We start from the raw sequence: 72,089 nt of genomic DNA, 5'->3' as shown, positions 1-72,089 counted from the left end.
ATAGAAGATTGTAATCTGGAACACAGAGAGGATTGAAATCTGGAACACCGAGATGCTTTGATTCTGGAACACGGGGACGTTTGGAATCTGGAACATGAAGAAGATTGAAATCTGGAACACAGAGAGTATTGAAATCTGGAACATGGAGATGCCTGGGATCTGGAACACAGAGAGGCTTGGAATCTGGAACACAGAGAGGCTGGGAATCTGGAACCGAGAGAGGAGTGGAATCTGGAACACAGAGAGTTTTGTTATTTGGAACACAGAGAGACTTGGAATCTGGAACACAGAAAGTATTGAAATCGGGAACACAGAAGATTGAAATCTAGAACACCGAGATGCTTGGAATCTGGAACACAGAGAGCATTGAAATCTGGAACATGGAGATGCCTGGGATCTGGAACACAGAGAGGCTTGGAATCTGGAACACAGAGAGGCTGGGAATCTGGAACACAGAGCGGCTTGGAAGCTGGAACACAGAGAGCATTGAAATCTGGAACATGGAGATGCCTGGGATCTGGAACACAGAGAGGCTTGGAATCTGGAACACAGAGAGGCTGGGAATCTGGAACCGAGAGAGGAGTGGAATCTGGAACACAGAGAGTTTTGTTATTTGGAACACAGAGAGACTTGGAATCTGGAACACAGAAAGTATTGAAATCGGGAACACAGAAGATTGAAATCTAGAACACCGAGATGCTTGGAATCTGGAACACGGGAGGTTTGGAATCTGGAACATGGAGAGGATTGAAATCTGGAACACAGAGAGGCATGGAATCTGGAACACAGAGCAGCTTGGAATCTGGAACACAGAGAGGATTGAAATCTGGAACAGAGAGGGTCTTGGAATCTGGAACACAGAAAGTATTGAAATCCGGAACATGGAAAGGTTTGGAATCTGGAACACAGAGAGGCTTGGAATCTGGAAGGAACAGAGGATTATAGTCTGGAACACAGAGAGGATTGAAATCTGGAATACAGAGAGGTTTGGAAACTGGAACACAGAAAGTATTTAAATCTGGAACACAGAGAGGCTTGGAATATGGAACACAGAGAGGCTTGGAATCTGCAAAAACAGAGCTGCTTGGAATCCAGAACACAGAGAGGATTGGAATCTGGTACATGGAGAGGTTTGGAATCTGGAACACAGAGAGGCTTGGGATCTGGAACCCAGAGAGGCTTGAAATCTGGAACACAGAGAGGATTGAAATCCGGAACAGAGAGGTTTGGAATCAGGAACACAGAGAGGCTTGGAATCTGGAATGCAGAGAGGATTGGAATCTGGGAGACAGAGACGATTGGAATCTGGAACACAGAGAGGATTGAAATCCGGAACAGAGAGGTTTGGAATCTGGAACACAGAGAGACTTGGAATCTTGAACACAGAGAGTATTGAAATCTGGAACACAAAGAGGTTTGGAATCTGGATCAGTGAGAGAGGTTTGGAATCTGGAACACAGAGAAGATTGTAATCTGGAACACATAGAAGATTGTAATCTGGAACACAGAGAGGATTGAAATCTGGAACACCGAGATGCTTTGATTCTGGAACACGGGGACGTTTGGAATCTGGAACATGAAGAAGATTGAAATCTGGAACACAGAGAGTATTGAAATCTGGAACACGGAGAGGTTTGGAATCTGGAACACAGAGCGGCTTGGAAGCTGGAACACAGAGAGCATTGAAATCTGGAACATGGAGATGCCTGGGATCTGGAACACAGAGAGGCTTGGAATCTGGAACACAGAAAGTATTGAAATCTGGAACACAGAAAGTATTGAAATCTGGAACACAGGGATGTTTGGAATCTGGAACATGGAGAGTATTATAATCTGGAACACAGGTTTAGAATCTGGAATACAGAGGCATTTGGAATCTGGATTGCAGAGAGGAATGGAATCTGGAACACAGAGAGGCTGGGAATCTGGAACCGAGAGTGGAGTGGAATCTGGAACACAGAGAGTTTTGTTATTTGGAACACAGAGAGACTTGGAATCTGGAACACAGAAAGTATTGAAATCGGGAACACAGAAGATTGAAATCTAGAACACCGAGATGCTTGGAATCTGGAACACGGGGAGGTTTGGAATCTGGAACATGGAGAGTATTGAAATCTGGAACACAGAGAGGTTTGGAATCTGGAACACAGAGAGACTTGGAATCTGGAACATAGAGAGACGGAATCTGGAACACAGAGAGTATTGGAATCTGAAACACAGAGGATTGAAATCTGGAACACAGAGAGGCATGGAATCTGGAACACAGAGAAGATTGAAATCTGGATCAGAGAGGCTGGGAATCTGGAACACAGAAAGTATTGAAATCCGGAACATGGAGAGGTTTGGAATCTGGAACACAGAGAGGCTTGGAATCTGGAAGGAACAGAGGATTATAGTCTGGAACACAGAGAGGATTGAAATCTGGAACACAGAGAGGCTTGGAATATGGAACACAGACACAGAGAGGCTTGGGATCTGGAACCCAGAGAGGCTTGACATCTGGAACACTGAGCGGATTGAAATCCGGAACAGAGAGGTTTGGAATCAGGAACACAGAGAGGCTTGGAATCTGGAATGCAGAGAGGATTGGAATCTGGAAGTCAGAGACGATTGGAAACTGGAACACAGAGAGGATTGAAATCCGGAACAGAAAGGTTTGGAATCTGGAACACAGAGAGACTTGGAATCTTGAACACAGAGAATATTGAAATCTGGAACACAAAGAGGTTTGGAATCTGGATCAGAGAGAGGTTTGGAATCTGGAACACAGAGAAGATTGTAATTTGGAACACATAGAAGATTGTAATCTGGAACACAGAGAGGATTGAAATCTGGTACACCGAGATGCTTGGATTCTGGAACACGGGGACGTTTGGAATCTGGAACACAGAGAGCATTGAAATCTGGAACACAGAGAGACTTGGAATCTGGAACAGAGTGAGGATTGAAAACTGGAACACAGAGAGGCTTGGAATCTGAAACACACAGAGGATTGAAATCTGGAACACAGAGAGGCTTGGAATCTGGAACACAGAGAATATTGAAATCTGGAACACAGAGAGGCATGGAATCTGGAACACAGAGCAGCTTGGAATCTGTAACAGAGAGGATTGGAATCTGGAACATAGAGAGGCTTGGAATCTGGAACACAGAGAAGATTGGAATCTGGAACACAGAGAGGCATGGAATCTGGAACACAGAGCAGCTTGGAATCTGGAACACAGAGCAGCTTGGAATCTGGAACACAGAGAAGATTGAAATCTGGAACAGAGAGGCTGGGAATCTGGAACACAGAGAGGATTGAAATCTGGGAACACAGAGAGGCATGGAATCTGGAGCACAGAGCAGCTTGGAATCTGGAACACAGAGATGCATGGAATCTGGAACACAGAGCAGCTTGGAATCTGGAACACAGAGATGCCTGGGATCTGGAACACAGAGAGGCGTGGAATCTGGAACACAGAGAGGCTTGGAAACTGGAACAAAGAGAGGATTGGAATCTGGAACACAGTGAGTACTGGAATCTGGAACACAGAGAGGTTTGGAATCTGGAACACAGAGAGGCTTGGAATCTGGAATGCAGAGAGGATTGGAATCTGGGAGACAGAGACGATTGGAATCTGGAACACAGAGAGGATTGAAATCCGGAACAGAGAGGTTTGGAATCTGGAACACATAGAGACTTGGAATCTTGAACACAGAGAGTATTGAAATCTGGAACACAAAGAGGTTTGGAATCTGGATCAGAGAGAGAGTTTTGGAATCTGGAACACAGAGAAGATTGTAATCTGGATCACAGAGAGGATTGAAATCTGGAACACCGAGATGCTTTGATTCTGGAACACGGGGACGTTTGGAATCTGGAACATGAAGAAGATTGAAATCTGGAACACAGAGAGTATTGAAATCTGGAACACGGAGAGGTTTGGAATCTGGAACACAGAGCGGCTTGGAAGCTGGAACACAGAGAGCATTGAAATCTGGAACATGGAGATGCCTGGGATCTGGAACACAGAGAGGATTGGAATCTGGAACACAGAAAGTATTGAAATCTGGAACACAGGGATGTTTGGAATCTGGAACATGGAGAGTATTATAATCTGGAACACAGGTTTAGAATCTGGAATACAGAGGCATTTGGAATCTGGATTGCAGAGAGGAATGGAATCTGGAACACAGAGAGGCTGGGAATCTGGAACCAAGAGAGGAGTGGAATCTGGAACACAGAGAGTTTTGTTATTTGGAACACAGAGAGACTTGGAATCTGGAACACAGAAAGTATTGAAATCGGGAACACAGAAGATTGAAATCTAGAACACCGAGATGCTTGGAATCTGGAACACGGGGAGGTTTGGAATCTGGAACATGGAGAGTATTGAAATCTGGAACACAGAGAGGTTTGGAATCTGGAACACAGAGAGACTTGGAATCTGGAACACAGAGAGTATTGGAATCTGAAACACAGAGGATTGAAATCTGGAACACAGAGAGGCATTGAATCTGGAACACAGAGAAGATTGAAATCTGGATCAGAGAGGCTGGGAATCTGGAACACAGAAAGTATTGAAATCCGGAACATGGAGAGGTTTGGAATCTGGAACACAGAGAGGCTTGGAATCTGGAAGGAACAGAGGATTATAATCTGGAACACAGAGAGGATTGAAATCTGGAACACAGAGAGGCTTGGAATATGGAACACAGACACAGAGAGGCTTGGGATCTGGAACCCAGAGAGGCTTGACATCTGGAACACTGAGCGGATTGAAATCCGGAACAGAGAGGTTTGGAATCAGGAACACAGAGAGGCTTGGAATCTGGAATGCAGAGAGGATTGGAATCTGGAAGTCAGAGACGATTGGAATCTGGAACACAGAGAGGATTTAAATCCGGAACACAGAGAGGATTGAAATCTGGTACACCGAGATGCTTGGATTCTGGAACACGGGGACGTTTGGAATCTGGAACACAGAGAGCATTGAAATCTGGAACACAGAGAGACTTGGAATCTGGAACAGAGTGAGGATTGAAAACTGGAACACAGAGAGGCTTGGAATCTGAAACACACAGAGGATTGAAATCTGGAACACAGAGAGGCTTGGAATCTGGAACACAGAGAATATTGAAATCTGGAACACAGAGAGGCATGGAATCTGGAACACAGAGCAGCTTGGAATCTGTAACAGAGAGGATTGGAATCTGGAACATAGAGAGGCTTGGAATCTGGAACACAGAGAAGATTGGAATCTGGAACACAGAGAGGCATGGAATCTGGAACACAGAGCAGCTTGGAATCTGGAACACAGAGCAGCTTGGAATCTGGAACACAGAGAAGATTGAAATCTGGAACAGAGAGGCTGGGAATCTGGAACACAGAGAGGATTGAAATCTGGAACACAGAGAAGATTGAAATCTGGAACACAGAAAGGCATGGAATCTGGAGCACAGTGCAGCTTGGAATCTGGAACACAGAGATGCATGGAATCTGGAACACAGAGCAGCTTGGAATCTGGAACACAGAGATGCCTGGGATCTGGAACACAGAGAGGCGTGGAATCTGGAACACAGAGAGGCTTGGAAACTGGAACAAAGAGAGGATTGGAATCTGGAACACAGTGAGTACTGGAATATGGAACACAGAGAGTACTGGAATCTGGAACACAGAGAGGTTTGGAATCTGGAACATAGAGAGACTTGGAATCTGGAACACAGAGAGTATTGGAATCTGAAACACAGAGGATTGAAATCTGGAACACAGAGAGGCATGGAATCTGGAACACAGAGAAGATTGAAATCTGGATCAGAGAGGCTGGGAATCTGGAACACAGAGAGGCTTGGAATCTGGAACACAGAGAGGCTTGGAATCTGGAACACAGAGAGTACTGGAATCTGGAACACAGAGAGTACTGGAATCTGGAACACAGAGAGGTTTGGAATCTGGAACACAGAGAGACTTGGAATCTGGAACACAGAGAGACTTGGAATCTGGAACACAGAGAGTATTGAAATCTGGAACACAGAGAGGCTTGGAATCTGGAACACAGTGAGGATTGAAAACTGGAACACAGAGAGGCTTGGAATCTGAAACACACAGAGGATTGAAATCTGGAACATAGAGAGGCTTGGAATCTGGAACACAGAGAAGATTGAAATCTGGAACACAGAGAAGATTGAAATCTGGAACACAGAGAGGCATGGAATCTGGAACACAGTGAGTACTGGAATCTGGAACACAGAGAGTACTGGAATCTGGAACACAGAGCAGCTTGGAATCTGGAACACAGAGATGCCTGGGATCTGGAACACAGAGAGGCGTGGAATCTGGAACACAGAGAGGCTTGGAAACTGGAACAAAGAGAGGCTTGGAATCTGGAACACAGTGAGTACTGGAATATGGAACACAGAGAGTACTGGAATCTGGAACACAGAGAGGTTTGGTATCTGGAACATAGAGAGACTTGGAATCTGGAACACAGAGAGTATTGGAATCTGAAACACAGAGGATTGAAATCTGGAACACAGAGAGGCATGGAATCTGGAACACAGAGAAGATTGAAATCTGGATCAGAGAGGCTGGGAATCTGGAACACAGAGAGGCTTGGAATCTGGAACACAGAGAGTTTTGTTATTTGGAACACAGAGAGACTTGGAATCTGGAACACAGAGAGGCTTGGAATCTGGAACACAGAGGATTGAAATCTAGAACACCGAGATGCTTGGAATCTGGAACACGGGGAGGTTTGGAATCTGGAACATGGAGAGGATTGAAATCTGGAACACAGAGAGGCATGGAATCTGGAACACAAAGCAGCTTGGAATCTGGAACACAGGGAGGTTTGGAATCTTGAACATGGAGATGATGATAGTCCGGAACACAGAGAGGATTGAAATCTGGAACACAGAGAGGCTTGGGATCTGGAACACAGAGAGGCTTGGAATCCAGAGCACAGAGAGGTTTGTAATCTGGAACATGGAAAGTATTGAAATCTGGAACACAGGGATGTTTGGAATCTGGACAATGGAGAGTATTATAATCTGGAACACAGGTTTAGAATCTGGAATACAGAGGCATTTGGAATCTGGATTGCAGAGAGGAATGGAATCTGGAACACAGAGAGGAGTGGAATCTGGAACACAGAGAGTTTTGTTATTTGGAACACAGAGAGACTTGGAATCTGGAACACAGAGAGGCTTGGAATCTGGAACACAGAGGATTGAAATCTAGAACACCGAGATGCTTGGAATCTGGAACACGGGAGGTTTGGAATCTGGAACATGGAGAGGATTGAAATCTGGAACACAGAGAGGCATGGAATCTGGAACACAGAGCAGCTTGGAATCTGGAACACAGAGAGGCATGGAATCTGGAACACAGAGAGGCTTGGAATCTGGAACATGGAGAGATTTATAGTCTGGAACACAGACAGGATTGAAATCTGGAACAGAGAGGGTCTTGGAATCTGGAACACAGAAAGTATTGAAATCCGGAACATGGAAAGGTTTGGAATCTGGAACACAGAGAGGCTTGGAATCTGGAAGGAACAGAGGATTATAGTCTGGAACAAAGAGAGGATTGAAATCTGGAATACAGAGAGGTTTGGAAACTGGAACACAGAAAGTATTTAAATCTGGAACACAGAGAGGCTTGGAATATGGAACACAGAGAGGCTTGGAATCTGCAAAAACAGAGCTGCTTGGAATCCAGAACACAGAGAGGATTGGAATCTGGTACATGGAGAGGTTTGGAATCTGGAACACAGAGAGGCTTGGGATCTGGAACACAGAGAGGATTGAAATCCGGAACAGAGAGGTTTGGAATCAGGAACACAGAGAGGCTTGGAATCTGGAATGCAGAGAGGATTGGAATCTGGGAGACAGAGACGATTGGAATCTGGAACACAGAGAGGATTGAAATCCGGAACAGAGAGGTTTGGAATCTGGAACACAGAGAGACTTGGAATCTTGAACACAGAGAGTATTGAAATCTGGAACACAAAGAGCTTTGGAATCTGGATCAGAGAGAGAGGTTTGGAATCTGGAACACAGAGAAGATTGTAATCTGGAACACATAGAAGATTGTAATCTGGAACACAGAGAGGATTGAAATCTGGAACACCGAGATGCTTTGATTCTGGAACACGGGGACGTTTGGAATCTGGAACATGAAGAAGATTGAAATCTGGAACACAGAGAGTATTGAAATCTGGAACATGGAGATGCCTGGGATCTGGAACACAGAGAGGCTTGGAATCTGGAACACAGAGAGGCTGGGAATCTGGAACCGAGAGAGGAGTGGAATCTGGAACACAGAGAGTTTTGTTATTTGGAACACAGAGAGACTTGGAATCTGGAACACAGAAAGTATTGAAATCGGGAACACAGAAGATTGAAATCTAGAACACCGAGATGCTTGGAATCTGGAACACAGAGAGCATTGAAATCTGGAACATGGAGATGCCTGGGATCTGGAACACAGAGAGGCTTGGAATCTGGAACACAGAGAGGCTGGGAATCTGGAACACAGAGCGGCTTGGAAGCTGGAACACAGAGAGCATTGAAATCTGGAACATGGAGATGCCTGGGATCTGGAACACAGAGAGGCTTGGAATCTGGAACACAGAGAGGCTGGGAATCTGGAACCGAGAGAGGAGTGGAATCTGGAACACAGAGAGTTTTGTTATTTGGAACACAGAGAGACTTGGAATCTGGAACACAGAAAGTATTGAAATCGGGAACACAGAAGATTGAAATCTAGAACACCGAGATGCTTGGAATCTGGAACACGGGGAGGTTTGGAATCTGGAACATGGAGAGTATTGAAATCTGGAACACAGAGAGGTTTGGAATCTGGAACACAGAGAGACTTGGAATCTGGAACATAGAGAGACTTGGAATCTGGAACACAGAGAGTATTGGAATCTGAAACACAGAGGATTGAAATCTGGAACACAGAGAGGCATGGAATCTGGAACACAGAGAAGATTGAAATCTGGATCAGAGAGGCTGGGAATCTGGAACACAGAGAGGCTTGGAATCTGGAACACAGAGAGACTTGGAATCTGGAACACAGAGAGTACTGGAATCTGGAACACAGAGAGTACTGGAATCTGGAACACAGAGAGGTTTGGAATCTGGAACACAGAGAGACTTGGAATCTGGAACACAGAGAGTATTGAAATCTGGAACACAGAGAGGCTTGGAATCTGGAACACAGAGAGGCTTGGAATCTGGAACACAGTGAGGATTGAAAACTGGAACACAGAGAGGCTTGGAATCTGAAACACACAGAGGATTGAAATCTGGAACATAGAGAGGCTTGGAATCTGGAACACAGAGTAGATTGAAATCTGGAACACAGAGAGGCATGGAATCTGGAACACAGAGAGTACTGGAATCTGGAACACAGAGAGGTTTGGAATCTGGAACATAGAGAGACTTGGAATCTGGAACACAGAGAGTATTGGAATCTGAAACACAGAGGATTGAAATCTGGAACACAGAGAGGCATGGAATCTGGAACACAGAGAAGATTGAAATCTGGATCAGAGAGGCTGGGAATCTGGAACACAGAGAGGCTTGGAATCTGGAACACAGAGAGTACTGGAATCTGGAACAGAGAGGTTTGGAATCTGGAACACAGAGAGACGTGGAATCTGGAACACAGAGAGTATTGAAATCTGGAACACAGAGAGGCTTGGAATCTGGAACACAGTGAGGATTGAAAACTGGAACACAGAGAGGCTTGGAATCTGAAACACACAGAGGATTGAAATCTGGAACATAGAGAGGCTTGGAATCTGGAACACAGAGAAGATTGAAATCTGGAACACAGAGAAGATTGAAATCTGGAACACAGAGAGGTATGGAATCTGGAACACAGAGCAGCTTGGAATCTAACACAGAGAGGATTGGAATCTGGAACATAGAGAGGCTTGGAATCTGGAACACAGAGAAGATTGAAATCTGGAACACAGAGAGTCTTGGAATATGTTACAAAGAGAAGATTGAAATCTGGAACACAGAGAGGCTTGGAATCTGAAACACACAGAGGATTGAAATCTGGAACACAGAGAGGCTTGGAATCTGGAAGAAACAGAGGATTATAGTCTGGAACACAGAGAGGATTGAAATCTGGAATACAGAGAGGTTTGGAATCTGTAACACAGAGAGGCATGGAATCTGGAACACAGAGCAGCTTGGAATCTTGAACACAGAGAAGATTGAAATCTGGAACAGAGAGGCTGGGAATCTGGAACACAGAGAGGATTGAAATCTGGATCACAGAGAGTCTTGGAATATGTTACAAAGAGAAGATTGAAATCTGGAACACAGAGAGGCTTGGAATCTGAAACACACAGAGGATTGAAATCTGGAACACAGAGAGGTTTGGAATCTGGAACAGAGTGAGGATTGAAAACTGGAACACAGAGAGGCTTGGAATCTGAAACACACAGAGGATTGAAATCTGGAACACAGAGAGGCTTGGAATCTGGAACACAGAGAATATTGAAATCTGGAACACAGAGAGGCATGGAATCTGGAACACAGAGCAGCTTGGAATCTGTAACACAGAGAGGATTGGAATCTGGAACATAGAGAGGCTTGGAATCTGGAACACAGAGAAGATTGGAATCTGGAACACAGAGAAGATTGAAATCTGGAACAGAGAGGCTGGGAATCTGGAACACAGAGAGGATTGAAATCTGGAACACAGAGAAGATTGAAATCTGGAACACAGAGAGGCATGGAATCTGGAACACAGAGCAGCTTGGAATCTGTAACACAGAGAGAATTGGAATCTGGAACACAGAGAGGCATGGAATCTGGAACACAGAGCAGCTTGGAATCTGGAACACAGAGATGCCTGGGATCTGGAACACAGAGAGGCGTGGAATCTGGAACACAGAGAGGCTTGGAAACGGGAACAAAGAGAGGCTTGGAATCTGGAACACAGTGAGTACTGGAATCTGGAACACGGAGAGTACTGGAATCTGGAACACAGAGAGGTTTGGAATCTGGAACATAGAGAGACTTGGAATCTGGAACACAGAGAGTATTGGAATCTGAAACACAGAGGATTGAAATCTGGAACACAGAGAGGCTTGGAATCTGGAACACAGAGAATGTTGAAATCTGGAACACAGAGAGGCATGGAATCTGGAACACAGAGAGACTTGGAATCTGGAACACAGAGAGTATTGAAATCTGGAACACAGAGAGGCTTGGAATCTGGAACACAGTGAGGATTGAAAACTGGAACACAGAGAGGCTTGGAATCTGAAACACACAGAGGATTGAAATCTGGAACATAGAGAGGCTTGGAATCTGGAACACAGAGAAGATTGAAATCTGGAACACAGAGAAGATTGAAATCTGGAACACAGAGAGGCATGGAATCTGGAACACAGAGCAGCTTGGAATCTAACACAGAGAGGATTGGAATCTGGAACATAGAGAGGCTTGGAATCTGGAACACAGAGAAGATTGAAATCTGGAACACAGAGAGGCATGGAATCTGGAACACAGAGAGGCTTGGAATCTGGAAGAAACAGAGGATTATAGTCTGGAACACAGAGAGGATTGAAATCTGGAATACAGAGAGGTTTGGAATCTGTAACACAGAGAGGCATGGAATCTGGAACACAGAGCAGCTTGGAATCTGGAACACAGAGAAGATTGAAATCTGGAACAGAGAGGCTGGGAATCTGGAACACAGAGAGGATTGAAATCTGGAACACAGAGAGTCTTGGAATATGTTACAAAGAGAAGATTGAAATCTGGAACACAGAGAGGCATGGAATCTGGAACACAGAGAGGCTTGGAATCTGGAAGAAACAGAGGATTATAGTCTGGAACACAGAGAGGATTGAAATCTGGAATACAGAGAGGTTTGGAATCTGGAACACAGAAAGTATTTAAATCTGGAACACAGAGAGGCTTGGAATCTGCAAAAACAGAGCAGCTTGGAATCTGGAACACAGAGTGGCTTGGAATCTGGAACACAGGGAGGTTTGGAATCTTGAACATGGAGATGATGATAGTCCGGAACACAGAGAGGATTGAAATCTGGAACACAGAGAGGCTTGGGATCTGGAACACAGAGAGGCTTGGAATCCAGAGCACAGAGAGGTTTGTAATCTGGAACATGGAAAGTATTGAAATCTGGAACACAGGGATGTTTGGAATCTGGAACATGGAGAGTATTATAATCTGGAACACAGGTTTAGAATCTGGAATACAGAGGCATTTGGAATCTGCATTGCAGAGAGGAATGGAATCTGGAACACAGAGAGGAGTGGAATCTGGAACACAGAGAGTTTTGTTATTTGGAACACAGAGAGGCTTGGAATCTGGAACACAGAGAGGCTTGGAATCTGGAACACAGAGGATTGAAATCTAGAACACCGAGATGCTTGGAATCTGGAACACGGGGAGGTTTGGAATCTGGAACATGGAGAGGATTGAAATCTGGAACACAGAGAGGCATGGAATCTGGAACACAAAGCAGCTTGGAATCTGGAACACAGGGAGGTTTGGAATCTTGAACATGGAGATGATGATAGTCCGGAACACAGAGAGGATTGAAATCTGGAACACAGAGAGGCTTGGGATCTGGAACACAGAGAGGCTTGGAATCCAGAGCACAGAGAGGTTTGTAATCTGGAACATGGAAAGTATTGAAATCTGGAACACAGGGATGTTTGGAATCTGGAACATGGAGAGTATTATAATCTGGAACACAGGTTTAGAATCTGGAATACAGAGACATTTGGAATCTGGATTGCAGAGAGGAATGGAATCTGGAACACAGAGAGGTTTGGAATCTGGAACATAGAGAGACTTGGAATCTGGAACACAGAGAGTATTGGAATCTGAAACACAGAGGATTGAAATCTGGAACACAGAGAGGCATGGAATCTGGAACACAGAGAAGATTGAAATCTGGATCAAAGAGGCTGGGAATCTGGAACACAGAGAGGCTTGGAATCTGGAACACAGAGAGGCTTGGAATCTGGAACACAGAGAGTACTGGAATCTGGAACACAGAGAGTACTGGAATCTGGAACACAGAGAGGTTTGGAATCTGGAACACAGAGAGACTTGGAATCTGGAACACAGAGAGTATTGAAATCTGGAACACAGAGAGGCTTGGAATCTGCAACACAGTGAGGATTGAAAACTGGAACACAGAGAGGCTTGGAATCTGAAACACACAGAGGATTGAAATCTGGAACATAGAGAGGCTTGGAATCTGGAACACAGAGAAGATTGAAATCTGGAACACAGAGAAGATTGAAATCTGGAACACAGAGAGGCATGGAATCTGGAACACAGTGAGTACTGGAATCTGGAACACAGAGAGTACTGGAATCTGGAACACAGAGAGGTTTGGAATCTGGAACATAGAGAGACTTGGAATCTGGAACACAGAGAGTATTGGAGTCTGAAACACAGAGGATTGAAATCTGGAACACAGAGAGGCATGGAATCTGGAACACAGAGAAGATTGAAATCTGGATCAGAGAGGCTGGGAATCTGGAACACAGAGAGGCTTGGAATCTGGAACACAGAGAGACTTGGAATCTGGAACACAGAGAGTACTGGAATCTGGAACACAGAGAGTACTGGAATCTGGAACACAGAGAGGTTTGGAATCTGGAACACAGAGAGACTTGGAATCTGGAACACAGAGAGTATTGAAATCTGGAACACAGAGAGGCTTGGAATCTGGAACACAGTGAGGATTGAAAACTGGAACACAGAGAGGCTTGGAATCTGAAACACACAGAGGATTGAAATCTGGAACATAGAGAGGCTTGGAATCTGGAACACAGAGAAGATTGAAATCTGGAACACAGAGAAGATTGAAATCTGGAACACAGAGAGGCATGGAATCTGGAACACAGAGCAGCTTGGAATCTAACACAGAGAGGATTGGAATCTGGAACATAGAGAGGCTTGGAATCTGGAACACAGAGAAGATTGAAATCTGGAACACAGAGAGGCATGGAATCTGGAACACAGAGAGGCTTGGAATCTGGAAGAAACAGAGGATTATAGTCTGGAACACAGAGAGGATTGAAATCTGGAATACAGAGAGGTTTGGAATCTGTAACACAGAGAGGCATGGAATCTGGAACACAGAGCAGCTTGGAATCTTGAACACAGAGAAGATTGAAATCTGGAACAGAGAGGCTGGGAATCTGGAACACAGAGAGGATTGAAATCTGGATCACAGAGAGTCTTGGAATATGTTACAAAGAGAAGATTGAAATCTGGAACACAGAGAGGCTTGGAATCTGAAACACACAGAGGATTGAAATCTGGAACACAGAGAGGATTGGAATCTGGAACAGAGTGAGGATTGAAAACTGGAACACAGAGAGGCTTGGAATCTGAAACACACAGAGGATTGAAATCTGGAACACAGAGAGGCTTGGAATCTGGAACACAGAGAATATTGAAATCTGGAACAGAGAGAGGCATGGAATCTGGAACACAGAGCAGCTTGGAATCTGTAACACAGAGAGGATTGGAATCTGGAACATAGAGAGGCTTGGAATCTGGAACACAGAGAAGATTGGAATCTGGAACACAGAGAAGATTGAAATCTGGAACAGAGAGGCTGGGAATCTGGAACACAGAGAGGATTGAAATCTGGAACACAGAGAAGATTGAAATCTGGAACACAGAGAGGCATGGAATCTGGAACACAGAGCAGCTTGGAATCTGTAACACAGAGAGAATTGGAATCTGGAACACAGAGAGGCATGGAATCTGGAACACAGAGCAGCTTGGAATCTGGAACACAGAGATGCCTGGGATCTGGAACACAGAGAGGCGTGGAATCTGGAACACAGAGAGGCTTGGAAACGGGAACAAAGAGAGGCTTGGAATCTGGAACACAGTGAGTACTGGAATCTGGAACACGGAGAGTACTGGAATCTGGAACACAGAGAGGTTTGGAATCTGGAACATAGAGAGACTTGGAATCTGGAACACAGAGAGTATTGGAATCTGAAACACAGAGGATTGAAATCTGGAACACAGAGAGGCTTGGAATCTGGAACACAGAGAATGTTGAAATCTGGAACACAGAGAGGCATGGAATCTGGGACACAGAGAGACTTGGAATCTGGAACACAGAGAGTATTGAAATCTGGAACACAGAGAGGCTTGGAATCTGGAACACAGTGAGGATTGAAAACTGGAACACAGAGAGGCTTGGAATCTGAAACACACAGAGGATTGAAATCTGGAACATAGAGAGGCTTGGAATCTGGAACACAGAGAAGATTGAAATCTGGAACACAGAGAAGATTGAAATCTGGAACACAGAGAGGCATGGAATCTGGAACACAGAGCAGCTTGGAATCTAACACAGAGAGGATTGGAATCTGGAACATAGAGAGGCTTGGAATCTGGAACACAGAGAAGATTGAAATCTGGAACACAGAGAGGCATGGAATCTGGAACACAGAGAGGCTTGGAATCTGGAAGAAACAGAGGATTATAGTCTGGAACACAGAGAGGATTGAAATCTGGAATACAGAGAGGTTTGGAATCTGTAACACAGAGAGGCATGGAATCTGGAACACAGAGCAGCTTGGAATCTGGAACACAGAGAAGATTGAAATCTGGAACAGAGAGGCTGGGAATCTGGAACACAGAGAGGATTGAAATCTGGAACACAGAGAGTCTTGGAATATGTTACAAAGAGAAGATTGAAATCTGGAACACAGAGAGGCATGGAATCTGGAACACAGAGAGGCTTGGAATCTGGAAGAAACAGAGGATTATAGTCTGGAACACAGAGAGGATTGAAATCTGGAATACAGAGAGGTTTGGAATCTGGAACACAGAAAGTATTTAAATCTGGAACACAGAGAGGCTTGGAATCTGCAAAAACAGAGCAGCTTGGAATCTGGAACACAGAGTGGCTTGGAATCTGGAACACAGGGAGGTTTGGAATCTTGAACATGGAGGTGATGATAGTCCGGAACACAGAGAGGATTGAAATCTGGAACACAGAGAGGCTTGGGATCTGGAACACAGAGAGGCTTGGAATCCAGAGCACAGAGAGGTTTGTAATCTGGAACATGGAAAGTATTGAAATCTGGAACACAGGGATGTTTGGAATCTGGAACATGGAGAGTATTATAATCTGGAACACAGGTTTAGAATCTGGAATACAGAGGCATTTGGAATCTGGATTGCAGAGAGGAATGGAATCTGGAACACAGAGAGGAGTGGAATCTGGAACACAGAGAGTTTTGTTATTTGGAACACAGAGAGACTTGGAATCTGGAACACAGAGAGGCTTGGAATCTGGAACACAGAGGATTGAAATCTAGAACACCGAGATGCTTGGAATCTGGAACACGGGGAGGTTTGGAATCTGGAACATGGAGAGGATTGAAATCTGGAACACAGAGAGGCATGGAATCTGGAACACAAAGCAGCTTGGAATCTGGAACACAGGGAGGTTTGGAATCTTGAACATGGAGATGATGATAGTCCGGAACACAGAGAGGATTGAAATCTGGAACACAGAGAGGCTTGGGATCTGGAACACAGAGAGGCTTGGAATCCAGAGCACAGAGAGGTTTGTAATCTGGAACATGGAAAGTATTGAAATCTGGAACACAGGGATGTTTGGAATCTGGAACATGGAGAGTATTATAATCTGGAACACAGGTTTAGAATCTGGAATACAGAGGCATTTGGAATCTGGATTGCAGAGAGGAATGGAATCTGGAACACAGAGAGGAGTGGAATCTGGAACACAGAGAGTTTTGTTATTTGGAACACAGAGAGACTTGGAATCTGGAACACAGAGAGGCTTGGAATCTGGAACACAGAGGATTGAAATCTAGAACACCGAGATGCTTGGAATCTGGAACACGGGGAGGTTTGGAATCTGGAACATGGAGAGGATTGAAATCTGGAACACAGAGAGGCATGGAATCTGGAACACAGAGCAGCTTGGAATCTGGAACACAGAGAGGATTGAAATCTGGAACAGAGAGGCTTGGAATCTGGAACACAGAGAGGATTGAAATCTGGAACACAGAGAGGCATGGAATCTGGAACACAGAGAGGCTTGGAATCTGGAACATGGAGAGATTTATAGTCTGGAACACAGACAGGATTGAAATCTGGAACAGAGAGGGTCTTGGAATCTGGAACACAGAAAGTATTGAAATCCGGAACATGGAAAGGTTTGGAATCTGGAACACAGAGAGGCTTGGAATCTGGAAGGAACAGAGGATTATAGTCTGGAACACAGAGAGGATTGAAATCTGGAATACAGAGAGGTTTGGAAACTGGAACACAGAAAGTATTTAAATCTGGAACACAGAGAGGCTTGGAATATGGAACACTGAGAGGCTTGGAATCTGCAAAAACAGAGCTGCTTGGAATCCAGAACACAGAGAGGATTGGAATCTGGTACATGGAGAGGTTTGGAATCTGGAACACAGAGAGGCTTGGGATCTGGAACACAGAGAGGATTGAAATCCGGAACAGAGAGGTTTGGAATCAGGAACACAGAGAGGCTTGGAATCTGGAACACAGAGAGGCTTGGAATCTGGAACATGGAGAGATTTATAGTCTGGAACACAGACAGGATTGAAATCTGGAACAGAGAGGGTCTTGGAATCTGGAACACAGAAAGTATTGAAATCCGGAACATGGAAAGGTTTGGAATCTGGAACACAGAGAGGCTTGGAATCTGGAAGGAACAGAGGATTATAGTCTGGAACACAGAGAGGATTGAAATCTGGAATACAGAGAGGTTTGGAAACTGGAACACAGAAAGTATTTAAATCTGGAACACAGAGAGGCTTGGAATATGGAACACAGAGAGGCTTGGAATCTGCAAAAACAGAGCTGCTTGGAATCCAGAACACAGAGAGGATTGGAATCTGGTACATGGAGAGGTTTGGAATCTGGAACACAGAGAGGCTTGGGATCTGGAACCCAGAGAGGCTTGAAATCTGGAACACAGAGAGGATTGAAATCCGGAACAGAGAGGTTTGGAATCAGGAACACAGAGAGGCTTGGAATCTGGAATGCAGAGAGGATTGGAATCTGGGAGACAGAGACGATTGGAATCTGGAACACAGAGAGGATTGAAATCCGGAACAGAGAGGTTTGGAATCTGGAACACAGAGAGACTTGGAATCTTGAACACAGAGAGTATTGAAATCTGGAACACAAAGAGGTTTGGAATCTGGATCAGAGAGAGAGGTTTGGAATCTGGAACACAGAGAAGATTGTAATCTGGAACACATAGAAGATTGTAATCTGGAACACAGAGAGGATTGAAATCTGGAACACGGGGACGTTTGGAATCTGGAACATGAAGAAGATTGAAATCTGGAACACAGAGAGTATTGAAATCTGGAACACGGAGAGGTTTGGAATCTGGAACACAGAGCGGCTTGGAAGCTGGAACACAGAGAGCATTGAAATCTGGAACATGGAGATGCCTGGGATCTGGAACACAGAGAGGCTTGGAATCTGGAACACAGAAAGTATTGAAATCTGGAACACAGGGATGTTTGGAATCTGGAACATGGAGAGTATTATAATCTGGAACACAGGTTTAGAATCTGGAATACAGAGGCATTTGGAATCTGGATTGCAGAGAGGAATGGAATCTGGAACACAGAGAGGCTGGGAATCTGGAACCGAGAGAGGAGTGGAATCTGGAACACAGAGAGTTTTGTTATTTGGAACACAGAGAGACTTGGAATCTGGAACACAGAAAGTATTGAAATCGGGAACACAGAAGATTGAAATCTAGAACACCGAGATGCTTGGAATCTGGAACACGGGGAGGTTTGGAATCTGGAACATGGAGAGTATTGAAATCTGGAACACAGAGAGGTTTGGAATCTGGAACACAGAGAGACTTGGAATCTGGAACATAGAGAGACTTGGAATATGTTACAAAGAGAAGATTGAAATCTGGAACACAGAGAGGCATGGAATCTGGAACACAGAGAGGCTTGGAATCTGGAAGAAACAGAGGATTATAGTCTGGAACACAGAGAGGATTGAAATCTGGAATACAGAGAGGTTTGGAATCTGGAACACAGAAAGTATTTAAATCTGGAACACAGAGAGGCTTGGAATCTGCAAAAACAGAGCAGCTTGGAATCTGGAACACAGAGTGGCTTGGAATCTGGAACACAGAGAGGCTTGGGATCTGGAACACAGAGAGGCTTGGAATCCAGAGCACAGAGAGGTTTGTAATCTGGAACATGGAAAGTATTGAAATCTGGAACACAGGGATGTTTGGAATCTGGAACATGGAGAGTATTATAATCTGGAACACAGGTTTAGAATCTGGAATACAGAGGCATTTGGAATCTGGATTGCAGAGAGGAATGGAATCTGGAACACAGAGAGGAGTGGAATCTGGAACACAGAGAGTTTTGTTATTTGGAACACAGAGAGACTTGGAATCTGGAACACAGAGAGGCTTGGAATCTGGAACACAGAGGATTGAAATCTAGAACACCGAGATGCTTGGAATCTGGAACACGGGGAGGTTTGGAATCTGGAACATGGAGAGGATTGAAATCTGGAACACAGAGAGGCATGGAATCTGGAACACAAAGCAGCTTGGAATCTGGAACACAGGGAGGTTTGGAATCTTGAACATGGAGATGATGATAGTCCGGAACACAGAGAGAATTGAAATCTGGAACACAGAGAGGCTTGGGATCTGGAACACAGAGAGGCTTGGAATCCAGAGCACAGAGAGGTTTGTAATCTGGAACATGGAAAGTATTGAAATCTGGAACACAGGGATGTTTGGAATCTGGAACATGGAGAGTATTATAATCTGGAACACAGGTTTAGAATCTGGAATACAGAGGCATTTGGAATCTGGATTGCAGAGAGGAATGGAATCTGGAACACAGAGAGGAGTGGAATCTGGAACACAGAGAGTTTTGTTATTTGGAACACAGAGAGACTTGGAATCTGGAACACAGAGAGGCTTGGAATCTGGAACACAGAGGATTGAAATCTAGAACACCGAGATGCTTGGAATCTGGAACACGGGGAGGTTTGGAATCTGGAACATGGAGAGGATTGAAATCTGGAACACAGAGAGGCATGGAATCTGGAACACAGAGCAGCTTGGAATCTGGAACACAGAGAGGATTGAAATCTGGAACAGAGAGGCTTGGAATCTGGAACACAGAGAGGATTGAAATCTGGAACACAGAGAGGCATGGAATCTGGAACACAGAGAGGCTTGGAATCTGGAACATGGAGAGATTTATAGTCTGGAACACAGACAGGATTGAAATCTGGAACAGAGAGGGTCTTGGAATCTGGAACACAGAAAGTATTGAAATCCGGAACATGGAAAGGTTTGGAATCTGGAACACAGAGAGGCTTGGAATCTGGAAGGAACAGAGGATTATAGTCTGGAACACAGAGAGGATTGAAATCTGGAATACAGAGAGGTTTGGAAACTGGAACACAGAAAGTATTTAAATCTGGAACACAGAGAGGCTTGGAATATGGAACACAGAGAGGCTTGGAATCTGCAAAAACAGAGCTGCTTGGAATCCAGAACACAGAGAGGATTGGAATCTGGTACATGGAGAGGTTTGGAATCTGGAACACAGAGAGGCTTGGGATCTGGAACCCAGAGAGGCTTGAAATCTGGAACACAGAGAGGATTGAAATCCGGAACAGAGAGGTTTGGAATCAGGAACACAGAGAGGCTTGGAATCTGGAATGCAGAGAGGATTGGAATCTGGGAGACAGAGACGATTGGAATCTGGAACACAGAGAGGATTGAAATCCGGAACAGAGAGGTTTGGAATCTGGAACACAGAGAGACTTGGAATCTTGAACACAGAGAGTATTGAAATCTGGAACACAAAGAGGTTTGGAATCTGGATCAGAGAGAGAGGTTTGGAATCTGGAACACAGAGAAGATTGTAATCTGGAACACATAGAAGATTGTAATCTGGAACACAGAGAGGATTGAAATCTGGAACACCGAGATGCTTTGATTCTGGAACACGGGGACGTTTGGAATCTGGAACATGAAGAAGATTGAAATCTGGAACACAGAGAGTATTGAAATCTGGAACACGGAGAGGTTTGGAATCTGGAACACAGAGCGGCTTGGAAGCTGGAACACAGAGAGCATTGAAATCTGGAACATGGAGATGCCTGGGATCTGGAACACAGAGAGGCTTGGAATCTGGAACACAGAAAGTATTGAAATCTGGAACACAGGGATGTTTGGAATCTGGAACATGGAGAGTATTATAATCTGGAACACAGGTTTAGAATCTGGAATACAGAGGCATTTGGAATCTGGATTGCAGAGAGGAATGGAATCTGGAACACAGAGAGGCTGGGAATCTGGAACCGAGAGAGGAGTGGAATCTGGAACACAGAGAGTTTTGTTATTTGGAACACAGAGAGACTTGGAATCTGGAACACAGAAAGTATTGAAATCGGGAACACAGAAGATTGAAATCTAGAACACCGAGATGCTTGGAATCTGGAACACGGGGAGGTTTGGAATCTGGAACATGGAGAGTATTGAAATCTGGAACACAGAGAGGTTTGGAATCTGGAACACAGAGAGACTTGGAATCTGGAACACAGAGAGTATTGAAATCTTGAACATGGAGAGATTTGGAATCTGGAACACGGAGAGCCTTGGAAGCTGGAACACAGAGAGCATTGAAATCTGGAACACAGAGATGCCTGGAATCTGGAACACAGAGAGGATTGAAATCTGGAATACAGAGAGGATTTGAATCTGGAACATGGAGAGGTTTCCTATCAGAATCCTTCTTCTTCAGCCCTTTACCTTTTCCACCTATCCCCTTCCAGTTTCTCACTTCACCTCCTCTTCCAGCACTTACCTACCATCCCTCTCACCTGGTTCCACCTGTAACCTACCAGCTTACACTCCTTTTCCTCTCCTCCTCTCCCCCCCAGCCTTCTTACTCTGGCTTTTCCCTCTTACTTTCCAGCCCTGATGAAGGGTCTCAGTCTGAAACATCAATTGTTTATTCCTTTCTATTGATGCTGCCTGGCTTGCTGAACTGCTCCTGCGTTTTGAGAGTCCCTTTACTGGGGACTTAACATTTCCTATCAAAGACACCAACCAGGATAGTTCTTACACAGTGTGGCACAACAAGGACTCTGGGAATAGAGGTCCATAACCCATTGAAGGTGATGTCACAGTTAGATAGGATCATAAAGAAAGCTTTTGGCACATTTGCCTTCATAAATCAAAGTACTGAGTACAGGAGATGGGATGCTATGTTGAAGTTGTATAAAACGTTAGTGAGGTCTAATTTGGAATTTTGTGTGCAATTTCGGTCACCTACCTACAGGAAAGGTGCAAATAAGGTTGAAAGAGGGCAGAGAAAATTTACAAGGATGTTGCCGGGTCTGGAGGACCTGAGTTATAGGGAAGTTTGAATAGGTTAGGAATTTATACTAGACTGAGGAAGATTTTTGTGTGTATTACAATAAACTTCATCTTATTTGACTTTGGAACAAGTTCTGGTCAGAGGGACTGGTACAATAGGTACTCCATACTTAGCATAGACGTTATTGGAGAAGGACTGTTTCTATGCTTTCCAGAATCGATTGTGGACTCCAGAAATGTTAACACAAAAGATCACATACCAGTCCTCACAGAGAGATCAAAAGTGGAGAGAGTGAGCAATTTCAAGTTCCTGGGTGTCAACATCTCTGAGGATCTAACCTGGTCCCAATATATCGATGTGGCTAGAAAGAAGGCAAGACAGTGGGTTATATTTCATTAGGAGTTTGAGGAGATTAGGAATGTCACCAAAGACACTTGCCTGTATTGGTTAGCACAACACTTTACAGTGCAGGCAGCCCAGGTTTAATTCCTGCTGCTGTCTGTAAGGAGACATGAACGTTCTCCCCATGACTGCATGGGTTTCCTCTCACAGTCCAAATATGTACCGGCTGGTAGGTTAATTGGTCATTATAAATTGTCCTGTGATTAGACTAGGGTTAAATCGGGGGGTTGCTGGGCTCCATGGGTCGATGGGCCAGAAGGGCCTGTTCCACGCAGTATCTCAGTAAAATAAAATAACTATAAAGAAATAAATTTCCACAGATGTATCGTGGAGAGCATTCTAACTGGCTGCAACATCATCTGGTATGGGGGTGTGGGGCTACTGCGCAGGATCGAAATAAGCTGCAGAGCAGAGTTGTAAACTCTGTCAGCTCCATCATGGGCACTAACCTCCATAGTATCCTGGACGTCTTCAAGGACAGTTCCAGATGATAGAATATAAAAGCAAGGGAATAATGCTGAGGCTTTATAAGGCACTAGTCAGGCCGCATTTGGGAGTATTGTCAACAGTTTTGGGCGCCATATCTCACAAAGCATGTGTTGTCATTGGAGAGAGTTCAGAGGAGGCTCACAAGGATGATTCTGAGAATGAAGGGGTTAACATATGAGGAGTGTTTGGCAGCTTTGGGCCTGTACTCATTGGAACTTAGGAGAATGCATGGGGATCTCATTGAAACCTATTGAATGTTGAAAGGACTAGATGGGTGGATGTGGAAAGGACATTCCCTATGGTGGTGATATCCAGAACTAGAGGGCACAACCTCAAAATTGAGGGATGACCTTTGAGAACAGAGTTAAGGAGGAATTTTTTTAGCCAGAGAGTAGCGAATCTATGGAACTCACTGCCGCAGATAGCAGTAGAGGCCAAATCCATGGGTGTATTTAAGGTGGAAGTTGATTGTTTCCCGATTGGTCAGGGTATCAAAGAATATGGCAAGAAGGCAGGCATATGGGGTTGAGTGCGATCCAGGATCAGCCATGATGGATTAGCAGAGCAGACTCAATGGGCTGAATGGCCTAATTCTGCTCCTGTGTCTTATGGTCTAAGGGGTCGTGCCTCAAAAAGATGACGTCCATTATTAAGGACCCCCATCACCCAGGTCATGCTCTCTTCACACTGCTACCATCAGGAAGGAGGGATAGGAGCCTGAAGGCACACACTCAACAAATCAGGAACAGCTCTTCCCCTCTGCCATCCAATTTCTGAATGGACATTGAACCCGTGAACACCACCTCACTACATTTTTTTTAATGGCAACACACACAAAATGCTGGAGGAACTCAGCAGGCCAGGCAGCATCTATGGAAAAAAGTGAACAATCGACATTTTGGGCCAAGACCTTTTTCAGGACTGCTATTACACAACCACTACTATCTATTTCTATGTTTGCACTACTTAGTTAATTGAACTACTTATATATATATATATATATATATATATACATACTTCCTGTTTTCTTCTCGCATTATGTATTGTGCTGCTGCCATGCAAATTTCACACCGTTTGCCGGTGATATTAAACCTGATTCTGTGCTGTACAGTTCTACAACTCTACAGTCTCCTTTGATAAAGGAGACCAGAGCAGTGCACCAGACCGAGGCCCCTGCGTAATTGGAGTTTATCTTGAGAGGAACTATAACCATCCACACCAACATTAAGAGCCTTTTGAAGTGGGTCTTTAAGTACCATTAGGGCCCTTCATGAAAGGTCACTTGTTATTAGAACACCTTTAAAAGTCATTAGAGTTGTTTGAACAGGAGACACTCCATTAAGACCATTTTAATGGAAACCTCTCCAAGGACCTATTGTTTCAGAGACTTATCTTCATGAGCACAAGTGTGGACACAAGTAAGGCCAAATATTTATTGCGTGGAGCACAGGAGATTGAGGAGTGTTCTTACAGAGGTGCGTAAAATCAAGAGGGGTACAGAAAGGGTGAATGGGCACAGTTCAAAGTTCAAAGTACATTTATTATCAATGTATATACAACGTTGAGATTTGACTCCTTACAGGCAGCCACAAAACGAAGAAACCCAACTGAACCCATTAAAAGAAGGCTGCCGAACACCCAATGTGCAGAAAAACAAACAAATCTGGCACACAATAAAAGTAGGCGAATAACATATAGAACTGAAGTTCACAAAAACAAGTGCACAGACACGAAGCCAGTCACAGCCGGTCCAGGAACCCGCTAGCTGCAGGCCACAGCCTCAGTTCTGCGCAGAGAGGAGTAAACCTTACGGAGCAGCGAGCCGTACACCAGCCCATCCCGTGCCTCAGGTCCTGGCACCCTGACCTTTTCAATTTGGCCCAGGGCTTAAATCGGCCAAACAGCAGGTCATTCCTGACTCTCAGGCCCAGGCCCTGCCACTTTGATATGCTTTTGGGCCTAGCCCGCCACCTCCATTCGGACCACGCCCAATCTTTTCAATTCAGACCAGCGTTTAAATCAGTCAAAGCTCAGTTTCTTCCTCGCTGTCAGGCCTGGGCCCTGCTGCCTTGACACTGCCTTGCCTTGGTTCTGCTGCTTTGAATTGCCTCCAATTCTGTTCCAGCAGCCAAATTTAGGCTTATTCCCTGCCCTCGGGCCCGGGCCTAGAGACTCAATTCAGCCCGTACTCACCGCGTTGCATCCACCCTGCACCTTTGAGATTTCAGGTCGTACAGGCAGTTCGAAAGCTCAACTCTGAAAGCAAAATTACAGGCTATTGATTACGGTGATCAGTTTTGAGAAAAAATGTGATTAATAAAGTAATTAATAGTTGTGTTTGCTGCCAGCTCACCAGAACCTCTTAAACTGACTTTGTTTGTCACATGTACCGAATCTCCTCTACCTTTTAAAATTGTAGAGATGCTGGCAAGATGGTGGGGAAATATCAGAGGAAGGTGTTTTTAACACAGAGAGCCAGGACCATGTTGCTGGGGTTGGTGGTGAAGGCAGATACATTAAGGACATTTGGGAGACTCCTAGATGGTCAGATGGAGGGTATTGAACTGTAGAGGAGGGAAGGGTTAGGTTGATCACAGAGTACGTCGGCACAGTATCATGGTTCAATACTGTGATGTACCGTTCTATGTTCTAAAATGAAGGAAGCCTTTTATTTCTTCCTGTGGAGTGCTGATGTGTCTACAGAGCCGGGTAGCAAAGCACAACCAGAGTTACAATCAAGATTGAAAGTCTGGCCGAGTGGTGTCATAACAACAGCCTCTCACTTAATGTCAGCAAGATCAAGGAACTGATTGTAGACTTCGGGGAGGGAAACCAGAGGTCCAAGAGCCAGTTATCATCGGAGCATCAGAGGTGGAGAGGGGGTCAGCAGCTTTAAATTCCAGGGTGTCACTACCTCAGAGAATCTGTCCTGGAAGTGCAATTATGAAGAAAGCACAGCAACACCTCTACTTCGGTGATTCGGCATGGCATCAAAATCTTTGACAAACCTACTGGTCTGTGATGGAGGACAGACAACTGACAAAAGGAGAGGACCACCTGTGGAAACTGTGGAGAAGAACTACGTCAGCCAGACAGGACAATTCATTTACAGACTGGAGAAACGGAGACACGATCCACTGTCGCTGGTCTTGGTACATGAACACCGGGGAGATTCTGGTGCTGGCAAACACGAAGCAGGCATGAGAATTTTTTAGAAGCGTGGTTCTCTTCTGGTAAACAAACATATCGAAATAGACGTCACCTATGAATCCCTTAGAGACAAAGAAATACGAGCCAATAGAACCCAAGTGTCAACTGAAGGGGTAGCTATCAGGACTGAGGCAAGTGACACGGGAGTGGGGGACGGTGAGGGGGGGAGTATATTATTGAAATCACTCCCAGAGAGAAACACCAAAGCTGTCACCTTCTGGTGATGAAACGTCTGCAAGCTAATTGCCAAGCTCGGTGAACGCCACAACACTAAGCACCTCAACCCAAGCTGCCAATATTCAACACCGTCCTAAATCCCAGTAATCTGAAAAATAGCAGATAACCCCAAAAAAATGACCAATTTCCTTAGTATTGTGACCGTGACTAAGCCACTGTAATTTCACCACTGACACCACTGATGCTGGTAGAACTTCAGACGGTGATGAGGAGGTGTACAGGAGTGAGATGTTTGAGTGGCAAAAACTGTCTCACATCCAACGTCAGAAAAAAAACAAAGAACTGATTGTGGACTTCAGGAAGGAGAAGTCAGGAGAACACACCCCTGCCCTCATCGAGGGATCCACGGTGGACAGGGCGAATAACTTCTAGTTCCTAGGTGTCAGCATCTTGGAGGATCTATCTTGATCGTGTGGTTAGTCAGAGGCTTTTTCCTGGAGCTAAAATGGTTGCCACGAGAGGACACAGGTTTAAGGTGCTGGGGAGTAGGTACAGGGGAGATGTCAGGGGTAAGTTTTTTACTCAGAGAGTTGTAAGTGGTTGGAATGGGCTGCCGGCAATGGTGGTGGAGGCGGATACAATAGGGGATAGGTACATGGAGCTTAGTAAAATAGAGGGCTATGGGTAAGCTTAGTAATTTCTAAGGTAGGTACAGGTTTGGCACAGCTTTGTGGGCCGAAGGGCCTGTATTGTGCTGTAGGTTTTCTATGTTTTTCTATGTTTTCTATCTTGAACCCAACACATTTCTGTGGTCATGAAGAAGGCATGCCAGCATCTCTACAATGTTAGGAGTTCGAGGAGATTTGGTACGCCAGCAAAGACTCTTACAAGTTTCTATAGATGAAGAGTGAGGAGCGTTCTGACTGGTTACATTGTCAGGTGGTGTGGAGGCTCCAATGCACAGGATCACAAGAGATGACAGAGCCTAATAGACTCTGTCAGCTCCATCACGGTCACAACCCTCCCCGACTCGAGGACATCTACAGAGGTAGCAATCACCAGTGAGGGCCCTCGCCATCCGGGACGTGCCCTCTTCAGGATCCTGAAGACTCACACTCAGTGATGCAAGAAGAGCCTTCTTCGCCTCCTCCATCAGATTCCTGAATGGTTCATGAACTGTGCCAGTGCTGCTGTGGCATCCACACCAGACTTCGGAGCAAGAGGTCCTGGGTTCGAATCCGGCCAGCTCCTTGCTTGCCATCTATGCTAGGTTGAGTGTTGAGCTAACAACTCAGCCTTGTAAAACAGATAAATGCTAAAGAAACAGCAAAGTTGCCATCCAGTGCACCAGAAAATGAGGCGTGGGAGGAACCTTATATGAACCCATGAATGCTACCTCATTACACCTTTTTTTTGCACCCTATATTTTTTATAATTTATGGTAATTTTCTACCTTTGCCCCATACTGCTGCCGCACGTACATGACACAAAATTCAGGACATGTAAGAGAGTGATCATAAATCTGAGCCTGAGGGACTGGTATGCTGTGTATGAAGGTACATACATTTCTACAACATATCTACATTTTGGGGCTGTGATTTCTGGCCGATTGGGTGACCTGGTGCTTTGCTGTCTCTGGGAGGGGGTCCGAACAAAGTGTGCGGCCTGGAAAGGGAACACGAGCCCACGATCAATTCCATTTCTCAGCTATCTCGCCAATTAAAGCGTCGGGGGAGATGGAACTCATTGTGGCAAGTAGGTATTCAGCGCCGCCTACCAGCCTCTCGCTCACTGCTGCCGGAGGGAAGCGTCTGCAGTGTGTGTGATCCCTCTCCCTTTTGCTCGCTGCTCCCGGAGGAATGTCCTTACCTTCAAATCCTCTCTCTCTTTCTTTCTCGCACGATACTGCCAGGGTCCTGGGTCTCGGGTGAGATTTAATCAACGCAGTCTGTGGATTGGACTCTATAGTTCACGTTATGATGTGTTTCTGCTTTCTAGCCACTCCTTTTAGCCTCCAACTTGATGGCATGAATGAGTAGCCTCCAGCCCATGAACATCGATATCTCAAACTTCCAGTAATGCCCCCCACAACCACCATCCCTCATTCTCCTTTCCCTCTCTCACCTCATCTCCTTACCTGCCCATCACCTCCCTCTTGTGCTCCTCCCATGGCCGCCTGTCCTCTCCTATCAGATTCCCCCATCTCCAGTCCTTTATCTCTTTCACCAATCGACTTCCCAGCTCTTTACTTCACCCCTCCCCTCCGGGTTTCACCTACCACCTACCACCTTGTGTTGCTTCTTCCCCTCTCCTCAGCCTCTAATTCTGACTCCTCATCTTTCCTCTCCAGTCCCGATGAAGGGTCTTGGACCGGAACTTCAACTGTACTCTTTTCCACAGACGCTGCCTGGCCTGCTGAGTTCCTCCAGCATTTTGTGTGCATTGCTTTTCTCATGTTGCTGTTTTGTGCGTTTTAGATTGGGGCGGACGGGCTCTGCGGCCAAAGTTAATGAACCACACATACTAAATTGAACTGAGCTGAATATGCCGGAACTGGTTTGATGATCTGTGGTTTAATGTTTTATATGCTGTTCTTTTTGCTTGTTTATTTTTGCCTTTTGTGCAATTTCTACTTACTTTGCACGTTGGAGGTTTGATGTTTTTCTTTGAATGGGATCCATGATTTTTCTTTCTTTGGTTCGTGGCTGTTTGTGGGAAGATGAATCTTAGGGTTGTGCACTGCGTACTGTACGCACTTTGATAATACGTACATTTGAATCTTGAATCTTTGCATTAACAGAACAAGCAAACATCCCCTAGGACAGTCTGTCAATAGAATCTCTCCAAACTGAAAATACATCAGTTTTCTGCTCTTGAGAACATCAGGTGAGTCGAGACTATTTCAAAGGCTCAGCGACATCCTTTACCACATTATTTTGAGTCTGAGAGGTGGTTCCATTGAAGGACAGTACATATTTATAGTGATAGTACACTGTAGCTGAGCAGATAGCTCTGAAGGTTACTGGGACAAACTCATTCACACAGATGACCTGAAAGCTTCAGAAGGGGGGGGGGGGGGGAACTAGACACCCAGAATTAGTGTTGTGGGAGCTGACTCTCTGAGTACACAATCAAACACTTGATATGCTAAGTCACAAAGTTGTGTCAGGGACCTCTGTGGAATTTGTTGCCCCAGGTGGCCGTGGAGACAAAGTCAGAGGGTGTATTTAGGGCAGAGGTTAATAGATTCTTGATTCGTCAGGGCATAAAGTGATATGGGGAGAAGCCAGGAGACTGGGGCTGAGAGGAAAATGGATTAGCCATGACAAAGTCACAGAGCAGACTGGAAGCACCAAATTCTGATTCTATATCTTGTGGTCTTTGTCTTATGATCGCCTGATGCAGACGAAAATGTCCCAGAACCAGAATCAAGTTCTAGAAGAAACTATTCCTAAAATGTTGAGCAAGCACTGTTGTACTCTTGAGTGCTTTTAACATCGTAAATCAGTGAGTTGTTTGTTGTCTCCCCTCTCGCTGTGAAATGGAGACATGTCTTTCTCCTTTATTACCGAGAGAGAGAGCCTGTGGTATGTTGAATACCGGGTGAATGAGTAGTCTTAGGGGTACTGCAAGTCTGTGTCTTTGCTGTTGCTTTGCTGCATGCTTGAGTGCTCGGTGGTGGGTGCTGATGCTTTTTTTGCTGGTGGGGGTAGGGGGACTGTTGCTTGCTGCTGCTTACATGTGGGGGCTTTCGGTTTCTAACATTTAACTGTCATTCAATCTTTGGGGGCACTCTGTTTTAGTGGATGTTTATGAAGAAAAAGCATTTCAGGATGTATATTGTATACATTTCTCTGACATTAAACGTAAATGTACCTTTGAATGGGAGATGATCTTACTGAAAGTTCTCAGAGTTCAAGAGAGAGATCGATTGATATTTAAAGTAGTTGAAGTGGCACTGAGGTCGCAGAGCAGCCAAAAGGGACCAGATGGTGTACTGGTGGAGTCATTCAGCACATGCTGGGCAAAATGTCCATCCAAGCTAGTCCCATGTTCCTGTATTTAGCCCACATCCCTCCCAGAGTTCCCAACCTGGGGTCCTCGCACTCCTCGGTTAATGGTAGGGGACAATGGTGTCACGATGCACACCCGACCACACTAGCCTCCGGGGCTTAGACACTCTCTCTGAAATACGGATAGCTGACGCAGCCCCGTTAAAGATGCAGGCCGACTCTGCTAAGTGGCAGCCAGGTTTTTAATATTTAAAGAGCACCTGAACTGAGGTTTGGTGTTCAATCATCAGCTCAACTTTGGAGCTAAGAAGTTAAGAAGCCTGTCTTGGTTTGTCTTGTATCGTCTCCATTCTAGTCTCGGATTCTCCACACTTGGGTCCTAACTATCCTCGCAGAGGTCTCTCGCCACACATGGCATAAAAAAAGATTGGGAACCTCTGCTTTTAATTTATCCTATTCATGTTCTGGTCAAAATGTCTTTTGAATGTCGTCATGTACCTGCCTCAACCACTTCCTGAGGCAGCATCCCATATGGGTGAAAAGGGTACCCTTTAATTTTTCTTCACTCACCAAACCTATCCCTCTAGTTTGGGAAAAACATTGTGATTTCACTCTATCTCACATTTTACGAACCTCTATAAAGCCAGTTTGCACGGTTTTAAACTCACATTTCACATGTGCTGGTGTAATTGTATTGCAGTATTCACACTTTACATGGAGAACACTTCATCAGGGAATGTGTGGAATTCCAGCATGGGATACAGGGCCAGAGTGTGGCCCAGGTCCGAGCGTGGGAGACTACCCAGTGTTTGGACGATTTAAACACCGGCTGAGTTAGACTGTAAAGACAGGGTGTTGGGCTGTATCTGTGGCATTTACTCCTCTCTCCGCGGTACTGAGTTTGTGAGACTGCTCCGGCCGCTATGTGCTTCGTACTTGCGAGCTTCGCGGCGATTTGCCCCACTGTGTGATAAACTGAGACCAAGGCTGTGCTCTTGGTCTATGGACTTCATTTGATTTGGAACACATCAAAAGTTGCTTGCTTTTATTGTCTGCATGATTTGTGATGTTTTTTTCTCTCTTTCTCTGCGCATTGGCTGTTGGGTCTTTCTTTTAAATTGGGTTCTTTCAGGTTTCTTGTTTTCTGGCTGCCTGCAAGCAGGCAAATCTCAAGGTTGTATAATTTATGCATACTTTGATAACAAATGTACTTTAAATCATTTGAATAACAAGGCTAGTCAACACCAGTACCACAGGGAAAGTTTTATTGTCAATCTGTTTCAGCGACATCTAGTTTATCAATAAGAGCGAAAACATGAACTCTCGCTACAAGCATCAAAACATTATGTAATCTGCCTTAAAACCAAGTTTCTTTCCATACATTAATTGAAAGAGAAAAAAGGTGTATTTCATTCAGAGCCATGTACAAAAGGAAAGCACATCTTGCTTTATGATCAATTTAATCAGTAAAAATCAACAGGTTCCAGGGAAGATTAAGAGAAAGTTATTTTGATGATACATCATATTTACAGTAAGACAGATTTAAAGAGAAAGGCAAGCTTTAAAAAATTACACACACCACATGAATCCTAAGTCCTTTGTACATCAAAATTTATAGGAAAGAATACTGAGGCAAGAAATGAAGTGGAAGAAAGTGAAAAGGATACAACAGTGTCCTGCAGATAGGCACTTTAGATAAGTTTCTTAATTTTTTTTGCTTCCTCGATGGATAGGTTATGATGTTCACTGTGTGTGGGATACAGGTCTACAACACAGTGGGTAGGTTAGAGGATTGTATGATGTTCAGACACTGGGGGTTATGGTGCGCTTTAACAAATCTTCCAGGTTACATGAAAAATTAATACCGAATTTGCATTGTTGAAACCAAGTGGGTGTCTGCATAAGAGAGACAGGTCATTGCCAAGACTCCAGATTTGGAGGTTAATCACTGAATTATTCCTGCATACAACATCTTGGGGAAATAGCTTAGGGTGAAGCTAAAAAGAAACTTAATCAATATTTTGTTCAAAGATAGTTGGATTATAAAAATATGAGAAATGAACTGCAGGATAGCTGCTTAACTATGAACTCAACAATGCTACACTTTCTCAGTATCACTTATTTATTCTTGAATTGTTCACTCGATTTGTCTTTGTTTGTGCATTGCTTGTTTGTCAGTCTTTGTTTACATCTAGTTTTTCATATATTCTACTATATTTCTTTATTTTCTTGGAGTTACCTGTGAGAAAATAAATCTCAGGGTCGTACATAGTGACACACATATAAGAACTTTACTTTTTGAGTTTCCAGTGGAGTGACTCTTTCCATTCACTGGACAGTCAAGGGTGAAATGTCACAATGGTGGACATCTCAGCCACAGAGGGCGGTAGGATGAGCAGAAATAGAGATTGTTTTTATGGGGGGAGGGTGAGAAAGATCACGTGAAATCTTTCCCTGAGGTGTTGGTGAATGATTTTGGTATCAGTAGCCTGAGGATCAAAATCTTGAAAGAGTGGGAGGTGCTATATGCATCCTTGATTGCCTTGACACATGCTGTCACTGTGTGAGGGAGACAGGTCTACAACACAGTGCGTAGGTTAGAGATTGTAAGGTGTCACTGTGCGAGGGAGACAGGACTGGAGATACTGTCAAGAAATCCAATCTCATGATTCCAAATAGAGCCTGTAACAAATTGATGTGTGCTTCTCTTTACAGAGGCAATGTACATTACAGACACCACTTGACCCCATGTACTGCTCAAAGATATCTTTGCCAACATCAGTCTTTCTCTGCCAAAGATATGCATTACACTAATATAGCTCTTGTGTAATGCAGTTTTGATGAAGACACAATGTCACTATGTACCAAACTCTGAACAAATGGCTACAGAGGCAATGGCTTGGTCTCCACAGCCATCTTGGAATTCATTGCCACAGGCAGCTGTGGAGGCCAAGTGATTGGGTATATTTAAGGCAGAGGTTGATAGATTCTTGATTAGTCAGGGCATGAAGGGATATGGGGAGAAGGCAGGAGACTGGGGCTGAGAGGGCAAATGGATCAGCCATGATGAAATGGTGAGCAGATTCGAATGGCCAAATGGCCTTGTTCTGCTCCTATAGTCTATGGTCTTCTAGTTAGCATATCACTCACTGACACGGTCTTGCTCTTTAGAAGTCTGACCATCAAATTCCCATCTCACAGGGGCTTGACATAAATCACTGTTCATGAACTAGAAGATAAAAATTAATGTGCTTGATATGCAGGCCCGGAGTTATACAGTATAGAAACAGGCCTTTCAGCCCAAATTGTCCATTCTGGCTATGTAGTCTAACTGAGCTGGTCCCTTTTCCCCACGTTTAGCCCATATCCCACTAAACCTTTCCCACCTATGTACTAGTCTGAAAGGTCTTTTAAACACTGTAGTTGTACCCACCTCTACCCATTCCCCTTGAGGTTCCTTCCATTTACCCAATGCCCTCTGTATGGAAAAAGATGTCTCTCAGTCTCTTTTGAATCTTTCCTCTCTCATCTTAAAGTAGCATCAACTCATTTTAGTCGCCCCTATGCTGGGAAGATGACTGTGGCACTAACCTCAGCCTCCTATACTCAACGGAAAGAAGTCCCAACCCAACTAGCCTCTTCCTGCAACTCAATCCCTCCAGTACCGGGATCATCCTCTGGGTCCTTTTCCACACTCTCAATCCATCCAGTACTGGGAAAATTCTCCAGGTGCTTTTCCACACTCTCAATCCCTCCAGTACTGGGAAAATTCTCCAGGTGCTTTTCCACACTCTCAATCCCTCCAGTACTGGGAAAATTCTCCAGGTACTTTTCCACACTCTCAATCCCTCCAGTACTGGGAAAATTCTCCAGGTGCTTTTCCACACTCTCAATCCATCCAGTACTGGGAAAATTCTCCAGGTGCTTTTCCACACTCTCAATCCCTCCAGTACTGGGAAAATTCTCCAGGTGCTTCTCCACACTCTCAATCCCTCCAGTACTGGGAAAATTCTCCAGGTGCTTTTCCACACTCTCAATCCCTCCAGTACTGGGAAAATTCTCCAGGTGCTTTTCCACACTCTCAATCCCTCCAGTACTGTAAACATTCTGCGGGACCTTCTCCACACTCTCAATCCATCCAGTACTGGGAAAATTCTCCAGGTGCTTTTCCACACTCTCAATCCCTCCAGTACTGGGAAAATTCTCCAGGTGCTTTTCCACACTCTCAATCCCTCCAGTACTGTAAACATTCTGCGGGACCTTCTCCACACTCTCAATCCATCCAGTACTGGGAAAATTCTCCAGGTGCTTTTCCACACTCTCAATCCATCCAGTTCTGGGAAAATTCTCCAGGTGCTTTTCCACACTCTCAATCCATCCAGTACTGGGAAAATTCTCCAGGTGCTTTTCCACACTCTCAATCCCTCCAGTACTGTAAACATTCTGCGGGACCTTCTCCACACTCTCAATCCATCCAGTACTGGGAAAATTCTCCAGGTGCTTTTCCACACTCTCAATCCATCCAGTACTGGGAAAATTCTCCAGGTGCTTTTCCACACTCTCAATCCATCCAGTACTGGGAAAATTCTCCAGGTGCTTTTCCACACTCTCAATCCCTCCAGTACTGGGAAAATTCTCCAGGTGCTTTTCCACACTCTCAATCCCTCCAGTACTGGGAAAATTCTCCAGGTGCTTTTCCACACTCTCAATCCATCCAGTACTGGGAAAATTCTCCAGGTGCTTTTCCACACTCTCAATCCCTCCAGTACTGGGAAAATTCTCCAGGTGCTTCTCCACACTCTCAATCCCTCCAGTACTGGGAAAATTCTCCAGGTGATTTTCCACACTCTCAATCCCTCCAGTACTGGGAAAATTCTCCAGGTGCTTTTCCACACTCTCAATCCCTCCAGTACTGTAAACATTCTGCGGGACCTTCTCCACACTCTCAATCCATCCAGTACTGGGAAAATTCTCTTGGTGCTTTTCCACACTCTCAATCCCTCCAGTATCGGGAACATCCTCTGGCATCTTTTCTACACTCTCAATCCCTCCAGTATCAGGAACATCCTCTGGCATCTTTCCCACACTCTCAATCCCTCCAGTACCAGAAGCATTCTCCAGGACCTATTCCGCATTCTTTCCCACTTAAAGATTCAAAGTACATCATAATGTACTTTGAATTTTTGAATCTTAATAAAGATGAGGTTGAGTTGTTCTCCGATCTTGGCAATTCAATTGCAAACATTTCGTCACCATACGAGGAGACATCATCAGTGCACTGCTCATTTAATTAAATCAACAGTGCACTGACAATATCTCCTCGCATGGTGACGAACTGTTTGCAAGTAAATTGCCAAGATCGGAGAACAAGTCAACCCAACCATCAACCACCCAAGCTACACATCTTCTGAATTATTCCCAAAGACGAGATAATTATGCCAACAGCCAGTGCACTGTGAGGGTGATAGAAGTGTTGGAATTTGGGAATGGGATCATGCTACGTGCAGTATGGAATAGCAGTAATCCTAGAGGATGTGGTGTCTCATAAAGTAACATCTGAGGAGGACAGGCTGCATGCTAGTGACGGTGGTGTAATACAGCACAGAGAAAGTCTCCTCAGCCCATTGTGTTCATGCCAACCATAGGTATTAATGGTACTAATATAAATTCAGTTGGACAGACTGAATGGTGCAGGGATTGGGATCTTAGAGTGGAGTAGCCTTTGATTTTGGTCTAAGAATAGTACAGATGTATTGTTTGGGTGATGAAGGAGCTGGTACCTGAAATTAAAACAGGTTATGTCTGACTGGGCAATAACATGTCTGTACAGATAAGGAATAGGATGATTATCTGAGGACAGACTAAACAACGAGACTGTTTCCAGCTTCCTTCAACCTGATTAATAAATAATCACTTTAATTAAACCAATATACTTAGCATTTGGGCCCTTTATCTAATAAAGGATGTGCTGATGTTGGGCAGGATTCAAAGGAGGTTCACGAAAATGATTCCAGGATTGAAAGGCTTATCATATGAGGAGCGTTTGATGGCTCTGAGCCTGTATTCATTGGACTTCAGAAGAATGAGAGGATCTCTCTGAAACCTATTGAATGTTGAAAGGCCTCGACAGTGTGGATGTGGAGAGGATGTTTCCTATGGTGGGGGAGTCTTAAGAGCAGAGGGCACTGCCTCAGAATAGAGGAACGTCTTTTTAGAACAGAGATGAAGAGAAATTTCTTTAGCCAGAGAGTTTTGAATCGTTGCCATGGTGGCTGTGGAGGCCAAGTCATTAGCTATATTCAAGGCAGAGGTTGATAGATTCTTGATTGGTTAAGGCATGAAGGGATATGGGGAGAAAGGGGCTGAAAGAGAAAGTGGAACAGCCATGATAAAATAGCAGAGAAGACTCGATGGGCAAATGGCCGAATTCTCTTCCTATATCTTATAGTCTTAATTAATGTATAAATTCCTTACTAATATTTCTGTTGTCATTTTTTGGATAAAGCTGAGGGGGGCTGGTTTGAGTACTAGGGTTCAGTCAAACAAAAACGGAGATGATGGGAGAACTCAGTTAGTCAAGTAGCAGTTGTGGAAAGAGAAACCAGTCAATATTTTTCAGGTTAGGGATTCTGAGAGAACTGGGGAAAGAGTGGGAGGGTTTCAGTTTTCAATGCAGAGCCGGAGAGAGCAATGAGGTGTCAAACAAGAGACTACATGCAGATAGGTTAAGGTAGATCAGGTCACAAATGAGACATTGTTTTTTAAGAAATGGGAGAAGAAACATGAGGTTGAGAATGGTAAATGGTGGAAGAGCAGTTTATCTCCATGTAGGAAAATTCTGTGTTTATGGTTGAAGGTTGCAAAGTGGCTGGACAGAAGAAAAGATGTTGTCTTTTAGATTACATTGGACCTCACTCTGGGTGCCATGGACAGATTGGAATAGATGTGAGATTGAAAATTAATTAGGATAGAGTCTATAGATGGCAATAGGTGCTGTTGCAGGAACTTGGGGTGATTGTTAAGAATTCAGCCAGGATGCTAAAAGGAGGAGTTGCTTCCAGAGGGAGAGGATGAGATAGGGAAAACAACAAAAAAGGAGACAGAACACAGAAGTGAAACAATAGAGGAAAGAAACTGAGAGAACAACAAAACATTAGAATGAAAGAAAACTGATCAGAAACATTGAAACAAAAACAGGTGGGAGTGGAGGATTGGAGGTAAGACAGAATAAAATAGCATGAGATAGGAGCAGAAACATGAAATAACAGAAACTAAAGGTCCAAGTTTCTGTTTTGGTGGAGTCAATGGAATTGTGTCAGCCAATTATCAATGGCCAAGCTCCCAATGAACAAGGGCCCATGGTGTTCACAGGCATATGTTTTCATCTAATTAAATCATTGGCCAATTTCATTAAAGCAATTGTTAAGTAGTAGATCAATTGCACTCACTTCAAAGTCAGCTTCCGGGTACAGCAGGGGATCGCTGACACATGCTCATATAAGGTTAACAACCCTCTAAAATCAGTGTGGAGTTAAAATTAATCTTCAGAAGATGCAGAACAAAAATTCATTATGGGGCTATTAGACAAAATTCTTTGCTTTCTGAACATTAATTGACTATAATTTATTAGGAGATGATGTAATAAAGATCTCTGAAATCTGATCAAGTATCATCCAATTGGGTAATCAAGTCTTGGTCCAGTCAGTGCAGAAACGAGCCGTCTTGAGACTACTGAGACTGTACAGAGGGGATAGGGCAGGTACTAGAGCCTCCAGGAAAATGGAAAACCATAAATGGCAACCCAAAGTTCAAGGCCTGTTTGGTTATCACAAGAACTTGCCATATGTTCAAAAAAACTCACAAATACATTTGAAAAGAAAACACACTGCCACTTTTTGCTTTCAGAGTTCAATTCTAACTATGGGATATATGATACCTACATGGCAGTAGCTTCATAAACCATTGTGCTGGTGAAGTTCAAGCTGGTGTTTGAGACTGGCCTTGGACGCAGCTCAGCCAAGGCGGATGGCCATCTTTGATCTGAAAAATTGGATGTAGAAGGCCTCAAAGATGCCAATTCTTTGACAGTGCATGTCTAATGGATTTCCTTATTATAGGTTACAGATTTGAGGTGCAAGGGAGACATGGAAATGAAGGGAAGTTTGAACTGATTGACTTAACATCTCCCCCCAATGAAGGCCATTACAAGCTGATTGTGGCTGTGACGCAGTGTTACTTAAATTCATGAAGAGATCTATGTTCTTGAGTCAGGCAAGACCATGATAGTGCAGCAGATGTTGGGGAAACGTAGATTCTGTGCCAACTTTTTCTTTAACTTGCTGCTGAACATTCCTACATAAGCCTGCGATCAGGCGAAGAGAAGTCAGTTCAAGAATCAAGCATGAAGATTAAACCACTTGTGTCCAGTTAATGGGTCACTTGCCTCTACAAATATCAGCTTGGCATAGGTTTCTTTTTCATATCTCCCCACTTCCACCCACCTCTCAAAGTGTAGCTGGCAGTCTGGACCATCCATGGTGCAGAACACCTCAATGTGCAAAGTGAAAGCAATAATTTATTTCTGAGGATTTGCTTCTGAGGTGAGTTGTCTGTAAGCTTGAAAAGACTGGTACTGCCTTCTCAGTCATAAAACCTAAGATGATGAGTGGTTGGCAGGTGGTCGATTGTGAAGTGTTTCCTCAATACTTCAGAAGGCAAAGGAGGATATCTTATCAGCAATCTGAAAGCAAAAAGAAGGGAAATAAGTTTAGACAGGCATTACTGAGAGGGTGCCATGGGTATTAAGCAGAAATTTAGGCCCCATCAAGGAGGAATAGGATGGCCAAGGGCCCATCAACACTGACACCCCCCCCCCCCCCCAAAGAGTGTGGTAAATAAGTCTACACATACACTTCCCTGTTGCAGAAAGAGCTATTTCATTACAGAACTCTCGTAGTAAGAGCAGTGCTCAGGCCTCAGGCCTAAGACCACTGTTAATTTTACACAGCTGTCTTTTTTGGATCACCATGTTATGGATCACATTACTCAGAGCAATAGCATCATGAACCTGGTTAAAAATAAAAGCTGATCCCAGCAGAATTCCCAAAGGCTTAGTTTTCTTGACAACCCCAAACAGACACTGCGTAGTATTTGATTTGGAGCCAAGGTCTATCTTTGCAGAGCTCTCAAAATATTTCAGTATCTTCTCCTGAACTCCCCCCCCACCCCCAACACCTACCCAGATCCTCAACTCCATCACGTAGGACTTTGCTCAGGAAGGGGTGAAAATGTCAGGAGGTTATTTAGAAATGTGAGAAAATATGTAGATACCAGAAATCCAAAGTAATACACACCAAATGCTGGAGGAATTCAGCAGGTCAGGCAAAAGAGTTTCCGTCAATGTTTCGGGCTGAGACCCTTCATCAGGACTGGAAAGGAAGAGGAAAAGTCAGAGTAAGAAGGTTGGGGAGGGGAGGAAGAAGTACAAGGTGGTAGGTGAAACTGGGAGAGGGGAAGGGGGTGAAGTAAAGAGCTGGGAAGTTAATTGGTGAAAGAGATAAAGGGCTGGAGAAGGGGGAGTCTGATAGGAGATGGGCAGTTAAGGAGATAAGGTGAGAGAGGGGAACAGGAATGGGGAATGGTGAAGGGGTGGGGGGGGGGCATTACCAGAAGTTAGAGAAATCAATGTTCATGACATCAGGTTGGAGGCTACCTAGATGAAATATAAGGTGTTGCTCCTCCAGCCTGAGTGTGGCCTCATTGCAGCAGTTGAGGAGGCCACGGACTGACATGTCGGAATGGGAATGGGGAGTAAAATTGAAATGGGTGGCCACTGGAAGATCCTGCTTTTTGTGGTGGTTGGAGCAAAGGTGCTTGGTGAAGTGGTCTCCCAAGGTTATTCGGATATTGTCAGTGAGTTGGCAAGTGGGAACAGGGGTAGATGGCTTGGTTAGTACCCAAGCCCTTTTAACTGATCGTCAGTTTTACTCTCATTTTATAAATTGAAACACTTTACAATTTACATCTTATTTAAGGTGGTAGAGGCAGGTACATTAGGAGCATTTAAGAAACTCTTAGGTAGACACATGGATGATAGAAAGATGGAGATCTTTATAGGAGGGAAGGGTTAGATTGACCTTAGAGTAAGTTAACAGGTTGGTACAATCTTGTGGGCTGAAGGACCTATACTGTGTTGTAATGTTTAATGGTGACAACCTGGCACTCAATGTCAGAGAGACCAAAGGGCTGATTGTGGACTTCAGAAAGGGTAAGACAAGGGAACACACACCAGTCCTCACAGAAGGACCAGAAGTGAAGAGAGTGAGCAATTTCAAGTTCCTAGGTGTTAATATCTCTGAGGACCTAAACTGGTCCCAACATACCAATGCAACTATACAGAAGATAAGATAGTGGCTATATTTCATTAGGAGCTTGAGGAGATTTGGTATGTCATCAAAAGCACTAATTTCAACAGATGTACTGTGGACAGCATTCTAACTGGCTGCATCAGCAACTGGTGTGTGGGGTGGGCGGGGGGGGGGGGAGGTGGAATGGCTGCTGCACAGGATCGCAGTAAGCTGTAAACTCAGTCAGCTAAATCATGGACACTAGCCTCCATAACATCCAAGACATCTCCAAGGACTGGTGCCTCAAAAAAGCAGTGTTCATCATTAATGCTCCCCCATTGTTCAGCGAGGAGGTACAGAATCCTGAAACACACACTCAACAATTCAAAAACAGCTTCTTCCCCTCTGCCATTCGAATTCTGAATGGACATTGAACCCATGTACGCTAACTCACTACTTCTCTATTTCTTCTTTGCACAATTTATTTAATTTAACTTTTTAAATGTACTGTAATTCGCAGGTTTTCTGTTATGTATTGCATTGCACTGCTGCTGCAAAGACACCAAATTTGACAAATGCCGGTGAAGATGTAAAGCGATGAGGTACTGAGAACACGGATCTGAGAGTTGTGAAGCTGCAGAAAGGCAGAGAAAGACGCAGTGGAGCAGGGTGAATACTCAGGGCCACGGAACACAGAAGTGAAAGGTGTTTACTTTCATTTGAATTTGTGTGAATTTGAAATTAGAATATTCTTGCACTGGTGCAGAGCTGAAAGTCATAGAACTTTCTGAATAGAGTGCCTATCTTGTAAAAAGCTGTCTACCCTAAGTATCACATAAATGGCTTAGAAACGAGTCACATTTTAAATGCTTTCATTTTGCAGACTCCCCGGGCTCCCTCAGCCTCAATTCTCTGGTGGGGCTGCAGACTGCAAACATAATTTTTTAATGATAATTTGGGTACATTTTGTGCCTCAGCACATATTCTGCTTGCCCAATTGGACGTTCACCAACACACTGACCAACTCTGCACCAGAGCTGAGAAATGCAGCCACCAGCCAAGAACCCTGTCCAAGTACAAACACACACATCATATTGATTTCATGATCTCCAGCGTGTCCCGAAATATTTTTTTATATAAGCATAATTATTTTGTAGGAAATGAACTGGCTAAATTTCACAGAGCATACTCCAACGTGCAAGGTGATATTGGCCAGATAACTGTGTTATTGATACTGATGAATGGATTAATATTGGCCTAGGACTTCAAGGCAGGACAAGGGAACTACTTACAGTATATCCACTTGAAGGCCCAGTCTGGGGCCTTAACTTAACATCCCTAGGCACACACAGACATAAATGAAACTTTCAGGAAACCCTCTCCCTCCCTTCTTAGCAACCCCCCCCCCATCTCCCCCTTCTTTCTTCTCCTTCCAATCAGAATCAGGTTTAATATCACTGGCATAAATCATGAAATTTGTTGTCTTTGTGGCAGCAGTACAATATAATTCGTAATAATAGAGGAACAAACCACAAATTACAGTTAAGTATATATATATTAAATAGTTAAATATGTAGTGCAAAAATGAAAATAAAAAAGTAGTGAGGTAGTTCATGAGTTCAATATCCATTCAGAAATCGGATGGCAGAGGGGAAGAAGCTGGTCCTGAATCGTTGAGTGTGTGCTTTCAGGCTTCTGGTAGCAATGAGAAGAGGGTATGTCCTGAGTGATGGGAGTCCTTAATGATGGATGTTGCTTTTTTAAAGTATTGCTCCATGAAGATGGCCTGGATACTAGTGCCCATGATGGAGCTGACTATGTTTACAACTCTCTACAGCTATTTTGATCCTGTGCAGTAGCAAGCCCCCCCGATACTAGACAGTGATGCAGCCAGTTAGAAAGCTCTCATCGATAGAAATCTAAGACTGTTTCAGGTGACAAACCAAATCTTCTCAAACTCCTCATGAAATATAGCCTGTCCAATCCTCCACTCCCATTCCCCTCCATCCCCATTCATCCATTTTTATTCACTCCCTCCCAAAATGCCTCCACTTCCATCAATCTAGATAAAGTTTCAGTGAATAAGGAATAGTTCAAAAGCAAAGATCCTATATATCACCTTTTCTGATCTTAAAAGTATGTTACAGACTGTGAAGTATTTTTGTCCCTCTCCTGACATGGATGATGCAGCCAATAACTTGTATTATTCAAGTTCCAAAAACAATAACACATCAATGACCTTTGTTCTTTAAAGAATAAATATTAGGACGATAACTCAGAGAAATCTTGTGTTCGGTTTTGAATAGAATCTGGAGAACTTGTAACTCACCCAAGTAAACAGACAGGGACTTTGTATACCTGTCTACCATTGATGCTGCTTTCACCAGCATCTCATTTCCCAGATATCTACCCTCATCTTCCCACTGCCATAACAGTGACAAAGTTCCTCTTGTCTTCATCTACCACCCCATGAGACTCTGCATCCAACACATCAGTCTCTGCAACTTTTGTCATCCCCAAAGGAATTCTACCACCAAACATATATTTACCTTTTCCCTCCCCCACCCTTCACTTTCCAAAGGGATTGCTATCTCCGTGACTCCCTGGTCCATTCATTCCTCCCCACTGATCTCCCTCCTAGCACTTATTCCTGGAAGAGGCCTAAGTGCTACACCTGTCCATTCACCTCCTCCCTCACCTCTATTCAGGGCCCTAAACAGTCCTTCCATGTGAGGCAACACTTCACCTACGAGTTTGTCAGAATCATCTACTATATGTGGTGATCCCAGTGCAGTGTCCTCTACATTGATAGACCCAATGTAGATTGGGGGAATCACTCTGTCGAGTAGCTTCGCTCAGTCTGCAACAGGTCGACTTTCCAGGTGGCCCCTCTCAGGTTGAAGGAGCAACACCTCATTTTCCATTTGGGTTACCTCCAACTTGACGGCATGAATATCAATTTCTCCAACTTCTGGTAATTTCTTCCCCCTCTTTATTTTCCTTTCCTCATTCTGGCTCCCCTCTCACCTGCCTATCACCGCCCTCTTCCCTTCCTCCTTCCTTTTCCCCTATGATCCACTCTCCTCTCCCATAAGATTTCAGACCTTTACCTTTTCCCCTTATCATCACCCAGCTTCTCACTTCATCCCCCTTCTCCACCCACCTACCTTCCCCTTCACCTATCACTGTCTAGCCTCTCCTCTTCCCCTCCCCCCTCCACCTTTTTCTGGCTTCTTCCCCTCCATAGGGGCCTGAATTGCTGAGTTTCTCCAGCATTTTGTGCATTTACTAGGGACTTAACATCTCCTTTGAAAGACAACAACCAGGGTAGGTCTTACACAGTGAACTGTAGCGCACTGAGGACTGTAGTAGAGCAATGAGATCTGGGAATACCAATCCATTATTCATTGACAGTGGCGTCACAGGTAGATAGGGTCATAAAGAAAGCTTTCGGCTCATTGGCCTTCATAAATTGAAGTATTGAGTACAGGAGATGGGACGTTATGGTGAAGCCTAATTTGGAGTATGTATGCTGTTTAGGTCATCTACCTACAGGAAAAATGTAAATAAGATTGAAAGAGTACAGAGACAATTTACAAGGATATTGGCAGGACTGGAGGACCTGAGTTATAAGGAAAAATTGAATAGGACTTTATTCCTTGGAATGTAGAAGGTTGAGGGGAGATTTGATAGAGGGATACAAAATTTGAGGAGTATAGATAGGGTAAATGCAAGCAGGTTTTTTCACTGCGATTTAGTGGGACAACAACTAGAGGTCATGGATCAAGGGTGAAAGGAGTGAAGTTTAAGGGGAACATGAGGGGAAATTCCTTCACTTAGAGGGTCGTGAGAATGTGGAAGGAGCTGCCAGTGCAGGTGGTGCGTGCCAGCCTGATTTCAACATTTCGGAGAAGTTTGGATAGGTACATGGATGAGAGGGTTATGGAAAGCTATGGTCTGGGGTGCAGGTCAATGGGAGTAGGCAGTTTAAATGGTTCGGCACAGACTTGATGGGCCGAAGGGCACGTTGCTATGTTGTACTTTCTTATGACTATGACACTTTTAGAAGAGCAATGCTATTTCAGTAATGAATCTGGGAGAGCTGGCTTGGTTGAGACCCAAGTGCATGATCTTCTCTTGCAAGCAAGAGTGCTGCCCACTGAGTATAGTTAAAAATAGTCTGAAAGGGATACACACATATATAAACTGTTAAGTATACCCCAGAGAAATCTGTTTGAGATTCTCAGTGAGTAAAGGCCTCAGTTAAATGGATAGCCATACAATGACCACATGAATGAAACACTATCTGACATAAGGTGCTGTATTATGGGATGTTTGCCACATGAGTCATGATTTCTGTTTGGAGTTAATCGACATACCTGGGATTCTTTATCGAGTCTTTGGGGCTACTGACTGCTTTAGCCGCTCCCACCAGCAACCCCCCCCCCCCACCCCCCATGCCAACCCCTTCATTATTTTAATGACTTGATTGCACGGTCTATTCTTCAAGGCAATGCTCAGTTGTCAAGCCTTCAGTACCGGTCTGGAGTCTCGAGGAATTAAAGGCTAATCACTGCTGTCATCAATATGCCAGAGAAGAAAGCATAGAGGCTTTCGGAAAATATTACTTGCATGCTTCCTTTTCATTGTGCAGTTCCTCATAAAAGTACAGGAGTCATTTGACTGAGGAACAAAAGATGTAATTCTATAAAATCATGGCTGACCCGGTTGTTGACCTGAACTCTACTTTATCCTCTTTAATGCCAAGCTACTGTAACCTAATATCTACCTCATCTTTGAATATACTCAATACCCCACCACCTATTACCCTCTGGGGTACAGAATTCCAAAGAGAGATGGAAGTTTTCCGCATCTCAGTCTCAGATGGGCAGCCCTTTATCCTGAGACTCTGCCTCCATGCTGAAAAAGTTAAGAAATTGTTTAGTCATATATCAGGAGTCTGTGTTTATCCCAACTGGTTGTGGGAAAATGTGTAGGGGGCCATGAATCATAGTTGGATGAACATTGTGAAAGTGAAGGGTGGTGTGTTGTGAAAGCCCCATGGAATGTCCAACACTATTCAACAGCCCTACTTTCCCCTCCATCTAAATTCTCCGTTGCTGAGTGACAACAAAATACAAGGGTAAATTTATTATCAAAGTACATATATGTCACCATATACCGTTATATCCCTGAGATTCATTTTCTTGCAGGCATACTCAGTACATCCTTAATAATAACTTTAACAGTATAATGAAAGGCCGCACCAACTTGGGCATTCAACCAGAATGCAAAAGACAACAAATTGTGAAAGTACAAAAAGAAATATATAATAATAAATAACTAAGCAATGAATATCGAGAACATGAGGTGAAGAGTCTGTGAAAGTGCATCCATTGGTTATAGGAACATATCAATGATGGGGCGGGTGAAGTTGTGTGAAGTTATCCACTCTGGTTCAAGAGCTACTGATTCTGATCCTAAATCTGGTGCCGTGAATCCTGAGGCTCCTGTGCCTTCTTCCGGATGGCAACAGTGCGAAGAGAGCATGACCTGGGTGGTGGGGGGTCCCTGATGATGGATGCTGCTTTCCTGTAGATGTGTTCAATGGTGAGGAAGACTTTACTTGTGATGGACTGAGCTGTATCCACCACTGTTTGAAAGGTTTTTTCCTTGGTCCCTTGTCTTTGGTCTCCTTTGTTGTCAGGTTTTGTCTGAGGATTTTTCATCACCCATGCAAGCCTCTTAGCCTAAGTCATTTCTGCTTCTGTTTATGCTTCACACAAGTCACTTCTGTTTCATTCTACCACCAGATCTCCATCCCTTATACCCAGGCCTAGAAATACATTGGTACTGTTATTGACATAAAAGTCACTAACATAATTGTAATCAATTTTGCCTGGGTTTCAAAGCAATGCAATGCATTCCTGTGCGCTGCTCCGTGGTGTTTACTCCGCTCTTCTCTGCACTCAGGCTGAAGCTGAGAGACAACTCCGGCTGTTTCAGGCTTCGCGTCCGTGAGTTTCCAGGCGATGTGTAATGAACTGAAGCAGTGGCTTGCTCCACTGCTCCAGGCTTCGGGTTTATGGACTCACTTTCACTCTGAATGCTGTTGCTTACTTTTATTGTTTGCATGATTTTTTTTTCTCTCTCTCTGCGCATTGGATGTTGGTCTTTATTTTAATTGGGTTCTTTCGGGTTTCTTGTTTTCTGGCTGCCTGTAAGCAGACGAATCTCAAGGTTGTATAATTTATACATACATTTATAATAAATGTACTTTGAAGTTCATGGCAAACTTTAATGATATGTTGTCTTAATGGCATAAGAATTTCATGCATTTAGCACCGTTTCTCTGTTAATCAGTTTACCAAACGTCTAAAATTCGGTTCTAGTGAAAATTTTCAACTGTGCTGATCTGAATAGTATCTGGCACTAATAACACAGGGAAGAATTGCTTCTGATAATGCTGAAGGCTCAGAACAACACTATGTAAGACACATTCCCCATTCAGGCACAGACACACTCTGTCACATGAAGCTGAAGGAGACTGGCCCAAACTGAGATGCTGGTCACCACAACCGCAGTGGCTTCAGCATGTTCCCTCTCAGAATGAAATCAGTGGGCAGAAGTGCTGGAAGAAATCCTGCAAACAGAGGTCTATATTTCTGTTTTGATGGAGACTAAGTGACAAGAGAGAAAGCACAACCTATGGACTCATTTTCAAAGGTCATTTCATGTTCTCGATAGCTATTGGTTATTAATTTATTATTATTATTTCTTGTGTTCTATGTTTGCACAGTTTGTTGTTTTTTATAAACTGGTTGAATGGATATAATATGTTCAAAAGAAAATGAATCTCAGGGTCGTTTACGATGACATATATGGGTGGCACGGTAGCGCAGTGGTCAGCACAACGCTTTACAGTACCTGGTTCAATTCCCACCACTGTCTGTAAGGAGTTTGTACATTCTCCCTGAGACCATGTGGGTTTCCTCCGGGTGCTCCGGTTTCTTCCCACAGTCCAAAGACGTAATGGTTGGTAAGTTAATTGGTCACTGTAAATTGTCCTGTGATCAGGTTAGGATTAAATCAGGGGATTACTGGGCTGTGTGGCTTGATGGACCAAAAAGGACTATTCCATGCTGTAGCCCAGTAAGTAAGTAACTAAATAAATGTACTTCGATAATAAATTTAATTTGAGATTTGAACTTTTTTTCCTTTTCTTTTTATTTTTATTCATTTCTTTCTTTAATTGGGTTCTTTCAGGTTTCTTGGTTTGTGGCTACCTGTAAGCAGACAAATCTCAAGGTTGAATAATTTATATATTCCTTGATAATAAATGTACTTTGAATCTCTGAATCTTTGAAGTTGCCAGGAAGGTATCTGAAAGAGCATTTTCACCATCCATAAATGCCTGTCCTGAATCAAATGTTTCTTCTCGGGCTGAATGGTTCCCAATTTCATTAACTGAACTATTCTACACTGCATTGTGAGAAGCCCTTACAATAGTAAGGTTTTTAAGAGTGATACTCAACCTTACTGTGTCTTTGAGAGCAATTTTGTTCACATCTCGTGGGAGGTTCTAACTGCAAAGCTAGTGCTACTGAACTGTGAGCTTTGAGGAAGGCACTCATGTCCTTGCAGACACCTCCCTGGCAACCTCTGATCTTGAATGCCCTTTAGAAGATTGCCTCCTGCCCGGTTCCTTAGAAGCCCAGAGGATTGTCTTACCATCACTGTAGCATACAATTATTCCTTGACAATGCTTCACAGAAGCCACATCATGGTTGTATTTTGGACTGTCATTTTAAGAGTTACTTCCTGAGGCCAGAGCTGCAAATTAAATTGGCACTAATGCTTGAAATCTGACCCTGCACCCCTACCTCATCCCCCTCTATTTCTGAAACTGAGTAGTGTTACATGAGAGAACCTGCTAGAACAGTATTTTAAAAAAGGCCATAACAAATTTCATGATGTTTTTGAAACAACTTTAAGGAGATTCCTGACATTATTTTATTGCTGACAAAGCAGTGTAAATTACTTTCTCAGCCCTAGTTTCCCCTTGATGTGAGTTGTGTTACTTGGCTCAACTGCCTAACTTCTAGGATAAAGAATCCATTGAATTATTTATTGGATTAGTAACTATCACATCTATAACCCTTAATGTTGACCCTAGAAGTGAAAGTTTATTTTCCATCTTTAATCTAACAACACTTACGATATTTGAAGACCTCCCACTTTTTTTAAATCACAACATGGTTAATGTATTTCATTGGCTGTAAGATATCCTACTCTTCTCTGAAGTGTGAAGGCCCTGTCTGATACTCTCTGGTACTGTTACCACTTTAAAGCTCGCATGAAGCATTGTTTTCAATTGTTAAAGGTGCTGATCAATAGATATCAGTCATTAACGACAGTGCGGCCTCACAACATTGGCGCACCTCAGAGATGTGTGTCCACTGTTCTACTCTCTACACCCATGACTGTGTGGCTAGGCACAGCTCAAATGCCATCTATAAATTTGCAGATTACAAACATTTTTAGCAGAATCTCAAATGGTGATGAGAGGGTGTACAGGAACGAGATATACCAGCTAGTTGAGAGGTGTCATAGCAACAACATTCACACAACGTCACTAAGACCAAAGAACTGATTGTGGACTTCAGAATGGGTAAGACAAGGGAACACATAAGAGTTTTCATGGAGTGATTAGAAGTAAAAAGAGTGAGCAATTTCAAGTTCCTGGGTGTCAATATCTCTGAGGACCAAACCTGGACCCAACATACTGATGCAGTTACAAAGAAGTCAAGAGAGCGACTTTATTTTATTTGGAGTTTGAGGAGATTTGGTATGTCACCAAAGACACTTGTAAATTTCTACAGGTGTACCACGGAGAGCATTCTGATTGGCTGAATCTCCATCCGGTATGAGGGTTTGGCGTGGTGGGGTGGGGGGGGGCTACTGCACAGGATCAAAATAAGCTGCAAAGAGGTGTAAAATTAGTCAGTTCCATCATGGGCACTAGCCTCCATCATTAAGGGCCTCCACCATCCAACACATGCCCTCTTCTCATTGTTACAATCAAGAAAAAGGTACAGAAGTCTGAAGACACACACTCAATGATTCAAGAACAGTTTCTTCCCCTCTACCATCCGATTTCTGAACAAGCATTGAACCCATGAACGTACCTTACTACTATTTTATTTCTGTTTTTGCACTACTTATCTAACTATTCTTCATATTTATATACTTACTGTAATTCACAGTTTTCTCCCTCTCTCTACTGTCATTTATTGCACTGCACTGCTGCCGCAAAGTTAAAAAATCTCATGACATATGTTGGTGATATTAAATTCTGATTCTACAGAATGCTGAATCAAGAAGTGGCTATTGATGCAACGTTGTGGTTTTATGAACCCTGGAGATTACAGTATGGATAAAGCACTCCCTTGGTGGAATAAGGTTACACCCCGGCTTGCCAATGGCCTTTGAGTGTTATGGACTATCAAAGTCACTTGTTGCATGTAAATATGGGATCTTAAAAAATTCTACCCTGTTCTATTTCCTCCACTAGCCTGCAGGTCACCCTTGAGCAAGATATAGCACCTGCCTAGGCCACCGCCCACTCAGGGTCACGTGAAGCCATGGGAGCAGGTGGTGGGTGGTCGTACGAGCAGCCAGTGCATATCACGAGTCCTGGTTCACATGTTCACTGACATCAGGCAGACAATCTCTGAGGAGTATTGATGATGGCTGGGGTGACCTGTTTTGTAAAGACACTGCCCAGAAGAAGACAATGGGAAACCACTGCAGTAGAAAAAAAAATGCCAAGAACAATCATGGTTATAGACCATGATCGCCCATGTACATAACGATGGAGACTACCATAAATCCAAGAGCTTGTGGAGAAGATGGACCAGTGAGTAGTAGGAGGGTATAGGACTGAGGAACTTCAGCATCAGAACAAAGGAAGAATTACTAATGAAACTAACAAAGCACGAGAAAGTGGGATAGGGAAAAGGGCCATTTATTCCTCAAGCCTGCTTCAGCATTTGAATTAGATCGCAGCTGATCTGTACCTCAATTCCATTACACCTCTACCTCATGTTACTTGATGGCCTGAGCCAATAATCCTATCAAAATGAGTCTGAGCATTTATTTGACCCCAATACCCAGAGCTTCTCTGGGCAGGACTTTTAAGATCTCTGGTACTTCCTGAACCATCTCTATTAGGTTATTTCTCTTTGTTCTAGGTTTCACACGGAAGATAATTATTTATTTCTATAAATAGTAAATTTAATAAACACAAGGTATTCTGCAGATGCTGGAAATCCAGAACAACACCCACAAAATGCCGGAGGAACTCAGTTGGTCAGGCAGCATCTATGGAAGCCAATGAAGAGTCCATGCTTCCAGCTGATACCATAATGAAGACACTTTATTCCTCTCATAGATGCTTCCTGACCTGCTGAGTTCATCTGGCATTTTCTGCGTGTTACTCTACAACTTCATAAACACCTTGATTAGATTATCTTTAACAGGAAATACAGCCTGATGTTAATGGTCTCAAGACGTCTCAAGCACTTTACAGCCAATGAAATACTTTAGCCATGTTGTAATGAAAGAAAATATTGCAGCTAGTTTGTGCAAAGTGAACAGAAACAGTACTGCTTTAAACACCAGATAATATGCTATGGTAATATTATTTGAATCAGAATCAAGTTTAATATCACCAGCGTATGTCATGAAATTTGTTAACTTTGAGGCAGCAGTACAATGTAATACATGATAATATAGGAAGAAAATAAACTGTGAATTACAGTAAGTATATATATATGTGTGTGTATGTGTGTATGTGTATCAAATAGAATCAGAATCAGGTTTAGTATCATTGGCATATGTTGTGAAATTCAGTTAACTAATTAAATAATAAAATTAACTAAGTAGTGCAGAAACATAAGTAAAGAGAAAGTAGTGAGGTAGCATTCATGGATTCAATGTCCATTCGGAAATCAGATGGCAGAGGGGAAGAAGCTGCTCCTGAATCGTATACGCTTCTGTACCTCCTTCCTGATGGTAACAATGAGAGAAGGGCATGTCCTAGGTGGGTGGGGGGGGGGGGGCCTTCATGATGGAAGCTGCTTTTCAGAGCCACCGCTCTTTGAAGGTGTCCTAGATACTATGGAATCTGATGTCCATGATGGACCTGACTAATTTTACCACCCTCTGCAGCTCACTTCAATCCTGTGTGTAGCAGCACCCTCTCAACCTTTACCAGACAGTGATGCAGCCAGTCAGGATATTCCCCAATCCCCTTGGGAACCTTCACATCTACTTGAGAGGGCAGACGGTGTATAAAACTGGACAAACACTCAACATTTTTTATTCAGAGGTGACACACTGAACCACCAGTTGAGAGTGGGATATGTTAGGAGCAAGGGGCAGTCTGCAGGGTGACGACATGGGGATTAAATTGGAATAAAGGGAAGGATATGATAGGGTTAATATAAAATGTCAAGCTGGAATATGACACAACAAGGATTGGATATCGTGAAAGGATTAGACTGTTCTTAATTTTCCGAGACATTCCTGCTGGAACATTTAAACGAGAAAGACTGGGTCTCCAGTTTGTCTCTCACTCCCCTCACTCTGGGCCCCATTCATTTCTGGTTCTCAGAATCAGGGGGCAGACAAGTGAAAAATAAAGATTTGCTCTTTAGACTGGAGCTAGAAATGCAAGGAAACTGAGGTGTGGGTGAAGTGTGGTTGTTATGGTCTGAGTCTGCAAAGAAAAGAGTCAGGAAGGTGGGGGGAACAGAATTCTGTATGGATTATTAGGCACCCCACTCTCCCAGTGCCTATCCCACAAAACCTACACTCACTCTTCCACAATCACCTTAACAGCTGTCCTCAACATCAGATAACTCAGCAGATCCCTTCCAATGGTAGTGAGCAGCACGCAGGTGCAATAACAGAAGTAACTGGGCCCCTGGATGATTAATCCAAATTTCCCCTCACAAATTTCTACAGATGTACCATGGAGAGCATTCTAACTGGCTGCATCACTGTCTAGTATAGAGGAGGGGGGGTAATGGGGGGGGGGTGCTACTGCACAGGATCAAAGCAAGCTGCAGAAAGTTGTAAAATCAGTCAGCTACATCATAGGCACCAGCCTCTGTAGTATCCAGGCCACCTTCAAGAATCGATGCCTCAAAAAGACAGCGTCCATCATTAAGGGCCCCATTACCCAAGATGTGCCCTCTTCTCATTGTTACCATCGGGAAGGAGGTACAGGAGACTGAAGGCACACACTCAATGACTCAGGAACAGCTTCTTCCCCTCTCCCATCCGATTTCTGAATGGACATTGAACCCACGAACACTATCTCACTATTTTTGTTTGCACTAAATATATATACTTACTGTAATTCACAGTTTCTATTTTGTATTACATTGTACTGCTGCTGCAAAGTTAACACATTTCATGACATACGCTGGTGATATTAAACCTGATTCTGATTCTGACTCACTAACTTCAAATGATCCAGGCTGCACTACTACCATGCATAACTTTTGGAAATCAACTCTAAAGATTGCATCATTCTGAACATTCTTTCCAGCACTGAATATAAGTTATTCACTGAACTTAACTGTCTTCTAATCTGACATACCACACTCTTAAAACTTTCATCTATGCTTTCAAACACCTTATCCTGAACCCCCGCCCCCTATCTTTAAAGCTTTTTCCAGTCTTGACATATTTCTGAAGTTCAATCTACCTGGTGGATCGAGAACCTCTCGGGGTGGAGTGCCATGTCCAGAGTGTTGGGGATGAGTCGCATCTCAGTCAAACAGAGAATGCAGGGACCCCTCATTTCCCTCCGAAACACCAATCTTGCCCTTAGGTCCTTGATCTTGTTCTTCAGTGACTGCAAATTGGCCAGGAGGATACTCACAAGAGGTAGCCTCATACCTCAACTTTTAATCTGGCTTGAAGTCCACCCTGGCACCCTCTCTTCTGGTGATGGCTGTCCTTCATCCGCTTCAAGTGCCATACTTGCATTCCTGAGAAACAAGTTTGCTGAATCCTTCAGGAGATTGTAAAATCGCTAGTTTGTTCAGATGGTTCAAAAGTATGTTTCTTAAAGGGAAATAACAGGCTGCAGATTGCAGTAATAGTAGGTTAGAAGAAGAATATCCAAAAGTTTTGCAAGCTACCTGCAAAACGTCACAGTACCGGCAGTCCCATCTTGGATTTCTAGATTCCTGAGTTCTCCTTTTTACCTTTGATTCACCAGTGGCAGAATGCCTTCAACTAACTTCACGCTGAATTCTAGAATTTCCTCAGTGCATGTCTCCACTTCTGCCTCCATATCGAAATTACTAACGTCTTCAATCAAGCTTTTGTTTCCCTGTCACATCATCTCCACGACTAGCTGCTGAACACTTGCCTCAAATTTCCATCAAGTGTCTCAGGGAACTCCACCAAGGACGGTCCCAAGCCTGGCTGCAAAAGGAGGAGGGTTGGGCATGGGGCTAGCAACAGTATCCCGTAAAAAAAGCAGTGCTACAGAAATGCCAATGGAACTTCCAAAAGGCTTCATCCCTGGGACAGGAAAGAAGATTGGCTGCAGTGGGACCAGGACAGAGGACTTGGGCAAACTGCTTACGCAGTTGTTATAGCCAGGGGTAGTAGTGGGGATAAGCTCCTACTACCGATTAAATGCTCTCAATAGCCTCAAACAGATCTGACAACCAATTCCAACTCCTGGCCTTAGCTACTAAGCCCAGTGAAACAGTTTCTACTGACAAGAGAAGGGGCAAAGGCGGGTTAAAACCAGTCACTTCAGGAAGATGGGGCTCATCAGCCATGGTTAACAGCTCATCCAGGAGAAGGAAAACTCTGATCTCAAACCTCGTCTACCTTGCAGCTATACCCACTCATGGGAAAGGCTTTGGGAGTAAACCCTGAGGGAAAAATCCTGAGCTTGAGCCCCTAAGGCAGTCCTATGTTGAGTTCAACATTGACTGGCAACTCCTGTGTCACTGCTGGTGCCAAACTGTTTCAGTCTCTGTCGTTCTTCTGGGTTCATCAGCTGTGTGGAAAAGGGGAGCTTGCTACATGGACAACAGCATGCTCTCCATATTGTATGATCCTGGCGTATCTAAACAGCTAGGATGCAACATCCATGGTCGACCCTGACCAACAGTTGCCTCACGACTTTAAACAAATGATAACTTTTAATCAAGGGGCAGTCTGGGTTAGGAACACAGCAAGAAAGATTTAAACCATGCAAGGCTCTCAAAAAGAATCGAGACTCAGCATCTGTAACCTTTGCGGTCAATGGAAACAACAGCTGTTAATGTGCGACTGGGCTCCAAGCCCACAGCTGTTGTCACTCAGCTGAACCTTGCTTCAAGCAATAACGGGACTTTGCACAATTGGTATTTCTTACAGGGTTCATCAGCGTCTAGCTACGTCTAACAGTGCATACCCAACACCAGTCAAACAGGTGGACAATAGAAAGGGTAAATTCTCTACAATCTCCTAGGCAAAGTGCAGAGTAAGTCCTCCGCACTTTGTATTCAAACACGGGCCAGATACAGACTAAAGTTTTAGTGGTTTATGCTATGAAAAATGCCTAGAAGAGCCGCAGCATGAATTAGATACAGATTAACATTTCCTCTACACTAGTGGGCTCCCAAGCTCAATTAATGAAAGCCCCACTTGTTCATGAATTGGCAAAAAATGCACATACCAAATGCTAATGACAAGGTCCTTTTAAAGACTTGGGGCAATGTTGAGGGCTACTAAGGATGCCTTAAAGCCAATGCAAATACTGTAGAGAATATATTTTTATTTATTTTTATGCAAAATTTCTCAACAAGTAACCTTAATATTATTAAAGGCTGAAAATCATTGATGACTTGCAGAGTTGCAGAGTAGTTCAGGAAACACTGTCCTGTCAGGGAACATGCGCTGCACAAGTTAGAAAAGAGGGGTGCCACATGAGCATAGTGGTTAGTGTGACGCTGTAACAGCCAGGGTGTTGCAGTTCCGAGTTCAATTCCAACACTGTCTGTAAGGAGTTTGTATGTTCTCCCTCTGAACCCATGAGTTTCCTTTGGGTGCTCTGGTTTCATCCCACATTCCAAAGATGTATCAGTTAGTAAGTTCATTCTAAATTGTCCTATGATGAGACTAGGGTTAAATAGGTAGGTTGCTGGTCGGTGCATCAACACAATTCACAGTGCACTGACAATGTCTTCTCGCATGGTGACAAAACACTTCCAAGTAAATTGCCAAGATTGGAGTACAACTCAATCCAACTATCAACCACCTGAGCTACACAATCTCCGAATTATTTCTAGACAAAGAGTAGAAACTTAGCTTCTGCAAAATGCTATTAAACCAAAGGCCGATACAACTCAAACAAGTATGTTAAGCATCTTCTATATTATAGAGTCTATAAGGACGCACAAACTTTGTAAGCAGGGCAATTTCAACATTTAAGATGACTGAAAGCCAGAATTGATGCTTGATGAAGGACTTGATGGTGAATGTCAAGCACATAATAGACATGGTAGCATAGTGGTTAGCACAACACTTTACAGTACAGGTGACATGGGTTCAATTCCCCCGGCTGCCTGTAAGGAGCTTGTACCTTCTCACCATGACCCCATGGGTTTCCTCCAGGCTTTGGTTTCCTCTCACAGTCCAAAGATGTACCAGTTGGTAGGTTAATTGGTGATTGTAAATTGTTCCGGATTAGGCTAGGGTTAAACCGGGGATTGGCAGGCGACGCGGCTCCAAGGGCAAGAACAGGCTACTGTATCTCAATAAATAAATGAACATTGCAGTACAACATGCATTAGCCATCATTTTTGAAAAATGGTACCGAGTCTGTGAGCACCTTTAACACCTGACAACCAGAGTTGAGGCTTGTTTTAATATTAAAGGAAAAAACTCTATCCCACTCACTCTGGGAGTATGGGAGGCCTATAACCCTCCAGGTGAAACACAAGGGGCTGAAGGAACTCAAAAGGGTCAGGCCACATCTTTGGAGGGAAATGGACAGTTCACTTTTTAGGTTGCGAACACTCATCTGGACTGGTCCATGTTTCAATGTCTGTGGCCTAACTGGCTGTATCATCATCTGGTGTGGTGAGGGAGGGTTGGTGGCACAGGATCATAGGAAGCTGCAGAGAGTTGTAACATTAGTGAGCTCCATCATGGGCACTCTCCAGGACACCTTCAAGGAGCAATGCCTCAAAAATGTGGCATCCATTATGAAGGACTCCTCCATCACCCAGGTCATGCCCTCTTCTCATTGTACCCTCTCAGGGAGGAGTTTCAGGAGCCTGAAAGCACATACTCAGTGATTCAGGAACAGCTTCTCTCGTCTACCATCTGATTTCCAAAGGGTCACTGAATCCATGAACACTATCTCACTAATTTTATATTTCTATTTTTGCATTACTTATTTATATTACAAGCACACACATACTATATATATATATATATATATATAAACAAAAGCTTTCTGTAATTCACATATTTCCTGTATTATTATGTTCTGAATTGTACTGTTGCCACAAAGTTAACAAATTTCATGACATCTGCCAGTGATATTAAACCTGATTCTGATCTGGTTCTCTTATTCCTTCAGACAAAAACCTGCTTTGTTTTTCCATTATTAATGCCTCCATTATCACAGACGTACATATATACTGGGGGATGAAGTAGACCACTTCTCTCTCCACAGCTGTTCTACCATTTAATAAAACAGTGCCTGACCAAACTGTATCCACAACTCTTCATTCCATCTACCCACAATAAACTGTCACCACTAGTTCATCAAGTACCTATATACCAAGGGCATAAAAATATTCAGACTCCACTTAGACTACACTGTGTTAAAGAGTTCTAAAGTGTCACAACCCTCCAGTCAAAAAATTTCACTTTATTTCTCTCCTTAATTGGTGAGCTCTTATTTTTATACAAACTCTTACTTCCTGATTTTCAGAGGAAATTCCTTCCCAATTCTGCCCCTTAGGGTCCTTAGAACAGAGTAGGCTCCTCTCAATAGAGTCATAGAAAAGTACAACACCCCCTTACCAAAGGAGATTATAGTCAATGTCGATTAGTAACTCAATTTCGATGGCCAATAAATGGGATAAAATAGTTAGGTATAAGAGTCGATAATGATGTAAAGAATTTATATAAACAAAACTATTTGCAATTATTAAAAAAAAAGATCTTGATAAATGGATGATGTTACCAATAACATTAATAGGTAGAGTTAATGCTGTAAAAATGAATATATTTCCTAGATTGCAATATTTATTCCAAACTTTACCAATACAACTGCCTCAGAAGTTTTTTCAAGAATTGAATACATATGTAAGGAAGTTTCTTTGGAAAGGAAAGATGTCAAGAATATCATTGGAAAAATTGACATGTAAATTTGAATTAGGAGGGTTACAACTTCCAAATTTTAAGAATTATTATAAAGCAAATCAACTTAGATTTATTGCATCTTTTTTTGATGAAGGAAAACCGGCATGGATTAGAATAGAACTAGATAAGATAGGAGAAAATATACCAGAAGATTTTATATATAAATGGGAATCCAAATGGATACGGGAAAAGAAAGAATCTCTTATATTAAGACATTTGATTGATTTATGGAATAAGGTAAATATGGACGATGAGATAAAGAAATCATTATTAGCAAGAAGAACCTTAATTCAAAATAGGCTTATTCCTTTTACAATGGATAATAAATTTTTACATAACTCGTTTCAAAAGGGGATTAAATATATAGGTGACTGTTTTGAAGGTGTATTGATGTCATTTGATCAATTAAAAAATAAATATAAAGTATCAAACAACACCCTTTTCTGTTATTTTCAATTACAGGCCTATTTACAAGAAAAGCTGGGTCAAACAATGTTGATGCCAAAACCTAATGAAATAGAAATATTAATTCAAAAAGGAAAAATTTAAAAATGTACATCTTGTATGTACAATTTGATTCAAAAACAGGCAATTAAACCAGGAATTCATAAATCAAGACAAAAATGGAAATCTGATTTGAATATTAAAATTGATGGAAAAAATTGGTCAAGATTATGTTTTGATAGTATGATAAATACAATAAATGTCCGACTTAGATTAGTACAGTATAATCTTTTACATCAATTATATATAACACCACAGAAAATAAATAGATTAAATTCAAATCTATCTGACCAATGTTTTCGATGTAATCAAGAAATTGGTACTTTTTTACATTCTACTTGGTCTTATTTTAAAATTCAACCATTTTGGATAAATTTAAGACTTTTATTGGAACAAATTACTGGAGTACAACTCCCACATAGCCCAATATTATTTTTACTAGGTGACATTGAAGGGACAATACCGAAACTTAAATCGAATAAGTATCAAAAAAAATTTATAAAAATTGCATTGGCAGTAGCCAAAAAAGTTATTGCAGTTACTTGGAAATCAGACTTATATTTAACTATGGATCATTGGAATAATGAAATATATAGCTGCATTCCACTTGAAAAACTTACTTATAATTTAAGAAATGAATATGATATATTTTTGAAAATTTGGCACCCATATCTACAAAAGATAGGATTAAATATACAGGTCCTTTGAAGATAAAATTACAAAGTAATGGGGAAAATAAAAATTAAAATTAAAATTATTTTGAACTCCATGGAGCATGTGGGGATCCTCCGATATTCAGGCAATCTTTCTTTCTTTTTTTTTAGATAGGGGTTAAGGGGGGGGGAGGGTTAAGGGGAGGGGGGAGGGTCAATATTATTTTTTTTTTACTATTCTGATATTCCATTCATTCTACGTAATTCTCTTTCAAATGTAATAAATAAATAAATAGATAGATAGATAGATAGATAGATAGATAGATAGATAAATAAATAGATAGATAAATAAATAAATAAATAAACAAATAAAAAGACAAGTACAACACAAAAGCAGGCCCTTGGCCCATCTAGTCCATGCTGAACCACTTAAACTGCCTACTCCCATCGACCTGTTCCAGGACCACAGCCCTCCATATCCCTACTATCCACGTACCTATCCAGACTCTACTTAATCATTTAAATCAAGCTCACACACACACTTGAGCTGGTAGCTCATTCCACTCTCTCACTATTCTCTGAGTGAAGAAGTTTCCCCTCATATTCCCCTTAAACTTTTCACCTTTCAACCTCAACCCATGACCTCTGGTTGTAGTCCCACTCAACCTCAGTGGAAAAATCCTGCTTGCATTTACCCTATCTACACCCCTTATAATTATTGTATACCTCTATCAAATCTCCTCTCAATCTTCTACGTTCCAAGGAATAAAGTCCTAAACTATTAGAATGGAATAGAATAGCATAGAATTATATTTCTTACGTCCATCTTACAACATGAGGGAGTAAAAATCTTTATGTTGCATCTCATTTGCAATGTAGAAGCAATGAGGAAGGGAAATGTGGGAGGATGTTGCCCAAACACTAAGATTGTATACATTTTTGTTTTGTATATATGTATGTACAGTCAGATATGCAATCAAATCAATGTCATTGATAAATCTGATGGCCTGGTGAAAGAAGATGTCCCAGAGCCTGTTGGTCCCGGCCTTACTGCTGCGGTACCGTTTCCCAGATGGAAGCAGCTGAACCAGTTTGTGGTTGGGGTGGCTGGAGTCTCGAATGATCCTCTGGGCTTTTTATGCACCTGTAAATGTCCTGAATAGAAGAAAGTTCACGTCGACAGATTTGCTGGGCTCCACGCCACTCTCTCACTCTCTACAGTGCCCTGAGATTGAGGGAAGTACAGTTCCCATACCAGGCGGTGACACAGCCAGTCAGGATGCTCTTGATGGTGCGTGTCCTGAGAATTTGGGGACTCATGCCGAACTTCTTCAGCCGTCTGAGGTGAAAGAGGCGCTGTTGTGCTTTTCTCACAAACAGCCGGTATGTACAGACCACGTGAGATCCTCGGTGATATGTATATCGAGGAACTTGAAACTCCTCACCCTCTCAACTACAGTCCCAGTGATGTCAATAAGAGCTAGCCTGTCTCCATTTATCCTGCAATCCACGATCAACTCCTTCGTTTTATCGACATTGAGGGAGAGGTTGTTTTCTTGACACCACTGTGTCAGGACGTTGACTTCTCCTCTTTAGGCTGTCTCATCGTGGTTAGAAATCAGGCCTATCAATGTTGTGTCATCTGCAAATTTGACTGGCAGATTGGAGCTGTGCGTGGTAACACCGTCGTGAGTGTATAGGGAGTAGAGAAGGGGGCTCAGGGCACAGTCCTGGGGACTTCTGTTTTGAGGGTCAGAGGAGCAGAGGTTCAATCTTTCCCTGTAACTTAGGTCTTTTAAACTCTACTGGAAGCCAGCTTTGGCTGCCTAACCTTACTTCAGAAGACAACCTGCACATTCCACAGTTTGCCTGTTCATTTAGGCCCTTCAAGCCTAATTTAAACCTAGTCTAATAGTCCCTTGGGACAATTTACAATGACCGGTATGTCTTTGGCCTGTGGGAGGAAACTGGAGCACCTGGAGGAAACCTACGCAGTCACTGAGAGAACATACAAAATCCTGACAGGCAGAGACTGGAATTGAACCTGGGTTGCTAGTACTGTAAAGCGTTGTGCTAACCACTACACTACTATACTAGTCTATTACTAAGCTCTAAGGAAAGACCAGGGAATCTGGGGCCAACTGGACAAATTTTTCAAATGACAGACGTAGGAGTATTTGGGTGGCAGGGTCCAGCTATGTCCCTATCAAATGGGGTGTAAGGTGCTCCTCCCCTCCACTAGCCTGCAGATCAGCCTTGGGCAAGGGTTAGCACCTGCATAGCCGTACCCCCCCCCCCCCACCCACCCACCCAATCAGGGTCAAGTGAAGCCATGGGAGCAGCTGGTGGATGGTCCAATGAGCAGCTGGTACATACACAAGTCCTGGTTATGCGACCACTGATGCCAAGCAGACAACCAGTCTTGATATCGGCTGGGGTCACCCATTTTGTAAAAACACTGCCCAGAAGAAAGAAATGGCAAACCTTGAATTTGCCAAGAACAATCATGGTCATGGAAAGCCCATGATCACCCAGGTCATATGACATGGTTTCAACAGACAAACAAGGAGTATTCAGAGGGATACTATTGGCATACTGTCTAAATAACCTCCTCCTTTATTATATGATTACAGTCAAATCTTTGCTCACAATAGCTCACCTATTCAAAGGTGGAATGTAATAATGATATTGAAGGCACAGAGTTATCAGTCTGCTGTACAACAGTCCAAAGAATAAGGATTAGCTGTGGAATGTTTCCCAATAAATGGTAACTGACCTATTTAGAAAGGAGGGAAGAGCAAAGGGCACATTGACTGCTAGGAACAGTTTTACTTATTTTTCCCTTTCTGCTTCTGACTCTTAATGGAATAAAACTGTTCATTCACTGGGAGGGAAAAATTCATAATTTAGACCAGGGGTTCCCAACTTGGGATCCACGGCCCCCTCAGGTAATGGTAGAGGTCTGCAGCATGAAAAAAGATTGGGGACCCCTGTTTTAGAGAATCGTCTGAATCTCAGTTAGGAGCTCCTTCAGTTCTTCACCCACATGGTTCTTGTTACCCCACGTTGAGGCTTTGGAGAGGGTGCAGTAGAAGTTTACCAAGATGCTGCCTGGTTTAGAGGACATCTGCTATCACGAGAGACTGGATAAACTTGAGTTCTTTTCTCTGGAGCGGCGGAGACCGAGGGGAGATCTGATAGAGGCTTATAAGATTATGAGAGGCTTTATTGAGAGGACATTATTGTTTCCCAGGGTTGAAATGTCTAATAGCAGAGGGTATGTATTGAAGGTGAGAGGGTGTAGGTTCAAGGGGGCTGTGAGGGGTAAGTTTTTTACTCAGAGAATGGTGGATGCCTTGAATGTGCTGCCTGGTAGAGGCAAGTATATCAGAGGTTTTTAAGAGATGTTTAGATAGGCACTTGTTTGTGAGGAAGGTGGAGGAATATGGACATTGTGTAGGTAGGAGGGGTCAGTTGTTGGATTTTTTAAAAATTTACTTTTTAGGTGGTTTGGCACAACTTTATGGACCAAATGGCCTGTTCCTGCGCTGTACTGTTCTACGTTCTCAAAATCAGGTCTATTAGCACTGGCATGTGCTGTGGAATTTGTTAACTTAGTAACAGTAGCAGTTCAATGCAATAGAAGGGGAAAAAATTAAGTAAATCAATTACAGTATATGTACATTGAAAAGATTAAAAGTCGTGCAAAAACAGAAATATGGTAAAAAAGTGAGGTAGTGTTCATGGGTTCACTGTCCATTTAGGAATCAGATGGCAGAGGGGAAGTTGTTCCTGAATCGCTGAGTGTGTGCCTTCAGGCTTCTGTACCTCCTACCTGATGGTAACAATGAGAAAAGGGCATGTCCTGGGTGCTGGGAATCCTTAATAATGGATGCTGCCTTTCTGAGACGCCGCTCCCTGAAGATGTCCTGGGTACTTTGTAGGTTAGTATTTAAGATGGAGCCGACTAAATTCACAACCCTCTGCAGCTTCTTTCGGTTAAGTGCTGTAGCGCCACCCCCCCCCCCCCAATACCAGACCGTGATGCAACCTGTCAGAATGCTCCCCACAGTACATCTATAGAAGTTTTTGAGTGTTTTGTTGATGTACCAAATCTCTTTAAACTCCTAATGAAGTGCAGACGCTGTCTTGCCTTCCTTATAGCTGCATCAATATGTTGAGACCAGATTAGGTCCTCAGAGATCTTGACACCCAGGAACTTGAAACTGCTCACTCTCTCCACTTCTGATCCCTCTATGAGGATTGGTATGTGTTCCTTCGTTTTACCCTTCCTGAAGTCCACAATCAGCTCGTTTGTCTTACTGACATTGAGTGCCAGGTTGTTGCTGCAACACCACTCCACTAGCTGGCTAATCTTGCTCCTGTATGCCCTGAGATTCTACCAACAATGGTTGTGTCATCAACATATTTATAGATGGTATTTTGAGCTTTGCCTAGCCACAGAGTCATGGGTATAGAGACAGTAGAGCAGTGGGCTAAGCACACACCCGAGTGTTGATCGTCAGCGAGAAGGAGATATTGTCACCAATCCGCACAGATTGTGTGTGGCCTTCCAGTTAGGAAGACGAGGATCCAACTGTAGAGGGAGGTACAACCTCTTTGTACATGTCCATGGGCATATGCAGAGCCAAATACAAATACATACACAGGCAAAACAATTACTGTGCTACAGAATTCAAACAGAGGCCTAGTGACTACAATGCAGGGAGAGGGGAGTATATTTTCCCCTCTTGCAATTACATTGAAAAGGAGATTTGGGATCATGCAGGGCAAGAGTGTACTCAAACACTGGAGCCTAATAAACAATGAAGCAAATACCATTAGAAACCTCGAAGGTAAAGCCCTCCCCACTATTGAGCACATCTACATGGAGCACTGTCATGGGAAAGCAGCATCGTCAGGGACCTCCGTCACTCAGGCCATGCTCTCTCTTGCTGCTGTCATCAGGAGGAAGGTACAGGAGCCTCAGGACTCACACCACCAAGTTCAGGAACAGTTATTACCCCTCAACCATCAGGCTCTTGAACCAAAGGGGATAACTTGCCCCAACACTGAATAGTTCCAAAATCCTATGGCCTCACTTTCAAGGACTCTGCAACTTATGTTCTTGACATTTATTTATTTTTCTTCTCTCTTTTTATATTTGTACATTTTGCTGTTGTTTTCACATTGGTTGTTTGTCTGTCTGTGTTGCGTGAATCTATTGTGTTTCTTTGTATTTACTGTGATTGTCTGCAGGAAAATGAATCCCAGGGTTGTATATGGTGACGCATATGTACTTTGATAATAAGTTTACTTTGAACATTGAACTTTGTAATCTCTTGCTTTCAAACTCTGATAACAATCTCAATCATACCACTCTGTTAACCATTCAATCAGCAAAACAAACCACTCAGAGCAATGGATAAATATTTTTTCAAATGATGTTAATCCATTCAGCACGAAACAATTGATCAAATTACCTTCAATAACTGCAGTGTTCAGTATTAATTGATGCTAATTAATATCAATACTAATTGATCAGCAAAACATATTTGGAGGCAATTCTACTGATGGATGTGAGTTAGAAGAGGTTTAGCCCATTGGGGGCACCCACACTACCAGTAAGGTTTAGGATCCATTTGGACTCTGTACATTGGGAATGAATGTGAATCTGCTGAGGTCATCTATTGTGTCCTGTGCTCTCAGTACAGTCTCCTCCACATCAGTGAGACCCATAGTAAATTGGGGGACCTTGCTCCTACCACCACAGGCAGGACTTCCAAGTGGCCAAACATTTTAATTCCTATTCCCATTCCCACTCTGACATGTCGATTCATGGCCTGCTCTGGTACCAAGATGAGAACACCCTCAGGGTGGAGAAGCAACACCGTATATTCCATTTGCGTAGCCTTCAACCTGATGGCATGAATATCGATTTGTCCTTCTGGTGAACAAATTTCACCCCTGTCCTCTAATCCCCACTCTCACCTTTCACTTCTGCTCACCTGCCTATTACTTTCGCCTGCATCACCTCTTCCTTCCCTTTCTCCTATTGTTCACTTTCCTCTCCTATCTGATTATTTGTTGTCTAGCCCTTGACCTTTACCACCCACCTGGCTTCATCTATCACCTTCCTCCCCTCCCTCCCCGCACCTTTGTATTCTGGCATCTTCCCCCTTCCTTTTCAGTCCTGAAGAAGGGCCTCCCCTCGAAACATCAACTGTTTACATTTTTTCCATAGTTGCTTCCTGACCCACTAAGTTCCTCCAGTGTTCTGAGTGTGTTGCAATGAATAGAAAATATTATTTATTTATTCAGATACAGTGTGGAGTAGGCCCTTCCGGTCGTTTGTTCCGTGCCACCCAGCAATCCTCTGATTTAACTCTAGGCTAATCACAGGACAATTTACAATGACCAATTAACCTACCAACTGGTATGTCTTTGTGCTGTGGGAGGAAACCAGAGCACCCAGAGAAAAGCCATGTGGTTACAGGACGAATGTACAAACTCCTTACAAGCGGCAGTATGATTCTTTGGAATCCTACAAAATGGAAGTGAATTGGTTCATTTTGGGAGTGCATACAGTTACAATAAATGGAAAGGCATTTTGGCCCACAGAAAATTTGTATAATGGCCTGAATGGGAAGGCATTTGAACTTTGTAGAAGAAAGCATTATTTTATATATTTACCAAAGGATACAGGCTTTGAAGGAGGCATCAGCATTTATTTTCCCATCCCAAGAGAAGGTGGTGCTGAGCTCTGCAGTCATTGAGGTGAGGGTATACACAACGTGAAGGGAATTGGCTAATACAGAGGAAAAGCTTTGGTCGTTTGGTATTCCAGTTAACCGAGAGAGGAAAGGAGAGGTATCAGAACCAGAATCAGGTTTTATATCACCGGCAGATGTCGATAAACCTGTTAACTTTGCGGCAGCAGGACACTGCAATACATAATAAAAGAAAAAAAACTTGAATTACAGAAGTACATAGATATATAGTAAATAGTTAAATTAATAAGCAGTGCAAAAATAGAAATAAAAAAAAAGTAGTGAGGTAGTGTTCATGGGTTCAATGTCCATTCAGAAATCAGGTGGCAGAGGGGAAGAAGCTGTTCCTGAATCATTGAGTGTGTGCCTTCAGGCTTCTGTACCTCCTCCCTGATGGTAACAATGAGAAGAGGGCATGTCCTGGATGATGGGGGTCCTTAATAAGGGAACCGCCATTTTTTGGTGATATACCAAATCTCCTCAAGCTCTGAATGAAATATAGTCACTGCCATGTCTTGACACTCATTAACTTGAAATTGTTCACTCTTTCCACTTCTAATCCCTCAATGAGGACTGGTGTGTGTCACCATTCCATTAACTTGGAGGGAGACAGAACAACCCTCTCACCTAGTTGAAGGATTTGGTCCAAGATTCAAACCAATTCTCATGATCGGCTGCTTGTCTGCAAACAGCATGGCAAGATGTTATATCTACTGCTGTGTTATATCTGGTTTTAAGTGGGAATTCATAGTTAAATCTTGTTTAACAATAGCTGCACGAGAACTCAGAAACTGATGATATTGTCTCCATATATCAGAACCACACGGGTGATTGGAATACTTTGTCTCTATTCTTGTTATAATAACTGAAGATGGCAACTTCCAGTTTAAGTTGACGCTACTGAAAGCGAGTTTGAAAGGCAAGAAATTTGACTAAAGACATTATTAGTAACACCTTTTCTAAAGTAAATTGTGGTAAACTATCACCACAAGCAATGAAGAGGCAAGAGAAGGTGACGCTGACTCAAGGGATGAGCTGTGCTGGTGCGTTGCAAAGCCGGCACAGGTGGAATTGGAGTGAGCGATTCAGGGAGGAGGAGTTGAGACAGAGGAGTTTTGATGTTCGTCCAACTAACCCGGGTGCAAGGTAGGATCGCTGTAAGTGCTGAGCTGATTTGGAGAGGTTGAGAACTGCTTCAGGTTGGGTGGCGAGGTCTAGGCCCAGAGCATATTGCTGTGAAAAGGTCTGGGTCTTAATGCGAGGTACAATCCGCTGTTTGAACAATTTAAATAGCGGCCCAGATAGACTCGAAAAGTAGGGTGTCAGGACTGGAGCAAGGGTCAGGCCGATTTTGCTCGCTCTCGCGTGTGGTGCTAAGGCTATAGGTCTGTATCGGCTGCTGTGCTTTGAGTCTGCTAGCTTCACAGCAATTAGCCCTGCTAAACCGAAGCTCGGACCTATTCCGCGGAGGCTGCTCTGGGAGTTTCGGTCTATGTGCTCAATTTGGTTCGGAATGCTGTGGCTCACTTCTATTGTTTGAATGATTTGTGTTTTTTCTCTTTCTCTGGTCTTTTGTATAATTGGGTTCTTTGGGTTTCTTACTTTGAGGCTGTCTGTAAATAAACAAACCTCAAAGTTTTATAATTTATACATTCTTTGATAATAAATGTACTTAGAATCTTTGAATAACTGTTGTCAATTATACAGCACCTTTATGCAGTACAGCATCCTAAGGCACTTCATAGCATTTGAAGTCAAGCCAAATATTAGCTGATGCTTCATTCAGGAAATAAGTTTTATGGAGGCTCTTAAGCAAAAACCACAGAAGCAGGAAGATTTAAAAGAGGAATTCAACAGTTAGACAGCTGAAGGCATCACCACTAATAACAGGATGGATGGAATTTCAATTTTGCCAGAGGCTTGATGTGGAGACAGAGACAAGAGATAAAACATGATACCTGGCCTGACACTTCCTTACTTTAGTAAAAGAAAAGATTATCCATTTATATTACAGTTTTCACAATCTCGTGGTATTTTACATCTAATTCACACCTTCATAAGTGACTGCTCTAAGTTAGGAAACCAGTTTTCCCACACCAATGCAATAAATGATCTGGTTATCAGTTCAGTGATGTTGGCTGAGAGATTCTCTGGAGAGGTGTTCTTAACCCATTGACTAGTTCATGTTACCCATTGAACCATTTTCAATATAACTGCAAAGGCCTATCAGAGTTTGATAACAAAGCATAAATAATATATACTTAATAAGTTATTTTTAAGACCATTTAATTTCTTGCACTAAATGAATTTATCCTTCAAGACGATCACAACTTTGTCATGATTTGAAGGCTTGCATGCCTCAATGACCTAGAGTGCTATGTTAGCTGCAGTCAGGGCTTTATGCATTGACTAGTTAGAGTCACCCATGCCAAACAGGTCAAAGGGTAAAGGCCAGACTAAGAGTGGCCCACTGGTCCTCCAGGTTTGAGGGTTCAGCTCAGGGCTAACAACTCTGACTGGTAAAACAAAATTGTTACAAAAAGAGCACTGAAGAATCCTTTTACATCTGAGTACAACGGTATTCCTGAGTCTCTACCCAGGACATGCATGGCTGACAGTAGTAAAAACCGAGAGGAAGCCACTGACATGATGAAGGAAGCCCTGAATACCACCAGAGATGGAGGATCTTCATTGCTGCCCTAAGTGCCAGCAGTATAGCGGGCAGTAACACACTAAATGAATTATACTCCTTGGTCAACAGCCTGAGCCCCCTTTTATCACTGCCAGTACTTCAATCAGACCAACTTCAAATGTGTGTTCCCAAAATACTACCAACATGCTTCCTGTCCCATCAGGAGCCCAAACGCTTTTGATCATTGCTACATAACCATCAAAAATGCCCGCTGAGCCACCCCACCCACCCTTTGATAAATCAGAACACCAGGATGGGCTCCTTCCTGCAAACAAATGGAAGCTGAAAAGGGAGGATCCATAACTGGTCCATGTTCAAACACTCAACAGCCAGCCTCAATAAGTAGGTGTCCAACATCATGGACTTTACCAGCAAGTCTTACTAAAGAGTACAGAATGGAAACAATGGACGAGCCAGGAGTTCCACTCCCTACAGAAGTCTAGGGCTGTAGTATTCAAATGAGGTGACCCTGACCTTTATAAAAATTGGGATATGATTTCTGTAAATCTATCAGAGATGCTAACAGACAATACCAGTCTAAAAATAAGAGTCCCAGAGCAGCCATCCATTGTGGCAGGGCTTACATACTATAAAGAGCCACAAAACTAAGCCAGTCAGCAGCACCATCAACTCTAAATCTCCTCCCGTTGAACAAACACATTCTATGCAAGTTTTGATCAGAAGAGGATTGGAAAGTCACAACCCACTAAACACCCAACAGGGGTGGAGGGAGTGGTGTGGGTGCAGACACACCCAGCCCTGAGACACCATGCAAAGTCATTTGATTCCAAACAATTGGTTTATTGATCATTACAGAATGTCTCCCTGGTGCTTCCCACTCCCTCCCTTTCCCCAACCATGATTCCCCTCTCCCTTCCCCCTTCCCAAGCTTAGTCCACAATAAAGACCCACATCAGAATCAGGTTTATCATCACTATAATACATAAACTTACTACAGTACTGTGCACACGTCTTAGGCACCCTAGCTATATATATGTTCCTAAGACTTTTGCACAGTACTGAAGATTTCTTATAGTAATTTATACTTTTTTTTTAATTATGTATTACAATGTACCACTGCCACTAAAGAACACATTTCTGGATACATGCCAGTGATATTAAACTAATTCTGATTTTGATCAAGAGTTCACCTGTGCCATAGAATGTACAACAGTACAGCACAGGAACAGGCCCTTCGGTCCACAATAGCCATGCTGACCACAATGCTGAATTAAACTAACCCCCTTTTACCTGCACATGATCCATTCATTCCCACATATTTGTGTATTTAACAGCCTCTTAATTGCCAATATTGTATTTGCTCTCAGCACCATCCCAGGCAGTCAGTTTCATGCACCTTCCACACAATGTGTAAAGATAACTTGCCCCATACACCCCTTTTAAAATTTATGAACTCCTCTTTGTCTCTGATACAGCCCCCTCCCTGAAGAAAACATAAATATGTTCTAACATTATTAACATCCTTTAGAAGGATCTCAGCCCGAAACATCAACTGTTTATTAGTGATCTCTCTCCCTACATTAGGTGTTTGATAGTCTTTTTTTTGGTAGGCTCTTTGGAGTTTTCTTTGTTTTGTGGTTGCCTATAAGGAGATGAATCTCAAGGTTGTATTGCACATACATACTTCAATAATAAATGTGCTTTGTACTCTTTTGCCTGTAATGCATCTGAACCCACAGTCATCATTAAGGATGTAGGGTTAGACTTCTGGGGAGTGAACCCACCTGAAAGTCAAGTCAAGTCACTTTTTATTGTCATTTCAACCATAACTGCTGGTACAGTACACAGTAAAAACGAGAACGTTTTTCAGGACCATGGTGCTACATGAAACAGTACAAAAACTACACTGAACTACGTGAAAAATAAAACAGAAAAAAACTACACTAGACTACGGACCTACCCAGGACTGCATAAAGTCACAAAACAGTGCAGCATTACAATAAATAATAAACAAGACAATAGGCACAGTAGAGGGCAGTAAGTTGGTGTCAGTCCAGTCTCTGGGTATTGAGGAGTCTGATAGCTTGGGGGAAGAAACTGTTACATAGTCTGGTCATGAGAGCCCAAATGCTCCAGTACCTTTTCCCAGACGGCAGGAGGGAGAAGAGTTTGTATGAGGGGTGCGTGGGGTCCTTCATAATGCTGTTTGCCTTGCGGATGCAGCATGCAGTGTAAATGTCCGTAATAGTGGGAAGAGAGACCCCAATGATCTTCTCAGCTGACCTCACTATCCGCTGCAGGGTCTTGCGATCAGAGATGATTCGATTTCCAAACCAGGCAGTGATGCAGCTGCTCAGGATGCTCTCAATACAACCCCTGTAGAATGTGATGAGGATGGGGGGTAGGAGATGGACTTTCCTCAGCCTTCGCAGAAAGTAGAGACACTGATGGGCTTTCTTTGCTATGGAGCTGGTGTTGAGGGACCAGGTGAGATTCTCCGCCAGGTGAACACCAAGAAATTTGGTGCTCTTAACGATCTCTACCAAGGAGCCGTTGATGTTCAGTGGGGAGTGGTCACTCTGTACCCTCCTGAGGTCAACAACCATCTCTTTTGTTTTGTTCACATTCAGAGACAGGTTGTTGGCTCTTGATGTGCCTCATGACAAGCCTCTTGAAACACTTCATGATGATGGATGTGAGTGCAACGGGACGATAGTCATTGAGGCAGGACACTGAAGACTTCTTCGGTACAGGGATGATGGTGGTGGCCTTGAAGCACGTTGGAACGGTGGCATTGCTCAGGGAGATGTTGAAGATGTCAGTGAGAACATCTGCTAGCTGGTCTGCACATCCTCTAAGCACTCTACCAGGAACATTGTCTGGTCCAGCAGCCTTCCGTGGGTTGAAAGCAAATGGCTCAGGTGGTCTCCTTCGCTGGGTCTTTAGATCCTGCACAGATCAGCTGGCGGTATAGTTGCAGAC

At 43.3% G+C, this 72,089-nt stretch overlaps 2 protein-coding genes across 3 annotated transcripts in view; both read right to left on the bottom strand.

The window, feature by feature from the left end:
• Positions 1 to 31,959: 31,959 nt before the first annotated feature.
• LOC140729222 (uncharacterized) lies at positions 31,960 to 53,978 on the bottom strand. Of its 2 annotated transcripts, none has more exons than XM_073048743.1 (2): positions 53,846 to 53,978; positions 31,960 to 39,461 (listed from the first exon to the last, which is right to left on the bottom strand). In XM_073048743.1, exon 2 carries the CDS (start codon positions 35,795 to 35,797, stop codon positions 34,328 to 34,330), a length of 1,470 nt encoding a protein of 489 aa, XP_072904844.1. In that variant the 5' UTR covers positions 35,798 to 39,461; positions 53,846 to 53,978; the 3' UTR covers positions 31,960 to 34,327. The 2 variants fall into 2 exon arrangements, with proteins under 2 accessions (XP_072904844.1, XP_072904843.1); XM_073048742.1 differs by lacking the exon at positions 53,846 to 53,978 and adding an exon at positions 40,075 to 40,126.
• Positions 53,979 to 66,448: 12,470 nt separating this feature from the next.
• Positions 66,449 to 72,089, bottom strand: part of LOC140729802 (insulin receptor substrate 1-like) — a 136,759-nt gene continuing 131,118 nt past the window's right edge. The window contains 1 exon segment of the mRNA XM_073050016.1: positions 66,449 to 66,628. Coding sequence (XP_072906117.1) covers positions 66,582 to 66,628 — 47 coding nt within the window. The 3' untranslated portion in view covers positions 66,449 to 66,581.

The sequence above is a fragment of the Hemitrygon akajei genome, chromosome 6 (assembly GCF_048418815.1).
Source record: "Hemitrygon akajei chromosome 6, sHemAka1.3, whole genome shotgun sequence".
NCBI lineage: Eukaryota > Metazoa > Chordata > Chondrichthyes > Myliobatiformes > Dasyatidae > Hemitrygon > Hemitrygon akajei.
Note: the sequence above shows the minus strand (reverse complement) of the source record. Positions and strands in the feature narration are given on the sequence as shown.

What these genes read in the sequence shown, in the direction of transcription:
- LOC140729222 (XM_073048743.1), bottom strand. Translation starts at nt 35,797, where the DNA reads ATGCCAGAGGATGTTCCTGATACTGGAGGGATTGAGAGTGTAGAAAAG.